We start from the raw sequence: 57,706 nt of genomic DNA, 5'->3' as shown, positions 1-57,706 counted from the left end.
CAAACACTTGCCGGCCGTGTTTATGTCTCCGGCGGCCAAGCTGAAAATCAGCACTGCTGGCCAAACACTCGCCGGTCGTGTTTATGTCTCCGGCGGCCAAGCTGAAAATCAGCACTTGTGGCCAAACACTTGCCGGCCGTGTTTATGTCCCCGGCGGCCAAGCTGAAAATCACCACTGCTGGCCAAACACTTGCCGGCCGTGTTTATGTCTCCGGCGGCCAAGCTGAAAATGAGCACTTCTGGCCAGGCGCTTGCCGGCAGTGTTTATGTCTCCGGCGGACAAGCTAAAAACAGCTAGTTTGTGGCCGGACCCTTGCCGGCCTTGTTTATGTCTCCGGTGGCCAAGTACTTAAAGTGGCCAAGCTGTCCAGACACTGGCCAACCGTCGGCCGATCGAAATTCACTTTCTGGTGCTGCTTGGGTAACTTCCACTGCGCACTCGACGATGCTGTTCTCATGTTTCTTGGTACAGCTTACTATTCGGTGGGAATAATAAGCTTGCCAACCTGCGCGAGCCTGTAACCTGCGCGAGGATATGATAGCATTCCCGAGCGATGGAAGTTCCGCTCGCGCTTCTCGCGTTCCTCGGGCTACCGCTTCTTTTCCCGTCGGGTTTGACAACCATGTTTTTGGTTCTCGCCGCTGCAAAGGCAGTGCGCTGACTACAGACTCACCGACAAATGCTCTGTGCTACCATATCCTCGCGCTCCAAATCTGTGACCGGGCACTTTATGGCTCCATCCTCGAATGCCAGGCTTTGTGAGTGTAGAGGAGGCTATGGGTGTGTGTATGTTTATACAGCCTAGAACTTCGTCTGCCTCAACGGGCGACGAGTCTCCCAGCTGTGGATGAGAAATTTAGCCAGTGTAGTACAACCGCTAGCCTGGGATCTTTAACGTGCATCACGCAGTGGTGATACACGATCGCATGGCGGTACGATACTCATCTAGATCGAAACGGGCAGGGGTGCGGATTGAACCCAAAATCCTGGGTTCTGCAGCGCCTGATTTCGCTCCAGGTGCTCCGAGCTGGCGTGCGCCAGTCCATTCGGTCACCGATCCCCCGCCATATTGAGAATGACGTATACAGGCTCCAGATGTTTTAACCACGTCGTGCTCTGGGCGCTGCTTTCTTACCGGTGACATTGCGGCTCTTGCAAGGTCACGTGACGAGTAGTCACTCGGTTGCTATGGGCACGGTGCCAGAGGAGCTCGTTGTTATGGTACCGCGTGTGACCAATCACGGTGAGAGGCGGCACAGAGAAAGGCGTGGCGCTACTCTGGCAGCTAGGCTGCCATACACATTGGCCCTAGCAGAGATCAGACAGAAATCTAGTAGACTTGTGCTCGTTACTTGAAAAATGTAATGGATTACAATTCCAAATTACTGAGCCTCAAATGTAATGGATTACCGTTACAAATTAATTTCGCTGCAAAGTAACGGATTACTTTACTCGTAACGTTACAAATTACTTTCGCGTTACTTTTTCAGTTCACTTATACAGAAAACAATAGAAAGAATTTTGATATTTTTTAAAAATGTTTATTGTATTTATGAGAAAGACTGTAGGTGCACTCCCTTAGCCTGTAAGGTGACAAGGCACCGAAAGCTGCAACCACATCCGCCATCCCGCAAGCTTACGGCCTCCCGAAATGATCCCTGGAATTGTGCAGACAAAGCTAGCGGTGTGTATGCTCAGTAGCAGCGTCTACATCCGCTACGAGATTCGGAGCTAAAGAAGCGATCTACGAAAACAGCCTTTTGACTTGGGTGTTTCGCCTGTTATTCACAAGAAAAGAAAAACTTGGTTATAACGTTACAATGTATAGCCAATGCAGAAGGCAGGTGTCCCAGCTTACCTTGATGTGTTTCCGTAGATTAGAGTTTGTTTTTTTTTGCTGATGACACTGTGTTTTTTTTTTTTTGGCAAGAAAAGTATGCACTGAAACTCTACGTCTCCGTTCCCCTTAATACCCTGAATTCTAAACTCTCATTAAGAGATAGCCATGGAGACGACGGACACTCCATGACCGAAAACTCGACCAGTCAGAGAAAACGTAGCGGTTACGGGTTATCGATTGTTTATCTGTTCTCACTTTCATACCGAAATTCGTAGAGGCCACAGGAGTGGAGGGCATAGAGAACGAGAGAAGCGGTGGCCTTTGGTCTCACAAACCAATAGAGGATTACACCACTTTTACGCGTTCTCTCTCTCTCTACCTCACTTCTTAGATGGCCTAACCCCCCCCCCTCCCCCCCCCCCCCCCCCCCCTTTATGTTGACAGTTGAGTGTAAAGTGAGGAGTGGACTCGACCAGCATGCCCAGAGAAGTAAACCAAAAGAAGTATCGTCCGTACTCTCGGGGAAGATGCTCTTAGCCTCGCGCCGAGTGTTTTTCAGCCGTGCCTCAAGAGCGTGTTAAAATAAAGCGGCGCACGTCAAAGATAAAAGAGTATTCGACCCCCCGCGCGAGGCTTCATCATCTGTTACACGAGTTGTGAACCCGCGAATCAAGTGGGTACGGACCCGCGTTTGGTGTCTGTGCAGCTGCCGGGAGAAGTCGAAGACGTTGGAAAGTTTGAAACGGTGTAAAAGACAAAAACAAATAATCACGGAGAGCTTTCTCCTGCCCGGGACAAGAAAAAAGGACACGATGGAAGGCGACGGAGAGCCCACTCGGCGTTGTCTTACTTGATCTTTGTCTTTCGTATATTTGTATATGTCTTGCCCATTTTTCTAGAGGTTCTATATGCGGTCATACAAAGAATCGTGTTATTTTTTTGGGCTATTCTCCCCTTCCTGGTGTTCTCTACTTTGTTGAACTAGCTCTCTTCATTCGGCTTAATGTTCTGCTCGTATAGCTCCAGTTACTGTATTATGCTCGTATTTCTTTTAAAGTAACGAGTAATTAAAGTAATCCGTTACCTATATTTTGTAAATAAATTACATTACAAATTACTTCTGACAAAAAGTAACGTGGCACTTACAAAATTACTTTAAAAAGTAACGCATTACAAGCAATCCGTTACTTGTAACGAATGACTTTCGAAGTCTGAACTCTAGGCACGCGCCAGCGTCGGTAGTTGTCGTGACTAGAGCCACTCGATATGGCAGCGTAGCTGCCAGAGTAGCGCCACGCTTTTTCCTGTGCCGCCTCTCACCGTGATTGGTCAAACGCGGTACCATAGCAACGAGCTGAGCTGGCTCGGTTCCCTTAGCAACCGAGTGACTACTCGTCACGTGACCTCGCAAGAGCCGTGATGTCACCGGTAAGATAGCAGCGCCCAGAGCATGTAGATACGAGTTTGTTCGGTGCGCGGTAATCGTAATGTGCCGCTGCTTGCCGACGATTTCGGACTTTTGCGTGCTCTCTGACGCAGGTATAACGTGAAGATCCGAAAGAATGTGACTTTATACCTTTTCTGTGCAAGATCGCTCTGGATATTAGCACCTGTGCGACAGCATCAGTCATATCGCCGTAGCGGTGCTCGTATTCCTGGATGTGTTCGAGGATCGATAAGACATTTTGCATGCAATTTTCGCATACTCCTAGCCTTGTTTGAACGCTGGAATGTCTGAGAATCAATGTGAATTTTATGCGTCGCATGTTGGACCTTGGGGAAGTTGTTTCAGCCCCAGTTAACCGCGTAATCACAAACTTTTAGCGCGGAAGCTCCTGCGATCTTTACGTCTTGTACTAATCAGCGATCTTACGATATAGCTTTTAGGATAACATTTTTGCATTTTCTAGGTTCCTTTGAATGTTGGAATTTCCGAAAATCGAACCGAAAGGTATACGTCGTGTGTAGAGCCTAGGGGAAGTTGTTTCAGCCCTAGGTCACCGAATAATCACAGCAACTTTAAGCGAGGAAGCGCCGGCGACCTTTAACTTTTTCTACTAATGGACGATTTTACGAATTGACAGTTCTGAAGACTTTGATAAACGTCCTTTCGTTGCAATAACTTGCATTTGATCGCAGATTTTTTTTTTTTAATGACAAGCGGGCGTTTGCTTAAATGACGTATATGAAATGAACTGCTCTATAGGAATGCTTCAGCACACACTATTAAATTTATATTCTCAGAGGTGTGTTCGTCTTTGTAATTAACAAGTTACAGACAATTATTTTTCACGAGTGTAATATTTATTTTCTGTAGGTGGGCCCGTTTTGTACTCATTAATGTTCGTGTGCCATGATTCTATCATCACGTGTGTATGGTTCTAAATATCCTCTTTGCAATGCCTACAAAATCCAAAATGACGTCAGCCTACCCCAGCTCACGCATTTGACACGAAAACTACGTCACTCGGACGTATGCGCTCGTCAACAATCAATTCGTCGATGAATATTTGAATTCGCGTTCGTGGCCAATGAGTGCACATGAGTGCACTCCCGAATGACAAGTTCTATGGTGTGCTTAAAAAGCACGGTGGAAGCTTCGAATCATCCCACCGGTGGCCTAGCATGTCACGACCGCGTGATTCCGCTGTTCTCTTTTGATTTGAGGATTAAAGGTAAGGAAGAAAAAGTTAAAGAATAATTTCATGGCCCCTTTAACACGGGTATACGTGCTACACCAGATAAAAATATTGACACTTTGCATGCCGGTAAACTTCCGGACGCCCACTTGGTCTGTCGGCAAGAACACCTCATATTTAGCGTCCGTCTCTTTTGATGGCGTTAACAATCCTCTGTAGACCACCGTGCTGTCCTTCTTGGTTTAACCCCGTCGACTGTTCATCGCTCCAAACGACGGTGATACCGTCGTCGACGTCGCTCCCCGCCAGTCGGTGAGATAATCTCATCTTGAATGAATGATTGGGTCTTGAAGTATGGTGCTAAGCATACATTCTCTTACTATGGGGTAGTCGAGCAGCAGTCATGTCCCAAGGCAATCGTCCTGTCGTGAGTGGCGTAATCGGATTTTGTTCCATAGGAGCGAAGTCCGAAAGTGCAAGGACGGTACGTTCGTCCCAAGAAGCCGCCGCCATCCCGGCGGCGCGGAAAACAACTCGCCTTGTCCGTGCACGCTGCAAATCGACTCATTTCACAGAAGAAACAGACACCGCTCCTCCAGAGGCCCGTGCCGTACCGCCATGCAAAGCGTCTTTTAGGTCTTTTACCATGTTTCAATTAACGAATGGAGATATCAACTAGATAAAGGTTGCCGCCCGGCGTCGCTAGCAGCACGGTTACCATAGAAACCTCCCAGGCCCAAAATGGAGATCACTATAGGCGCTTCTGACGTCGTGTATCTAGATAATTTTGCGTCGTGTCGCTACTCTGGCAGCTACGCTGCCATATAGAGTGGCTCTAGTCGTGACGTGCACGAGCTAGGCTTAGTGCGGCGGCGACGCCGGCCGAGGCGGAAAGTGGCGCACCGCTCGGTCAATACCGGGCAGAGGAGCTGGGTTTGAAACTCAAGGGGCGCAGAAGAAGTTCACTGACCTCTAAGGAAACGTTGAGCAGGTTCCGAGGCCGGGAACTGATCAAAATCGTAGCTGGTGACAAAAACTCGCTGCGACCACTTCAGAACGCTTCGGGCGGGGGGATCGGTGGCCGAGTGGGCTAAAGCGCACACCCAGCTCGACGCACGTGGAGCGAAAGCTCGCGCTGCAGAACCCAGGGATCCTGAACTCGAGCCCCACCCCTGCCCGCTTCGATCTGGATGAGCATCGTACCGGCGTGCGGTCATGTATCACTACTGCGTGAGCACGTTAAAGACCCCAGGTTAGCAGTCGTACTGCACTGGCAAAATTGCTCATTTACAGTATAAACCAGTGTCGCCCCTACAGGCAGACCAACGTTACGCTGTATAAATTACTAAAACGTCCAATTTGACTTTTTTGAACGCTTCGGGCGCTTCCGGTTTAAATAGCCTGGCCGCTATTTCAGACAGCCTGTCGAGTAGCAGCCATCATGCTCGCTGAACGACAAGGCGCGCTGCTGCTTGTACTCTTTCCGTATAGAACATCGTCCACGGGGCGAATCGGTACAATTGAAAACGAAAATTGTGTGGCTCTCGATCTTGTCATGTTGCTAGGCTTTCACAGCTTATGGCGATGTCGCATGGCGGTTCGCTATGCAGATGTTGAGTAACCTCTGGGGAAATAATTTTCCGACTCTGTCCGTTAGATTGTCAAAGTTTGGAAGGTTCAATCAAATGTGGCAGAGTGGTTACCAACAATAAAAAAACTGCTAAAAAAAAAAGTAAAAAAAAAATACATTTCAATTTGCCAGGTAAGCGATTGACGGCATTTTCACATTATTGTTCTTTTTGGTTGGACTATGTTAATGTCGTCAATAAAGAAGAAAAAAAAAAAGGATCGGTGGCCGAGTGGGTTAGCGCACACCAGCTCGGAGCACGTGGAGCGAAAGCTCGCGCTGCAAACCCCAGAGATCCTGGGTTCAATCGCCACCCCTCCCCGTTTCGATCTGGATGAGCATCGTACCGGCGTGCGGTCGTGTATCACTACTGCGTGGTGCACGTTAAAGACCCCAGGATAGCGGTTGTACTGCACTGTCAAAATTTAGCATCTACAGCTGGGAGACCAGTCGCCCGTTGAGGCAGACTAAGTTCTAGACTGTATAAACATACAGAAACCCCCCTTTTTTTTTTAGAGCCTGAGTGTTTGGCAGGGACGCTAAAACCGCGGAGCTCGCGCTTGCAGCATCCGCAGCAAATTATAGTCTCTCGGGTACCATGGCACGGTCCGCTTTAGGTGCCTCCTGTATCGGAAACCAGCGAGGAACTAGACGTCGGTGTGAACCGAAAGAACGTCGACCCTTTAATGGCGGCTTGAGCGCTCGTGCCTCGAGTCCCTTTATGGGGTGGTTGAGTTGCCAGACCATGTTGTTGGCTCTGCCGTTACACCCCCCTTCTCTTAGGGCAGAACAACAATTCTATTAGGGAGTTTTAGAATAACGTACGCAATTTTAGAGCACGCTAGCGCTAAATTTAGCGCTTGTATTAGCGCACGCGACGCAAGAGAGTTTTAGAATAGCGTTTCTCCGCCGCGACGCAAAAGCCCAAGCATCTCGCGCTTGCGACGCCACCAAGATACAGTAAAAAATTTTATTTCACACACGAAATGCTGTAACTTTAGAAAAAAAAAACGAGTTTTTTTGGTCGAGAGTAGCATTTTAATTTGTTTAAACATGAGAACGCGACGCGAGCGGTCGTGTCCGCTTGCGTCGCCTCGGCAAGAGAGGTCTCGTGTACCGACCTTCGCACATCGTTCCTTCGCCGTGAAATGTTCGCGCGTCGCAAGCATCAAGTTGTCGGTGATCGCTGCCAAACCGAGTACAATGTCGTCCCGTATTGAAAATTGCAGTCGCGAGGATACCGCCGACGTCACACTCACGACGCCGCCGAAGCAGCCGCCGACATAATCCTGGATGCCGCCATTGTTTTTAACTGTGCTCGTCTTGGCTTTAGCCAACTTCTCATCACGAATCCTCCTAGGAGAAGCGCAAAGACTCTTTGCGTACGCACGCTATTTCCGAGAAATAGCGCACGCTAAAATTGCGCACGCAAAGCGCAAAACCTGGTTTGCGTTCGGAGCATGCGCAGTGGCGACGACGCTATTCTTTGCGTACGCAAAGCTTGTGGTCGGTTTGCCTTGCTGCATACCCGACCCGGAGGAATAACACGGAGCCAACGGTTTCAACAACAAGAAACTACATTTAATTGGACATGGACAAGACGATTAACATTGCTACCGGCCCTGCCGGAGTCCAAGCAGCGACTCTTCGTGCGCCGCCTCTGATCTGCCTTATCAGGGCGGCGCATCCGATGTGCGCGTGGCTGGCGTGACGTCGCCGCCACGCGGGAAAAGTTCGGCTTGAGCCTCGCAGTCGGGCAACTTGGCTTGGGAGCCGCCAGGGTGCCCACACTTCCCCCCCCCTCAAGCTTCGTCCGGCATGTCGATGACGGAGACGTTGTGGGCGTCAGGGGGTGGATGGCGCTCGGTGTAGGCCACTAGCATCATCTTAAGGTTCCGATTTACCCTTTCCGTGATGTTTGCTTGCGGGTGGTACGGGGAAGTTCTTTTGTGCTTGATTCCCAGCACCGCGCATGCGTCCACAAACACCTTACTCGTGAGATAGGAGGCATTATCGCTTACAAGCTGTGCGGGAAAGCCAAACCTAGCGAATGTTTCGAGTAGACACTCCCAGATTTTTTGCGAATCTAGCTTCCGCAAAGGGAATAACTCGACCCACTTCGTGAAGTGGTCGGTTACCACGAATAAGTACTGATTACCACGGGTACTACGTGGGAAGGGGCCCATGACGTCACAGCAACAAATCTGCCAAGGGCTCTGACTCGCGATTGGTTGCATGAGACCGGGGGGCTGGCCACCACGTGGTTTTGCCTTCTGGCACACCGAGCAGCTACGAGCGTATCGGAGCACATCCTGCCTCATGCCTGGCCAGGTAGCAATTTGGGATAACTTTTCGTAAGTCTTGCTCCCACTGCTGTGTCCTGCCAAGGCAGAGTCATGCATGTATCGGATGAAAAGCTTACGTAGCTTGCGGGGTATCACGGTCCGGAATGCCGACAGGCAAGACGTCTGGCACCGTGGTGAAGTAGGCTGCAGTGGTCGGGTTAGGGATGCAGTCCTCCCTTTTGGTAAACGGAGTCAGCTCCGGTTGTTGTCCCAGCCGGTATCCACCACCAGAAAAGTCGAGTGTCATGCTTTCGCCTGTAATGAAATCTCGGCCCAAGATCACAGGTACCACAAGTCCTGGCATATAAAGAAATCGCTGACGTCGATTCTTTCCATTAAACCGAATCTGCAGCCTCACGGCTCCTCCAGCTGTTATCGCTGTACCAGAAGCTAGCTGCAAACGGGTTTCGCACTCCCGGAGGCTTATCTTTTTTGCTTTGCAGAGTTCGAAAACGAAATCCCCTATGAGCGAGATAGCGGCCCCAGAATCCAAAAGTGCGGCAATGGGAAAATCGAGCAGTGATATTGTCATGCGCGGTTCAATGATGTTAGGCTCGGGCTGGATTCGACATACCGATGGAATCTGTGCCGCGGCCTGACCGCTCCCAGGGACTGCACCGGCCGTCGGCGAGTGGCTGTCTGGTTTCAGCGTCGCCGGCCGTAGTAGTTTCCCTGGTTGTTTTGGTTCCGGCCCTTTGCCGCCGTCTCGTGCCACCTCTTGTTTGTAGTGTCCAGAAGCCTTGGACACTGCTTTCGGTGATGGCCGGGCTGCTCGCACTCGTAGCAGCAGTCCGACGACAGTTGCCTGCTTAGGCCACCCGCACCGAGGTGCCCGTCGGACCGCCTCCAGTGATCGGATAAGGAACCACTATGGGAGGGCCTCCACCAGGCTTGCGACTGGCTGTTGTGGGGAGGGCTTGTTCCGTTGCGGCGGGGGTCAATGCTGCTGGGCTGCGGGTTTGCGACCGCACCGTGCCAGTTTTCGCCAGCACTTGCAGGAGCAGACTGATGAAGATGGTTCGCTTGGGTGGTGATCTCCGTTGGGCCCCAGCTTGCGATAGGGCACGGCCAACGACCTCCCACCTGTCGTGGCGACCCCCGCCCGAAACCCTCACGGGCCTCGCTGTGACCTCCGGGGACCTCTCGGGGAGAGTTAGGCGAACAAACGCTTATCCCGCACGGGAGCTCACCATGCATGCCACGCCAACTCTCCTGGTTGACGTGGTGGGGAAGGGAGGTCTCGTTCGGACAGTCCACTTGCGTGGAGGCCTCGGGGCCCCGCCATGCGCATGCCGGTTCGAGCGCGTACTTGGCTGGTGGCGGCGGCACGTAGTTCCGCTCGGCATGAAGAGCTTCCTCGATGAGGCGGGCGCCCCGGGCTAGCTCTTCAAGGGTCTCAAAGGTGCGGTTGATCAGGTAGACGTGGTACCTGGGGTGACACTGTCTTCTGACCCGAGCTACTCTGTCCGACTCCGGCGACTTCGGGTCCGCCCTCTTGAAGAGCTCTTGCATGACCCGAACGTACCGGACCAGACTTTCATCCGGGTGCTGCGTCCTTGCCTCGAGCTCTCGGAGAATCTGCGTCGCGTAGCCTGCAGGCAGGAGACACCACCGCGAGAGCCCAGGCCACACTTGACTGTTCCGGTCTACATGGGGTACGACGACGTCAAGTCCGTGGCAGACTTCCTGGGCGAGCTGCAGACGTACCACCTTGCCTCTGGTGCCTCAGAAGCCTTCATCGTGGACCGGATTGTCCCGCTGGCGTTACAAGCCAGCGCCAGGTGCTGGTTGGGGTCACAGGCCCCCTTCGCCAGCCTGGCAGACTTCCAGACAAGGCTTCGCGAAGAGTTCCTGCCTGCACGAAACAACGATAGGAAACACGGGGAATATGAAAAAGGCTTACCGAAAGAAGAAACCAAGCCCCGTGAAATTCCTGCGAGTGGGTAGCATACCACGGTTGGGCGCCATTGTGGTCGGTTTGCCTTGCTGCATACCCGACCCGGAGGAATAACACGGAGCCAACGGTTTCAACAACAAGAAACTACATTTAATTGGACATGGACAAGACGATTAACATTGCTACCGGCCCTGCCGGAGTCCAAGCAGCGACTCTTCGTGCGCCGCCTCTGATCTGCCTTATCAGGGCGGCGCATCCGATGTGCGCGTGGCTGGAGTGACGTCGCCGCCACGCGGGAAAAGTTCGGCTTGAGCCTCGCAGTCGGGCAACTTGGCTTGGGAGCCGCCAGGGTGCCCACAAGCTTTAGCGTGCGCTATTCTAAAACTCCCTATTGTCAAGACTGTTGACGGAAAGCTTCATTGTACGTCAGCTTATGAGGTGGACGACGCAGCCGTCGTAGCGTCCTTTTACTAGAGTCCGCGGGCGGCACAGTAACTCCCATTAGAGCTGGAGGCACAGTCGCTGACACTGGGGTCGGTGACCGAGTTGCTGGCCCTGGGGCTGCAGACGCCGTGTCCATGCCGGTAGGCTGGTCCCCAAATGGGGGTGTGGTTTTTGGAGCCAAGCATGTGTAGTCCTCCACTTCGCTGTCTTCCCTTTCAGGGGTAAAGTCCTCCGGGATTGGAAGGAGGTGTCGTCGGTTTTTGCGCAGTGTTCTGCCCGCTTCCGTGATGACCTGGTAGGATCTTAGGGCCACCAAGTCTTGGACTTTAGCCTTCGTTGCCCAGGAATTCTTTTCCCTGAGGCGAACCACCTTCCCTGGAGGAAGTGGCTGAAGCGGTCTTCTCTCCCGGCTGCTCTGCTGATGCTTGTGCACTGCAATTGGAGCCGGTCCAGTGAAGTCGGGCAGGGGCGACCTAATTCTTCTTTCCATCAAAAGTCCACTTGGTGATCGGCCGTTTTCCAGAGGCGAATATCTGTAGTTGAGAAGTACTAGCCTGTAACCTTCTTGTGCATGCTGTGGTTTTTTCATGCTCCTCTTGACTATCTGAACGCCTTTCTCGGCTGCAGCATTTGAGCACGGGAAGTGTGGACTCGAAGTGACGTGCCGAAAGTCGAATTTGAGCGCAAAAGCCTTAAAATCGCTAGAACTAAACTGGGGCCCATTGTCGGAGCACACTTCCATTGGTAGTCCATGCCTTGCGAAGATCGCCGACAGCGCATTGACCAATGCATCTGTCGTGGTATGTGTAAGGTGCTCAACCTCCGGGAAATTCGAGTAGGCATCAAAAGCAACTAGGTATGTCTGCCCGCCATACTGAAATAAGTCCACACCAACGCGCACCCATGGGCGAAGTGGCACTGCTCTTATCGACAGTGGTTCTGCTGGTTGTTGACATGCATGATGCTTGCACGTTGAACAGTTGTTAACCATTTTTGCAATGTCCGCTGACATTCCAGGCCAAAACATTAGGGGACGGGCCTTTGCTTTGCATTTGTTCACTCCCAAATGACCATCATGCAACCTTTTAAGCATCTCTCCTCTGAGGCTCTACGGAATAACCACCTTTAGTCTTTTAAGAAGCACTCTTTGAACGACGGACTTTTCTTCGGCGCATGACCTGTAGGGGGATGACTGAGGCAGCGGTCGGGGATCCTGGAGGCCGTTGATGACTTCCGACAGTACCTTGTTCTCGGCTGTCGCTGCAGCGAGCTTGGTCATTGCGGTGTCGCTCTTAGCGAAAACTAAGAGGTTTGAAATATACCACATTCTAATTCGAGTGTATTTGAAGTATAGTTGATAATTGTAAGTACACAATAAATTGACCGAAAATATACACTTCTTTTTTTTTACTTAGTACTAAAATATTTCTCTCAAAATATTTTAAAAATACCTTTAGTTAAACTACATTTTAAGTTCCCTTCATGCGTTCTGAAATATGTAAATACTAAATTAGTAGGCTAAAAATACCTTTCACATAATTTTTTTAAAATATGTATTTATTTCATGCAACATTTACTCCAACCCTAATAAAAATGCAGTGATGAAAAATATGTGCAGAATACTCTTGAAATACCTAGAAATCGTAAACACTGTTGTGTTATAGTCTAAATATCTTTTGAGTGCAATACTTTGGTAGTTCGACTTAAACTACCAAAGTATTGAAAAGCTCGCCTATCAAAAGTTCACTTCACGCAGATTTGGAGTACACTGAAGCGCCTAAACACAACATTTCATCAGTTTGCCACTTCAGTTGTGCAGCATCGCACTTATAAATCAGCACAGTTAATGTTATTGTTTCCTTTTTTTCTATCAAGAACAGTCCTGATGAGTTTCTCGCGCATCAATCACAAACGGGGTTCGGGAACTACATCCATAACACTTGCTGATACTGGAAAGCTTCAGCAAGTGCTTTGAGCATATATGTTTTTCGTGTAATTGTGTTAGCACAATGTTAGTTCACTGAATGCGTATACTCACCATTGTACGTGATGTGAGCAGTGACTTTAATATAGTGTCGTTAATGACCATATTAAATAGTCAACTGGTAAAGAAAAGCAGAATAAATATTTTAAAATTAAGAAACTAGCTTCACTCGCTTCATCCTGGGTGGTGCTATGCAGAGAAGTAATACATTTTTTTCTAGGAGCCGTTTTTATAGATATTGTTTTAGCGACTGCGCCGAATTATTTTTAGCTGTATTAATGCTTGTAGTAAGAGATATCGTCCACAAACTGCAAAACACTGTTTCCCCTTTGACGGACTCCCGCGGAGAAGAGCGAATACTTGGAACCTTAATAAGTGCAGGGCTGGTCACCGGGCAAATGGTTACCTTCAATATGTAGGCTATATAAGGCTCTAGAGCAGTCAATGAGACTGTCACTCAGGTGTGCAGTGCGTCATGGTGTTTGTGTTTGTGTTCGTTTCTAACAGTTGTTTGTGGAATGTATTTAGTAGTGCCTTCTAATACCGCAAAGACACATTTACTAACAAAATCCCCCCAAAATGTGTAGCTGGTGTAGCTGTGTAGCTATACGAATATTCATTTGGTATTCATTCTGTATTATTTTGTCCCCATCCGAAATACGTGCGAAGGGTGTTCAAAGTATATCATAAATATTAATCAGAAAAAAAAAATTTAGATATACCAAAATATAATTCCTTACACCTCAAAATGCCATTTGTGCACTAAAAAGTGCACAAATGGCATCTTGAGGGGCAGGGAATTATTTCATTTCATTTCATTTTATTCACCTCAAGGGCGTCCGATGGGCGCATTACATGAGGGGAGATTCGAAAACAATATTTTTGGTATATCTAAAAATTTTTTCTGTTTAATATTTATGATATATTTTGAATACCTTTCGCACGTATTTCGAATGGGGACAAAATAATACAGAATGAATACAAAATGAATATTCGTATTCAATATATTTCAAGTTCGTTTCAAGTAAAGCCTCTTTTTGCTAAGGGCGCGCTCACCCGGTTTGACAGTGTTTCGACCGCATGCCCTTCGGCATCATGTTCCTCAGGCACGGGTTGTGGGTCTCTTGGGGCCGGTGCGCGTGACAACGCATCTGCAAGTACTAGCTGCTTGCCCGGAACGAATTGAAACTTGTAGGTATACTTCATCAGTCTGAGAAAAAAGCGCTGGAGGCGAGGGGGCATGTCCCCTACATTCTTTTTTGCAATAGCGATGAGGCTGCTCGTATGCTCTTCGCAAACGATACCGTAGCAATAGAGTGCAAAAACAAAGAGCTTGTAAACAGCATGCGGGGAAAAGTGAGCTTTTGATATGCGCGCAATAGTGAACGCAGCCGACATGCGCACCAAAGACTGCGAGAAGTATGCGAGCAGCCTCCCGCGTTCACCCGATGGAAAGCTTACGACACCCCTCGAGCGGACCACTCCATGTTGCCCATGTGACCAGATTGGTAGCCGGCAATGCCACCAGTCCAGCGCCCACCGGAGAAAGCCATGCGCTCCTGCGTTATAGGATCAGCACTGCCCGTGACTGGACAATACGAGCAGGAAATCTCATACACCACGCTTTGCGCTCTCTCTTTAGGGGATGATGCGTTGGTGGTAAGTTAGGCCGTTCAAGTGTACACATTGAAAAGATGTAAAATGGGTGAAGGTTCAGTGATGACAGAGATTGACGGCTGAATTCATAAACGCTACTCGACTCGAAACTCATCTCAAATTCCACTTCAGGCCGGTTTGGCGCTTCCTAGTTCGAACTCGACTCGAAACTCCGCTCGACTAAACAAATACTAAAAAATTTCCTCCAAAATCTCAAGGTAGCTTCGAAACTACTTAAAGATTTTCTCCGAGACTCAAGTTGGTTATTCAGTGTCATGGCGGCCGACACATCGTTCTCCGAGTTCGTGTATTTTGTTCCTAGAACCGCTGAACTCCTGCACCGCGAAAATGAGCGCCTTCCAGTGTCATTGCGTCGTTTCAGGAACCAGATGACAGCGATGGAGGTGTTCAACGACCGCAAATGTTTTGCACGCTACTCTTTTATAAAAGTGGCGATTTTTTTACTGTAAACTTTTACTACCTGCTTGCTCCTCTGTAGTAAATCGCAGCGCGATGCGTTGAGAAACCCGATTTTTTTTGGCTCGGTTAAAGTGCTTTAAAAGCGTTAGTTTAAATGATGTAGATAGGTTCTTCCCTCAGCGGACCGCGTTCAGTGTCCAGATAAGTGTGTGCGTGCGCATATGTGTGTATGTGCATGTGCGTTAGTGGCTGTGTGTGTTTCTATCGGCCAGATAATGTAGGGCAGTAATATTAGAACAGATGCGAAAATCTGAAGAATAACAATCGAAAAGAACGTATGACTTGTTCAAGAAGCGCCAATATCCTGATGATGCTAATATTGATAATCTGCGATATTTGTTCGCTTCTACCATGACCTCTGTTAACGATCAGTTAAAACGAGTAAAATACTACATGCAAGCGCACTAAGAAGTGTTTTTCTTTTTATTATTTCGGTGAATTCACCTTGAAATAAGAGGTATCCGGCATTTCCACATTTTAAGTTTCCTAGCCTGCAAATATTTACTTATTGTGCATACCAACAGCCAAGGAACTATAACGGTATAATGGCACAAAAAATAGCCAGTACACAACGCTGCAGAAACATACTTTAACAAGAGCAAAATCATCCTTTTTGAGCGCCAAATATTCACAATTCAAAATGGCAACAAACGATGTGTCATGACGATTAAAGAAGTTCGGAACGCGAAATAGCGGGGACAATTCGGCGAATGTGCGATTGCAACGGAAATGTCTAACAGGAGCCTTAATCTGGATGTGAGATGTGATAATTGAGCAGTCACAACACGCATGCAAGTACTTCCCTATTGAAAAATCTAATTTCTATGAGAAACGTCTGTGTCCAATGAACACATGTGATACATACGAGACATACAGGGTATTTTTTTTTATTCTGTCAGATTTGTTTTTAAAAAAGCCGTGAAAGCTACACTTACGCAGTTTGTGCAGGTGAGTTATACGGCCAAGTGGACATAGTATAGGGAGATAGTAGCAACTCTTAGTCGCCTTATTAAGTAAAATTTGTTCATTAACTTTTTAATTAGTGCAAATAGCCATATAGTTCCAATTAGAAACTTGCTGGGCATCATCGAAAACCGTTAGATCAAATATATTAAGTAGAATATAACGCCGGGGCAGCATTTTATGGCGTTTTGTAAAAAAGCTCCATTTGGACGTGTTTCTAGATTTCGGTTTCCTATGCGAGCGCAGCTTTGATCCGCGGTCCTGCTCCCCGGTGGTCGCGGCGCGAAGCCACCCCCTCGCCTCCCTCGTAGAATGGGGGGAAGTGGGGCGCACGTGTTTTGCACATCTTTGCCACTGGGGATCGAGCAGGACCGCGGGCGCGTAGATGCGCTCCGATAAGAAACCGAAAGCTAGAAACGCGTCCAAATGGAACGTTTTTACAGAACGCCGTGAAATGCTGCCCCGGCATTATATTATCCTAAAAATAGGTGCTTTAATGGTTTTCGATGATGCTCACCAAGTTACGAATTGGAACTATATGTATATTTGTAATCATTAAAAAGTTAACTAACAAATTTTACATAATTAGCCGACTGACAGTTGTGACCCTCTCCCTATGCTATGACCCCCTGGACGTATAACTCACCTGCAAAAACCGCATAAGCGCAGCTTTCGCGGATTTTTTTAAACAATTGTAAAATAATAAACAAAAACACCCTGTATAATCATACAAGATATATAAGAACATCAAAGAACCATATAAGAAACTTGTGAGAAGTTTCTTATATAGTTTTATATGGTTCTTTTATATCTTATATTGTGCTTATACATCTTGTATTATTCATATGAGTTTATTGGACACAAGAAATTTCTCATACAAATGGCTTTTTCACTAGGGTTGGTAAAAAATATTAGATCACCAGCACCTCGTTTAGATTAAACTCGGTGAAACCGAAAAAAAATTAGGCACATTCTATAAAGAAAAGGGCTGAGACAAGTTCTGTGTAGCGTGAAACGTTCTCGTGGATCTTTTTTAACTCCCTCTAACGTCGTCGCAGCAGTGGCGCTGAGGTTGTTCCAAACAAGTGATGTGGTCTAGTTTTGGCAAAATAAGGCTTCCGAACAGGACATTAAAACAAGATGGGTGTAAACTTACCTTAATGCCCATACATGAGCACCAGAGTGAATAAAACGAATACAATTTCTTGCAAATCGCACTCCTTACTTGGTTATACTTAATTTCAATCGTTGTCCATTTACAGCCAGGTACTGACTAAGTTCGTGCGTAGTTCTTGATGTCTATCTTGATTTTCGAGAATTTCGTCGTTGCTTTAGCACGAGCGCCCCCCCCCCCCCCCCCCCACCCCCCCTTGCAGAAAAGCGCCGTTGCCCTGTTCGCACAAACAGTGTCGGACAGTAAATAAATGCATGTACGCCAGGCTTGCACAAGATACTCGCTAAAAGTATTTAAGTTAAGTTATTGAGTACCACGAAAAACAGTAACTGAGTAGAGTACTAAATACTCAAATTTGTAAATTGAGTAAAGTACAAAATACTCCCAAAAAGTAACTCTTTACTTTCAAGATACTCTCAAGTTACAATTTTCTCTGCAATTCACTGTCAAGCACAACCAAAGTCAGAAAAAAATCGCGTTTTTTTTTACGCTGTAGAAACATAGAGACTAGGGTGCCTACATGTCTGTCTGTCTCAGGGTGGAGACATCCCTTGTTGCCCTGAATATGCCAGTGCGTGACGCTCTCGCGCACTCGGTGCGTGACTTGGGCGGTAAAATGGCGTCTATGCATTTGCCAAAGCTAAGCGCTCGAGCTGAGTGTCACCGGATTGCGCGCACTTAAAGATGCATAAAGAAACGACTGGGCGGAAAAATGGCTGAGATGTCACCACTCAAGCAAGAGTGCGCGTGTGTATGTAGGCACTCTAATAGAGACGGCTTTCCTTTTTTTTTTTTTGTGGGGGGGGGGGGGGGGGGGGGGTTGCTTATTGTAGGTGCACTTGAGCCCGAACGGGAGTCCTGGCCCCGGAGCATCGAGTTGCACTTGCTACGCTCGCTCGAGTTACGGTAATCCAAATGTTTGCCTCAGTGGAAGCGTTTATTGGAGACGCGGCGCTCGGCTCGCGAGGTCACCTATCGTCATGATTATCGTCTTCGTTCGAACCTATCGTCTTGATTATGCCTCGTGGGATGTGCTATTGAGCTCAGCTTGGAGAATACCTGTGCCATCAGATTGCGCCAACCTACCAATTGTGGAGCGGACAGTCCCTGAAAAAAATGGGTCTATAGATCTTTCCATCGCTTATCGCCAGGGTGAAAAATGCAGAGTCACTGAGCTGTGGACGCATGCGCAGCGTCTTTCATACCGCAGAGCAGAGCAATAGCGCATGCTCAGAAGGCGCTCCACAGCACAGCATACAAAGATGGCAGCGCGCAGGCGATTGTTGCAAATGTTCGTTAACGTAAGGTCCTAATAACCAGGGTGTTATTAAAAAGTGCTCTTTAAGTTTTAGTGACTGTTGTATGCTATGCAATAAACACAAAAGTTCTTAATTTGTTATACTGAATACCTGGATTAACTTGTATTTTTCCTTTCATATATTCAATCTCGTGTTTGTAAAACAGGAAATAGCTAATTAATCAGTTGTAACGCGCTCGCGGAGAGGTACAGAAGGCAGGCTCACTCAAATAATCATAATAAATAAAATAAAACTATTTTTCCCCTCTGGAGACAACCGTAGGGACATTTGCACACGCTGGTAGGGTCAAACAGGGACTTTTTGGCGCGGACGTGGGGACTTTCTGGTTCAGCCATCTGACAACACTGTTGTGGTGGGCGCCGGCGGTCATTCGTGCTACCGAAGACAATGCTGCGTACGCCGCGAGCGATGGGCCGCTGGATCGGAGCCATGTAGTCGCGTCTTACGAGTCTTGTGTGCGAAGAGAGCCTAGTGAAACGAACGAGCGGTGTGTGCAACTGCGTGCGGATGCAAAGGCATTTCTGAAGCTGGAAGGCTTTCTTTTATATGCTTTCACTCCATAACATAGAAAGATAAACTCCGGTTTACTGTCGACTCTTACCAGAAACTTGTAGAACCCACCCTCTCTCCGACACAAGTGCCCTCCCTCTGGCTTGTAGCCTTGTACACATATTATGCTTTCACCCGCATACCCTTCTGCTTCGGAATCTCTGTTGCTTTTGCGCTTGACCACTAACAAATTGTAAAAAAATGTGCTTTGACGTTTTGCCCAGTTAGAAGAAACGACACGCGTCCGCTCAGCTTGAGGCTGCGACACCTGCTTCTCCGTGTCACCTCTTCCAACAGAAGCACGAAGGTGCACTGTATTACCTGGCACGAAATGTATCTGCAATGGCAGGCGCCAAAATAATTGGAGTTCAATATTTTCCAAGCTTCCCGCCTTTAAAGAAATAAAAAAAAAAATAGAAAGTAACTTAAAAGTAACTTTCAAATGAGTACAAGTTAGTTGAAAAAAGTATTTAACTTAGAGTACTAAATACTGACGTTCGAAAGTATTTGCAACATACCAAATTACTCACAAAAGTATTTAAGGTACAGTAACTTGGAGTAGAGTATTTAAGTTACGTACAAGTCTGACGAAACCATATTACCACCGTTTTCATGCACGTGAATGTGAAATAAAAACGCAGTAACTGATCGATATTTTTATCGGCGTGACTGAGATATGATCCAAGCTATCTAGTACGGACTAAATATTCGTGATATGTGGTCTTATGATCAAGAGCAGAGAGAAATTTCACTCACTATTTCCATAAATAAATGCGTTACCGGAAGCCAATTTCAGACTGGTTTCTGTCTGCTTCAATTTCAGATCGCACGTTAGCGCCAGTTGAACCTCTAACGTATATTATAATACCTCTATTATATTAGTGACATAATCAGCGGCACCCTAGAATTTTTCCTGAACATGTAGATCAATTTTGGTCACAACTCAACAAATGGCACACGCTGTCATGGAAACTTCTAAAGAGCCTACTATTATGTTTATGGTTGATTTTAACAAAATTGGGCAACTTTTACTGGAATCTGAAGTTTTGGCTTTGCTCAGACCTTAGGTGGAATAATGTATAGTTGTATATTTCTCTACTATTTACTTTTCTTTTTTCATTTGTTATTTGTAATGGTATACTTTGTTAAAAATTCTTCGGATGGCACATGAGAGTGAAGTTGTCCTACGTGCTGAATTCTTCTTCTCTTTTTATTTCTTTGTCTTTGTTGTGTTTTAAGAAGATGAAAAAGAAAGTAAGTCGTGGGGCAGCGCTGTGTCTGCGTCCCTTCTACTTGTACTTGTGTTCGTTTGCGCTGTTTTATTTATATATTTACGCAAGGTGCTAATTTTATATGCAGTAGTAATCTCTGTTGTTTGAAGCAGCATTTTCTGTCAAATGGTAAAATGCATGTTAAAATTACCTATTTTTGTGACTAAAGAGGACGCAATTTGGCTGCTTTTTTAAACATTTTATCAGAAATTTTAAACGCGAAAAGTTTAAAAAAAGGGCCACGATAGGAAAACGAGCATATCTTGAACCTTGTCTGCCAGAAGTTCGAATACACTGTGTTGACACCTAACGTCGGTGCATTTCTACTGCGAAACGGCCTATGCCAATGTTCGCTATTCTTTTGTATTCATGCAAGTATTACAACAATCCTGGAGTAATACCCTTCATGAATTTCGGCACATATATAAAACCTATGTCCATCATTAACTGGTACAACTTCCAGGCGTAAAAACCCAGCTGTTGTCGTGGAAATTGATCGTGAATTTCCCCCTATGAAGCTTATCTTGAAAGGTATGTAGCTAAGAAGCTAAAAGGAAAATGAAAAAAAGGGCCTCAAAATGCAAGGCATACTCTTTATCTACATATCCTAAAAATTTGAAACTTATCTATCTCGCCCTAAACTCTGCTTATTTGTATAAGTAAACCATGTACGGCCGAAAATATGACATTCCACCTGTTCCAACCGAGCTTAAGTTCTAATTTATTCCAATTTACTTTATATCAAAACGAAGACAAATTACGCTTCTATAAAGTCGTATATAATAAATATTTTCAGGAAGCAAGCAATCGTTAAAGGGCGATTCAAACACCAGCTAATATCGTCACTTTTCATGGCCGCCGTGGGGCCTCCCCCTTTAATTCATATGTGCGGCGCGCAAGCGCAACTTCGGAACAAAACATCGTCAGCATTACCGGAAAACACCTGACATCTATTTAAACTGTTTAACTGAACTTGCAAATCGTCTTCATCGACACTTTAAAACGAATTGTTATGTTTTAACGTTTTAGTGTCAATCCTTAACTCAAAAGAGAAAACACGTGCTGGGGCACCGGACGCGATGACTCCAAGCTTCCACCTTGCATGCTTTTTGCAGCATACCGTGAAACTTGTCATTCAAAAGTGATGATAAGTGCTGCCACGGCACGCAATGGACACGAACGAGCATCCAAATATTCTTACACGGGTTCACTGTTGACGAGCACAAACGTCTGAGTGACGCAACACGTGCGTCAAATGCTCCGATGCTTGAACTGCGTTCAGCTGACGCGCTGGGGCACCACGGATGCATTTTATCCCCGTTTATCTCCGCCCAAAATTTATTTCGGGGTCATTTTAATGTCACCCCGACAGGCTTTAAAGAGAGAGACATATTCATGAGACACCCGACGCACTAACAGCTGAGACGCCAGTCGACCATTGGGGCTGACCAACTTCCTGCTGTATAAACATGCACACAACGCCCTAACAATTACTGCTGGAGACTGCACGGTTCGAAACATGTGTTTATATTATGTGGGCCAACAGCGTCCCATGAAAGTTGGTCTAGCCAAACGAAGCACCGACAATCTCTACTCTCAACCAGCATTCTTTGGTGCCGGAGGTAGGTATTCACACGAGAGAAAAATCCCGGGGATTTCTCCACGGCACGCGTATCCCGCGACAAAAACGTCAGGCTTTGCGATGTGCAAAAGCCTCACGTTTTTGTCTCATGATGCGGGCGCGCCGGGGAGAAATCCCCGGGATTTCTCCCTCGTGTGAACAATCCGTAAAAACCGGTCCCCACGCGACGCCACAAAAGAAAAACGACAAAATGGTGTTACACGCGCTTTCTGAAAACAGTCAAGCAAAGGTTGGCAAAAAGAAAAAGAAATGACTGTTTGTGCCGCCGTGTTTGCCTTGCTTACGCGGATCGTCAGATTAAGTTAAGGCCAGCGCGTCGCAGCGCGGTTCCCGGAGCCGCCTCGCGTGGCTTCACCTCAACGCGGCGTCATCATTGTCGTTGCAGGGCGAGGCGTCCACGCAGCAGACACCGCCATTGAGTGACGCAAGAACCTCGGGTAGCGGCGCGGGTCCAGCGTGGACCTTGGCGCTTATCTCGGGCGCGTGTTGTCGGTGCGACAGTACCGCTCACGACGCCGCTTATCGCGGGTCCTTGCGTGAAGTTCCGACGACTCGTGAGTCCGTCTAGAAGTCGCCCGTCCTCAGGCACCGCTACGGCAGCACACAGCTCTCCTCCGCCCGGGCCCTGGATCGCAGAGGGTCCAGCCCCGGCGGCACCGGTGCCTAGCCTCGTCGAAGAAGAAGAGGTCCGAGCCCGCGGGCTGCTGCCGGAAGGCGCTGTTCAGCGCGCGCCCCTTGGGCCCAAGTCAGCTTGGCATCCAGAGTCGGAGACCGCAGACCGAGCTGGCGTCGCACGATTTCCATCGGAGGCCGCCGACAACGAGGCGCCATGACGGCCGACTGCGGAGACCACAGAGGCGGAGCTGGCCAGGAGCCGCGCGTCAGCGAGGACAAGAGTGCAGTGCTGCGGTGAGCCCGAACCCTCAGTCTGGTGGCGGCGCTGACGGCAGCATTTCCCACCACAGGATCGAGTCTCGCGACGGGTGTAACAAGGATCCTGCGGCTAAGAGCCCGGTCCCGGAGCCGCAGGCCGGGGAACCGGCCGCCGGAGACTGCCACGGCGGCAGCAGGGAGATCCTGGCCAGGCGGGAGACCGACTTGCCCGGTGAGCCGTGCTGCTCGACCTGCGCCCAGGTGTTCGTGCCCTTCCTGCTGGCCGGAATGGGCTCCGTGGCCGCCAGCCTGCTCCTGGACCGCGTCAAGGACTGGCCCGTGTACTCGACCTACCGGGAGCTCTTTGTGCTCATCCCACCCTTGCTGGGCCTCAACGGGAACCTGGAGATGACGCTGGTGGCACGGCTCAGCACTCAGGTAGCCGTGCGGACCTTCGACCGCGGGCGTCACCCGCTGCTTTTCCTCGCAGATCCTCAAGAGCGAGCGTAAAATGGCCGCACGCCGAGCGGGCCAAGTTAGTCGGGAGAGGCGCGCCGTACATCCGTGGAGGCTTCTGACGGTCTTGCTTCATCCTTTCGTGCAGGTCAACCTCGGTCAACTGGACGCTTTCCGAGACCAGTTGCGCCAGGCGGTTGCCAACATTGCGCTGCTTCAGGTGAGGTCAGAACCATATATGGCTTTGGATGAGATCTTGGACTCTGGGTGACCGTGATCTGAGATTCCTCGTCCTAGTGCCAGTCTACCGTGGTGGCGCTCACGGCCTGCTGCCTTGCCCTGGCCAAGGGCTTGACCCGAGATCCCGCTCGGGTGACGCCGCTTTACGCCTCCATGTTGTGCGCTTGCGGTCTGGCTGCCGCCAACGTGGCTAGCCTGCTTTTAGGTACGTTGTTCTGTATGTTAATTCTAGCTGCATTTAATAAATTTCACATTCTGCTGTTAATAGACCCTCCCGAAAGTCGCCTTATGGGCTATGTTTTTGGCTACTGGTCTGGGGAGCGAGTTCTCAGTATGCGCACTAACGCCGTAATCACACTGGCGGTTGAACCGCGTTCGCAAAGCGGTTGCGAACCCGGTTTGCTTAAAGGTACAGTATACTTTTACGCGCATTTCGTGATGAAAACGAACGAATCAATTTCGCGGTTGTGATTGGTACGTCAGTGTGAATTCACCTTAATACTTTTCTGTGAATTATTGACGCCGTGCCTGTGTCTAGAGCCCAATTACTCGGCATTTTTCGCCAGAGCGATAAGGTAAAGAAATGTGTTTAACCTGCCTACTGTATACATAAGCGAGTAAAAGTACTATATATCTAGTATAAAGTAACTTAATATAAAAAGGGCTCGTGGCTGTCAATACTAAATGCAGCATGTCCCCGAAAAAAAAAGTGTATAGGGTTTTTTTCGTCCCAAAAATAATCTACGCATCGTCGTACGCTCATGCTTCGCCCAAAGCACGAACCGACATTTTATTCAAAAGTTTAAAATGATTTTCTGAACATTTTTGTAAGAAAATGGTGGCCGACTGGGTTCTCGAATACATGGAGCTCTATGGGGCGCCAGAAACCGAAAACGGGTAAAATTGGGCCCTATTTTCCTGTTGAAATTTTCAGAAAGTCACTTATTACTTCTGAATAAAATAGCGGTTCGTGCTGAAACTTCGGAATCTGGTTCGGATTCCTAGCGCTACCTAGTGAACAATGAGCGTTCATTGATGCGTAGCTTAATTTTACGGTTAAAAATAACAAAGCTGTAAATTTTTTTTTTCTTTTGGGGGGGGGGGGGGGGGGGGGGGGACACCCTATCACTGGCGGCCATGGTCAAGTCCATAGCTACTGAACGTGAGCCTAGGATGAGCATCCACAGCACTTCCGCAATCTGCATTTTACACCACCGATGTAGTAGTTCTTATAAGATAAGATCCGGGGAAAGTGGGGGGCCTGTTCTGAACCTGCGCTGTGAAAGCCGCCATTAAATATGGAGCCGCGTGAATGCCCCGTGTAGAAACACGATTGATAGAAATGCTCTCGAGAACCTGAATACTTCCTGCCTTGTTCTTTCTGACTGCGGTCGTACTTAGAGGTTCCTTAAGGTATCAATATGATATAGTATGACTTAACATAAAGGCTAGTAAATGTGTAATTCCACCCAACGTTTCGTCAAGAAAGTGCGCACTACATCTTATGTCGCGCGCATGTCGTTTTACGGTTTGAGTCTCGAAGCGCGTGCATTTTTAGGGTCGAGATGTCCTTGAGACCTTGTCATTCACTGAACTGCCTTGACAGATACGACAGTGCTTTGCTTTCTGAGTCAGTTATCTGTAATGAGGTAGGCGACACGTGGTAAAGATTAAGAAATTCCAATACACAATTCCGAAACGATGTGTCGTCCACGCCGCCTGCTTGAATATGATAATTTGATGCATGACACGTGAATGATCACACCAGAATGGGATACGAAGTTGAACATTTTGTGAATCAGGAGGCCATGAAGGCGGAAGGAAAGCAAAACAAAACATGTGATTAAGTTATTTGTGTGTGTGTGTGTGTGTGTGTGTGTGTGTTTTGAGCTCACAAAGGCTCAAACGAATCATCGCCCTAGTCGGCTTCGCACGTATACATCCGGAAAGCCCCACAATTCCCTTTGCCGTGAAAGTGCAATCTGGGATAGTTGCGAGGTCTCCTGGGATTTTCCGGAGAAGTCAAGTGGAATTGAAGGAAGCCTTGTAAAGTGTTGCGTCCGCCTGACCATCTCATAACGCGACAATTACAAAGTTAAAGGAAAAAAAAGAAAGAAAGATTTAGGTACACCTAAGCATTCCTTATGGGCTGTGAATCCGAGAGCATGCAAGCCACTCGTCCGCTCCCTTTTTCGTCTGCTGCGTACTTTTTTGTTGCCGGTCAGCGCGTGTGCTCCCCTGGGCATGGTGACCTTGGACGCTCCGTGTTAACGCCGCGCTGATGGACACGCAGCGCCATGGGGTGAGCGGTCGCGGAAACTGACGAGAGCAGCGGCCAATGGGAGGGGAGCCCCGTCGACGCGCGACAGCCAATAGAACCGAAGGAAACTAGGTGTCGTTTTCGCGCTTCAAACGGATGACGTCAGCTCGCTCCATGAGACAGTGAATGCTTTCGCATTGAAAAAAATGGCAGAAGGCTATCTTAACCGCATTCAAGTCAAAGATTTTAGTCGTTACATCCGTTTTCTTTTCTTAAGATTCAGTCTTGTGAATCATGGCGTCAGCAGATTGAGTGACTATTTTAATTTTTTTTTATTTTCCATACCTTACCAGGGCCCCGAGATTGCATATTCCACTCTAATTATTTCCAACAAATACCTGAAGAAAGAAAAAGATACGCACAAAATGATGCGAAATATTCAACATCATGATGTCATGCGGCAGAAAAAAAAAGCATTTCAATTTTATTTATATAGTACGTTTGCACGTTTCAGTCCCACAGGAATTTTAGGGGATGCAATGTCTGCTGGCAGACATGTTTCGTTTGGCAATTGACAATGGTAGAAAAATCTTAAGTTTAGTATGACGCTCGTATCTAGGATGTCCATAGCAGACTATACAATGTCTGTAGACCTAGGACGTTTCTAGGCCAATTTTTTATAGGGGACTCCTGGGCCGATGTTAGGATGTTAGCATCATAGGCCGATGCTAGTCAAACCCTGTGGTCGTTCTAGTCAGATATTACAATAGAGCGTCGCTGGGTGTAAGTACATTTTTTTGTAAGGGAATTAATTACCGAAATATGACAGTATCTAGTTATTTGATTTCCCTCAGCCGACAGAGGCGCGAGTGCAAGTTATCATAAAATGCAACATTCAATGTACAATGCTCCGATAGCTATAACGTTACAAGTCAACAAAATATATGAGATGTTCGGTGATGACTGTCATAAACAAAATTAGATATTTTATAGAAGCGGTTTAACTCTCCAAGTGTGCTTTGAGTAGGAGCGAACATAAACACATATCTGTGCTGTAGTAATATATTCAGTCTTTATACTGCTAATTAATGCAACATAAAAGGCATAAGAGCTGTGAAAGGAGTTCCCGTTGCAGACATGAATGACACTGCGAGTTGATAATTCTTCTCGTAAAAATAAAAACTCGTATTTTTTCCCAACAATATGCGAAGAAATGAAAGTGATAGCTGTAGCAGGGTCGCGCAATGCGGGTGAAATGCTGCCATCACGTCTTGAAGACGGAGCTGCGACGTGGTTAATTCTCGTAGCCGTCGTGGCTGGCGTTGCGGATGCCACTGACGACCGTGATCTGTTCAACATTACGCGTAGCAACTGGATACTACCAAAGTGGGATTTCGAATAACGCGAGGAATGTTTGGAAACAACTGTTTGTTTGAAGCAGGTGAGAGGAAGATTCTCCCTTCGGGGCGTCTTTAGTAGCGGGACACCGGGGCTCCCCTCTCTTCTCCCTTCGAGCTTCGCGGCCGACGAAAATATCCGCCTTCCCCCTCCTCACACCAAAGAGAGGAGTGAAGAATTCCTCCTTCCCTCTCCCAGCACCAAAAGGGGAGGAAAGAAAGGTTTTCTCCCATAGCGGCGACAAACGCCCACCAGCTCGACATCTCTACAAAGTGTCGCCGTTGAGGCTATCACTTTAAAATGTTAACCTGGCATCCTAAGAGCACTTCATTTTCAAACCTTCTCCAAAACAAAGTCTGTCTCGGTCATACGCCAGGTACACGGAGTCGACGCAGAATTCAGCTTTTCTTTTGTCTGTTGCTGGAGCGGAGGGTCATACCCTACAGATCAGTAGCGCGCACCAGCTTTGGAGCACGTGACTGCTCTCTTTTATGCTTACCTGTCGGCAACGGACGCGCATGTGTATTGCAACGCCAGCGGTTGATTGATCCAGCAAGCGTGTGGCATTCGCTGAACTGTCGGGTAGTGAGTAGGCTTGTATGCGCAAACACCGAGGACGAACACGAAGGAGTGGACAAAGACAAGCGCTCTTTCGTGCTCGTCCTCTGCGTTTGCGCGTTCAAGTCTACTCAATACCACGAACCAACTAGCCTAACAACAAGTCTTCCTCAACTGTCAGCTTTGAAAATTACCAGATTTTTTTTTTTTTCTAGAGCTCGTTCTCTTATCTGCTCCGCCTAGCGTTCCGGGGTCTGCCCTGCTATTTGCTATTCTGAATCGCCAAGGTTCAATATAAGGTTTCAAGAAAGGGTGAGATTTTCTGAAACGTTTAGAGGTGTCGTGGTCGAAACTGGGTTAACACCGACGCGTAGCAAAGAAAAACAACGAATATCGATGCCCCTATTTGTAAATTCTGTTCGTTCTTCAGTCGTAGAATAAAACAAAGTATATTACATACCCGACTTCACGACGCTGTAAGATCATCCAGGACGCTTGCTCTACAACGTGGGTTTCAGCAAAGAACTCTGGGCACCGGATTTATGCCTCTGCGACAGCCTTCATATTAGAGTCCAAGGACTGTCAGCGGAATACAGGAAGCCAACAGAAATACAGTGAACTGTGATGTGTCGCACTTGTCGTAAGAGCGAAAATTTTTAACAAAGACCACTTTAGTATGCACACGTGAGCAACATGAATGCGAGCGAACATGGATTACGGATTAGTGTTTCAAATAACAAATTCGGGAAGCCGAGATTTAAACTATTACTTTTCTTTTGTCTGGTCAGCACATACTTATTGTCTGTTCCCATCGATACATTGAACGCATAAAATTGAATACATAAATTAAGCAAAGCACGTTGCTGGAGCTTTACAATCATTCTTTTTAGTCGCACATCAATGCCTCTTCTAACTCTTGAGAAGGTTGAGGAGACAGTTTGGTCACGTGGTCGGCATAATCTATTTCTCCTCCAAAAACAACTGCGAGCGATGACAATCACGCGCAGAAAATTAAAATTTTGTTGGAACAATAAAGTAATAACTTTTGATATCCGTGTCCAGTCGTTGGATTGGATTGGACTGGAGTCTGCGGCTCTCTCCTTTGCATAGGATGATCAACAGTAATGTTGACCTAGTCAGTCGCGCCTCCCGCGACTTCCGCTTCCGCTTGGTGTTCCGGTAGTCGGTTGCACTCCCTCCACCGATGTGCCTCTCTCCACCACACTTCCAGACGCCTTTTCGTCACGTCTACCGCCGATCGAACGTTCTTTTGTTCTTCCTCTCCCTGCTCTGCACCGATTCGGAAACTCAGTGCTACTGGTAGCACCGTCGTACAAGGGACAGGTACAATGTGCCGGCACTGCAGCACCAGGTGCTCCGTCCTCCCTTGTCCCTCCGTAAACCTAGATCTCCACACCCGGGTCCATAATGTCCCCATGCGGGCCTCTGCGAGGAGTCCACTGCCTGTCGAGTTGTCGTACCAGGGCTCTTTCCGTATGGCCTCCTTCTCTGCGTAGTACATCGCGAAGGATGGCTTCACCGCCGCTCCCGCTCTCCATCTCTCCGTCTCCACTAATCAGATGCCCTTTCTGATTGCCGCTGGGCCAACCCCGTTCTCGCCCGCTGACTCCAGCCAGATCGGTTCGAACCCATAGCGGTCCCGTAGCCTTCGGAGGCGGTGCACCCATTTGGTGCCTTTTTCCTGGTATATCATATAGCGCAGGGTGCAGTGGGCCCAATTCCCATCCGGGAGTTTGTGCACTCTCCTCTCGTACAGTGATTTTGCGCTGGCTTCTCTGGCTCCGAAGGATGACCAGCCTAGGTACCCCAGGACACCACCGTTGAGTGCTGTTCCAGGACTGCCAAGGCCATTCTTTCCGCATCCCTCTGTGTTCTCTCCAGGAATTCTCTTGTTTGCGATGAGAGGACGAGTACGCCATTTGCATCCCAACATAGTTAAATAAAACCCGCTTAAAAACATCAGCGCCAACGCCTGTACGCCATTAATTAATCATAAACTCTGAGCATGCATGCATGGGACATGATGTCCGCGTCAGCGTTCGGTAAAGACTCGGATTTTCTCACGCGCTACCTGTCCAAGCAATGGCGACAGCAATGGCTTTATGGATTTTTTAAAAGGGTCTCACTATTTGAAACCACTTCTTAAAGTGAACACGTTATGGACCGAAAATCTGGCTATATAAAGCCTGTAGTCTCGCTATTTGAAGTCTATAAACTTCCTTCTAGACGCTTCAGTCTATACCATTTGGATAAGCAACACGATCGAAACTGTAAACCTGACAAGGCTTTTTTTTTCTGTCGATGAAACACGATTTAGTGTAATCCCCTGACCCGCCCACAGAATGGCGCCCTATGGGAGATGCTGTCGCCGATGAAGTGCTTCGCATTGCCGTTGGGGGTGCTCAGCAAAGGTTTTTCTTAGAGTTAATGTATAGGCTCACTACCCGCTCATTCACACTGGAAGCGGATCCGCGTCCGCAGAGCGGTTGCGAATGCGGTTGTAGAAAGATCCAGTAGAATTACACGCGCACTTGATGTCATCGAGTGCGCGTGCAATTGCACTGGATCTTTATACAACCGCGTTCGCAACCGCTTTGCGAACGCGGATCCGCTCCCAGTGTGAATAAGCGGTACGGGCGCCAGAGCTCCACGTGCCGTCGCGCCGCTATTCGCCGCGATTAAATCACGTGAGAAGCAGACTCAAATGCCGTGCAGGAAAGTAGACGTTGCACTCGCCCCGGCTTACATTCCCGTGCTTTTGAGCGCGCCGCGCGCCTCGAACGCGCGGCACCGCTATTTGCCGAATTTAGTCACGTGAGGAGCAGACTCCAAACGCCGTGCAGGAACGCCGGCGCTACGGGGATGAACGCGCAACTCTGGCTCCCATGGGGAGCCTACACAGGAACTTTAGCTTTTCTTAAAGTCCTGGGAAAAAGTGGCGCCATTCCTTGAAAGTGGAACTGCTCGACACACGTGCGGCACGCCACCTCTGGAAAGAACATGGCGTCTGAAATCTAGCCAACGTTTAATCTAGCTCAGTGCTGCACTGTGCAGCCATGATCTTCCCCAAGGCTGCACGTTGCACATGCCTCACTTATCGACGCATCTCGCGCTACTTTTAAGACATGAAGGGGCTTTAGCTTCTCTGCGACCCAAATACGGTGGCGGTTGGTGGCGGTCGGTGGCGAGATGTTTTGGTGGCGCCCTCCTATGGTTCCCTCTCGTGATGGTTTCACCTTGCGAACAACAAGTTCGGTGGTGTTTGTAATTAGCATGGTGGAAGCTCGATATAATTGCGCTATCAAAGCAACACTCCCAACACCGTCAACATTAAAGTTCTTACATTACTCTTGCTTTCCGCCGATGAGAAATGCTTTACTGAGGCCATATCCTTTCGATCGCTCACATCGCCAATAGACGTTTTTAGGCAGCTGTGCATGGACGCCGCTATAACCAACCTTCACTCTTGTTTCCTCTTAATATGTTCGAATTCACTTCATAATTACCACAGCAGGACAGGTTATTCCCACTTAAGGTGGTACTGTGTCCTTTTCCCTAGCATAAGCTTTTGTGGAGACTCGTCAACGACCGCTTCAGGGGCTCGGCATGTCGGCGGGACAAGGGAAGGTCGGCAGCTCAATCTGGCGCGTGTTTAAAGCGTCTAGAGGCAATACCACATAGACGAAAAGGCCTGCGTATGACGTAAATTGGTTAGTAGATCCCCGACTCGCCCGAAGCAGCAAACAGGCTGAAGCTTGACGAGACTATGGGCCGCGTCACAACTACGTCGCATTCACTGGCGGCCACAGCTATGTGCGCGACTGCTGAGCGCGAGCTCATAGCGAGCTTCCAGTTTATTTGCAACGTGCGAAACCTCCCTCGGCCAAGAGCGCGAGCTAGCACGCGCTCCTGGCTTTGAGACGTGCATTTCTAGCGCGCGTGCTCGTTCTGCGGAAGAACGCTCCAAAGCAGCGACCTCGAGCTCTTGTGCTGGTGGCGTCGGCTGCATTATCTGTTTAAAGCGTGTTTCACCATGGCCGGACTGAAAGCGCGCTCTCTTTCTCTTCTTACGGCCTTTGTAATTGGGGCAATCGCCACCTCCCGCGCAATTCACGGGGGGCGCTGTCACCTCACCCCTTTGCCAACCTTTGCCGTTTGCTCAGAGAGCGTCTGACCGTGTATCTCAGCGCTGTCGCAACTTGCGGTAGAGATTTTTATAGCCTTTGACACCTGATCCTTACGTTTAGACCCTCAGCCACTATCTAATGCGCTTCTCATACGCCCAAAGCGGTGAATATTTGACGCACGTCTCCGAGAGATTCGGGAGTAAAAAGTAAAAGTAGTAGTAAAGTAGTAGCGAATGCAGTTGCGGAAAACCTATACTCGTCTTATACCTCCAGGACTTCTGTTGCAACTCAAGAACAGGAGGAGACGGCCCCTTCTACGTGGAGGAACTTTAAATGATAAAGAATTCGTACACTCTCGTGAAATATAAGCAGGCCCAATCTATCTATTGCCGTGGTCTGCATCAACATTTCATAGGCCGCACATGAAGTCGGTCAGCTACTCTAGACTTTGACTGACAGACTGGAACGCAGCAGCAGACCATGACCGCGCTTTCGGAACAACGGCGTGCGGGGGGTCAGACAAGTACAAAGGTCCCGTCAATATCACAGGGGAACGCAGTTTGCTGACGACACTGCCTGTTGGTAGAGTGACTTAAATCGGAGAGAAGTTCAATAAACCGTTACCAAAACAACAACCTACGAAACTCGAACACCAGCGCAAAGCAGTTCGAAGGGACTCTCCGAGTGGGGTGAAGTGGGGTGAGGTGGTTGCGCCCCTGGCGGAAAGCAAGTGAACTACATACGGAGAAAAAATGCCATTGACCCCCGGCCGATTGCAAAGGCCTTAAGAAGAGAAAGAGAGAGCGCGCTTCCAGTCCGGCCGTGGTTTCACATGCAGCGATTTTGGCCCCAGAGCGGCGCGATTTCTGCCGTCGTGGCGCTCTGGCCAGCCGCAGCGGTTCAGCGGCACGAGCGCCGCGACGGCAGAAATCGCGCCACTCTAGGGCCAAAATTGCTGCATGTGAAACACCTTAAACGGAGTATAAACAGCGCCCTCAAAAATGCGTCCATTGCCAGCGTCCGGCGAAAGGCTTTACAGCTCTGCGCACGGCAGTAAGGCATTTTCACTCATGCATTTGACGCTCCAAGTGGACGTCTAGCTTCATCGTATGCTACAGCAACAGACGCTCGGCGTGAGCATCTGTTTCCTTATCTGCTGCACAAACCACTGAAGCAGGTGATGGAGCAGGTGAAGCAGGTGACGGAGCAGGCGATGTAGCAGACGACGGTGCTCATCCGGGCTACCTAGGGGGCGCTGATTGGGTCTACTAGTGATGACATTTAGAGGAGGAAACGCAGAGGCCTTGCGTTCTAAGTGGTATTGCTAGAGGGGTAGGTATATCGAGCGCTCCACCGTTCTGGGTAGTTACACGTGCCGCCTCTTTATCACGAAAACGTGGCGCTATGGCCAGGGCAGCGGTGTATTCCTACACAAAGGGGCCGCGGCGTGAAGCGTCTCCTCCGTATTTGTTGTGCACTAAAGTGTTGCGAGTGAGCGCGCGGGGCACGAGAGCGTCTCGCACTCCGCGTGCTTATACGGGACGCACTTCTAGATCCAGCGCGACCATCGCGAACCGCGGGATAGCAGCACGCGCAAGCAGGGTACCGGTACCATCGCGCGGCGTCATTAACAAGTGCATAGCTGTTTCGGTGGCGCCCTCGTTCAGTTACCTTTCGTGACATTATTACCTTGTGAACAACAAGTTCGATGGTGTTTGTAATGGAAGCCTGAAATCATAGCGCTCTCAAACAACACTGCCAGCACCGTCAAAATTGAAGTTCTTATATTCCTCTTATTTCCGTCATGAGAAATAATTTGCTGAAGTCATAATCAGCATTCGGCCAATTGTGGTGTGCTGACCACAGCGACGCTTTCGATCGCTCTCGTCGCGAATACTCACAAAGCCTGGAAGTTTGACGACGGCGCGAGGAATGGTAGCACAGAGCATCAATGAGCCATTTCTCGAGGAACCTGGACGTCAGCACACATCTTTTGCAGCGGCGAGAACCCGAAACACACTTGTTCGCTCAGGAGAGGTTTGTTTCGGCGTCTCGCCACAGCAGGGCACCAGTCACGTGGCTCTCCTCCGATCCGTTGTCTGCCTGTCGCGCTCACGGTCGGCACGGCGCGCGACTCGTGATATCCGACTGCTGATTTTCGAAAACACCTGCCGTAGCGTAGCGCCAGCAGGCTGCGGTAGTACACTGCAACAGGACGCATCGCTGGCATTGCTCTCATGTTTGTTCGGATCGAAAGAGCGCGTTTCTCAGGCACGGAAGCGCAAGGGCGTTTTTGAGCCCCGACTGCTCTCGTGCCATGGTCAAAATAAGGCGAATTCTCGGATCACTCGTAAATAGCCACTTTGCTGGCAACCGGTGCCTATAGTCACGAATCTGTCAAGCGCCCGCTGACTGACGAGATCCTGCGTGGCCCGCGAAAAGAGCAGACCAGATAACGCCGCCGCGCCTTGCACGCCTTCGATTCATATGCGGATACCCTATAAAAAACAAAACACCTTTGGGCAGCGCCGCTAAGTCATAGCGTGACGAAACGCTGCGGCCGCTGACTGTACTACAAGGAGCGCAGTGGCACACTCTTTTGTGGGCAGGTCAGGATTATAGTAGGTCATGGATGAAAGCACGGCAGCGAGCGTTTGGCCACTTGTAGAAAGCCGACCACAGCGACGCGTTTGGTCGCGCACGTGGCCAGCGCAGAGCAAAGATTCGACACAAGTGCTGCTTCAGCATTTGGATGGGCGGCAGTCAGCGAAGAGAAGAGATCCAGCTAAACGCTGACACGGCACTCGTATGCCGCTCTTTGGTTACAAGTTTGCGTCACGGGAAGTGGAGAAGGCCTGATAAGGTTATCTGTTATTCAAATATGAAGATAAAGGAGGCTGCGCGGCGGTGAAGAGAAAAGAGGAATTCATAACTTTCAGGTACTGTCATTGCACCTTATCAATGGTCGCTTTTACTTGTTCTTTCCGAAGGAAACAAATTCCGAGGTGCGTAATATAGGCGGCAGAAGGCAGAGGCAGGTTCTTCACAATGACCACCGGTACGACGTCAGTGCAAGCCATGTATGCTCGTTTCGCCCAGGGTGTCTTAGTGTGCGTTCTAATAATAACAATAATAATACTATTAAAGTGTGTTAAAAAAACTACCACCAGGTCTTCATTTTCGTCCACAAAGATAAAATGCGAAGTAAAAGACGAGAGCAAAAACCAAAGAAAGTCAGTCATATACTCAATACAGACAGCTCAAGGAGCGAGTGCAGTACAAGCGCTGCTCGTACTGCTTCTGCAGAAGTAAACGTTCTAAAGAAAAATAATTCAAAATAAATTGCACTTTTCACTCGCGTTCATAAATGAAAGTCTAATTTTGTTGTTTATATGGGATATTTTATACAAACAAGGTGAACGCGTGCACCGCGCTACCTACGTTCCCAGCGTTATTTTTGATACCTTGGTAATTTAGCGAAAGGTCTGTTCACAAAGTAGTAACAAGCCATTCAACTCGCTTAGGTTCTACTCCGTTCACCCTAAAGCTGAGACCAGAAGCTCCGCCTTCAGCGCGAGCTTTCTGCCCTCGCTAACACAAGTGTGAAGGAGCACGCACGCGCAGCCACAGCGTTGCGAAAGCCGGCGACCTCGCGCTGAAGGCGGAGCTTCTAGTCTCAGCTTAAGTGTGAACGGAGCATAGTGACTTTTCTTCTTTTTTTTTTTTTTTTGTTCCGGGGCGCGTGTAAAAGCCCTGCACGAGCTTTGGGCATTAGCTGTGCGCAACGTTGCGGTACCACGGGGCGTTTTGTTTCCGTGCTCTTTGTTTTGCATTTTCCCCGTGAGCGCGTGTAGTCGGCTTGGAGTGATACAAATAGGACCATAGAACCCACAACCGCTATAAATAAACTTTTACTAATGAAAATAGTAATTGCGTGGAGATTTCTTGGAGTTTGTGCTTTTTAGGCGCGTTGTGTGATATTTTGACAAAAGAAACGTCAAATCTTTGGGAGTAGGGGACGTAATACAGAAATTAGTGTTTAAAAACGCTGTCCTACGGCGCTTTCATGTGTCCTCAGGGGTGCAGAAAGAGGGGTGTGTCACGATCGTTGATGTGACTTTTTTTTTTCTTAGGATGCTTGCAGCTTACAGGTTGGGTTATCAGTATCGACAATCTCAGAATCCACTTGAGTGCCCCAATAAGGTTTTCGTAATATTTCTTCGAGTGGTGCTTTCCAGGTGTGTGTTTGCGCTTGTGCGTGTTTTCTAGCTGGTCACGGTGCTTTCTAGCCTGTTCCAGCCAAACTCTGACTTAGTACACGTGTCTGATTTCTGTCCCGCGATGGCGTCCGTTAGGTGTAGTAGAAGAATCTAGCACCTCACTCTTGGTATCTAGGAGGGCTGGATCTAGGCCAAGGGGCGTCAGCGTAAATACCCGGGTGTTTACAGTTCAACTTCCTGGCCCGGCGACATCGTTGTTTTTCCAGTTCGAGGGCTTTGTCGCTCCAATATATTAGCTGCAAAGCTTTTATTGCAGCTGCGATATAGTATTCCGATTGGACTTACGAACCTTGCAGAAAACTCTTAGGAACGGGCAAATGGGTCCGCGTCCCCTTTGAGCGAACTAGATAACATAATGTAAGCAGAAAACAATTTTTTTAGAACGCAGCTCTTAGGCGCCCGTTTCCGGCTTGAGCGGCGTCGGACCCCCCCCCCCCCCCCGAGGTCACGTGACCCCCCCCCTCCCCCCCGAGAACACGTGACCCCCCCCCTCCCCCCCCGAGAACACGTGACCCTCAGTACCCTTCCCTCCTCCTCCTCAAGAGCTGCGCTCTAATTCGGCGTTACAGGGAGTTGTAAACGGCTTTCATTTTTTTAGATTGGGGCTTTAATTCACGTTGTGAATTTGGTTGGTCAGCGAAGCTGTGGCCACCGTTTTGAGGACGGCTGCTACCGTAACTGCATTGCATTCCATGGAATGCGTATTTCTTGAAGCACAGCGTCTAGATTGCATTTCTCCGTATTCTATGGAACACAGTTTTGAAACGAAAATCTAGGTGGCATTTCAAACGACGGGGAGAAGGGGGGGGGGTGGGGGGGGGGGGGGGGCTGCCTTCGCAGGAGTTTCACAACTGAGCTAATCTAGTAAATTTGGCAACTGTTAAGAAAGTTATCGTGCGCACACGCTTTCTATTTCTTTATGTTTTCCTTTTGGGGTTATTAGACCGACATCAGCGACTTGAAAGACTTATCAGCTCGATTTCCAAGCTCAACCGAAAAATATGCAATGGAACTTTGGAACCATTTTGCGGTTATAGTTTGCACGTTGTTCTTGGAAACAGCTTCTTGCTAAAGTGTGTTTTTTTAAAGGAAGGAAACTATTTTGTAGAAATCAAAGCTTTATGCGAATTTTGAAAATTATTGACCTACAAAACAAGACCAGCGAAGGCTGTCTGAATGTTTTCCTCATTTTTACAAAAAGCTAACTTCGCTATCTTCTACATGTTGAATCACTATATTCTAATCTTACAGTTTGGCTTCGGTGCTGGCAAAGGCGCGGGGGCGAGGTTTATGAAAGCGCTTTCTTTCAATGACTGAGGGCTTACAAAGCATTCTGGAGCGATCGGTAACCAAATACTAATATTACTTTAAAAAAAAATAATCGGTGTTCGAGTGTGTTAGCGTGCATCAAGGGAAAGCTCGCGCTAAAGAAACCAAGGAATTCTGGGTGCAAAACGTTTTAATTTATATGTGCATCGTACCGGGGTGGGATCGTGGATGCCTCTTAGTGATGTATGTTAATAACTCCAGGCCAGCATTGGTGCTGCATTAGCTGAATTTAAAATCTACAGTTGAGAGACCAGACACCAACTGGGGCTAACTCACTTCCTGCCATAAAAAAAGAAAAAAAACATTCTACACAGTTATTTTTTTGCGCCCTAGCCTTTCCCGCCAGTGAGGCCGTTTTGTGAGACCGAGTGTACATTTCGGCGTTGAACCTTCGATTTTGCAAAAGTTTGACGTTATATGGTCAGGCAAGCAAGGGGAGCCAGGCGGTAAGCCAAGCGTTGATATGGCGAGTCAGAGGTCGGTATAAGAACGCCAGTCAGAACGGCCAGGACGTTCGCTTGCTTGCGCAGGGGCCTTCATGACGACCATCGTCCTGCTGGCGCGCAAGATGCACCTTAATCCGGACAACGTGGCTGCGCCCATCGCGGCTTCGCTGGGCGATCTGACTACGTTGGCGCTGCTGTCGACCATCAGCTCGAACCTGCTGCCGTGGAGAGGTGCGTGGCGGCCGCCAGCGTCGGCGGGTAACACCGTTTTAGATAACGGCACAATCTTACCGGAGATTTCGCAATTGTTGCGTCGCTCGAGCGGCAACAATAAAAACCCACACACGTGGGCAAACACACACACACGCACGCACGCACGAACGCACGCACACACACACAAACGCACGCACGCACACATATACACACACACAGTCGAAGCTGCGGTGCTCTACGTCGCAACTGTGAAATCGCATCAGCGGCCATTGTGGTGATAGCCTTGCTGCTGAGCGCGTACATTTTGCAACCACGCATTTCTCGCCACCTAATTCATTTGTTGTTATTTAATTCGGCAAGAACGAATAACTGTAAACTCTCGCATGGTGCGATGACACCACGAATTTTATTCGTCACCTACCGAGGACAACTTTATTAGATTACCTTAGTTACGGAACTGCTCATAGACACTGCTTGCACGGGCAGTACCCACCGTACCCCCCCCCCCCCCCCCCCCCCCTTTACTCACCACGACTCGCCCGCCTCTCGTCGTTTGACGAGCCGGACGGCCGCTATGGTAACTGAAGTGTATTCTATGGAATACATACGTTCCGAGGCACAGCGTCTAGAAGCTGTTCCTTAGAAGATGTTCCCTAGAAGCGTCTAGAAGCACAGCCCCATAGACGCTGTTGAAAATTATTCCGCTCGTTTTATCCTCAATAATTATCAACGCACTGCAAGTTTCACCTCAATGAAATCTAACTTATCTTTGCCTAGACTTGTCTCCCGCCAAACGGTTGTCCGTTTGTGTCTCTTCCATAAAATATTTCACACTAACTCATTCCTGAGTCAACGTCTCCTCACACCACCTTTCTATGTTTCCTCCCGTCTTGATCATCCTCATAAAGGAGGTCTACCACTATGTACCACGAACACATTTCAACAATCTTTTATTCCCAAAACTTCTTCACTTTTTTCTCCATCGCGATAATTCAGGCAGATGATTTGTTTAAAACTGCTGTTACTAATTTCTTTTTTTCAAAACTAATATGTGCTTTGCCTTCAAGTTTTTTATTGTATTGAAATAAATAAATAAATTATCCCCCCCCCCCCCCCCCCCCCCCACCCCCGAAACAAATTCCTGGCTACGCGCCTGCTTCGAGTACTTTCTCCATCATCAAGACAGCGTCTGCTATTTTCCGCCCTCGCTGCTTTGATTTCTTTTTCCCGTTGCCCCAGACGAAGCCAATCCGCGTAGTATCCAAATGATTATCCCGGCCGTTCCTGAATAGAGTCGCGGATCGTTTACCCGCGGACGTAGGAGAGGTGACCTGGGTAAGATTTGGAACATAGCCGCTGACTACTGGCCCATTGTTGCAGACTCTCCCTGGGTGACGCCGGGGCTGCTGGCGATGCTGCTGCTCCTGCTGCCCCTCTGGGTGCTCGTGGCCCACAGGCACGAGCGCACGAGGAACGTGCTACGCGTCGGCTGGCCGCCCATCCTGTCGGCGGTCGTGGTATCCAGGTCGGTACCGCAGCGTCGCTCTCCCTCGAGCGACACTTTTGTGTCACCGAAATGAACAAATTGTTTAACGCGAATCTGTTTTACTTTTGATTCGGGGGTGACTTTGAGACGAGACGTAATGTTGCGGATGGAGCGTACGCCAAGATCATATGGCGAGATGGTCACGTTTCACCTAGGAACCCCTGACGTAGCCGTCTCAGGTAACACGGTGACTTCACGTTCACGTGACCTGACGTTGTATGATCGCATATATTACGTTATGTCACCTGACTACACGTGATGCCACGTGACATGGTAACGTGACCCGACGGCACTTAATTGCCTCCGGTGAAAGGATGCTCCGTTCACGTCTGGCGGGAGCCTGGATATTTTAATGTAAAATCTGTTTCCATTAAAATGAATACAAAAGCTGAGTTTGGAATTGTGTAGCCGTCGCGTCACCGTCGTCGTAGCGGCACAGTGCCGATGGAAGCGACTCGAACTGGCGTCTTTCAGGTAAATTTAGCGAGACGCCTCAATGGATCCCGGGATTGGTGCCACCACGGGTGACGTGCGTCGAGTTACTCTATGCTACGTGAGGTCACGCTGCCCGGATTTGCGTACATATCGCTAGTCCATTTTGCATAAGGGACGTCTGGACGGTCGATCAAACAAGTGCATTTACTTTTTGTTCATGAGCAAGGCCCATGGCATAAGCTAAAAAAAAAAAACACAGTTATTTTCATTACGTTAAATAAAAGAGCCAGCCGAATAAAAAGATAGCGTCAGCGTTTACACACGAAAGCGCCGCTGGGGCCATGAAGATAGGTTCTGAGAAAGTGGAGCTGAGAAAGTAGAGCGACTGACAATTTCGGGATCGATGATTCTTTTGGTCATCGGAAGTCACTGTACCTCGCACTCTCACAAAAAAGAGGCTATATACCTACACCCGTTGTCCCATATAAGACAACCCAAAACTTCAGTTCAACGTATAGCGCGCTGACGTCGAATTGACGGTACCAACTTTCACGAGCGGCTTGATCGCCAAATTGTACCACTTATTAAAATAGCTAATGTGCGCGCTACTGACTACAAAAAAAAAAAAAAAAGTAATCTGGGTTTGCTTGACCCTACTGCGAAAAATCTGTGTAATTTTTTCTGTAGTCCTTGATACATACTTTACCTGTTTAATTAGGTATATCTTACCGTTATCAAGCCCCTCGTAAAACTTGGGGCCGTCTGTTTGAAGTCAGTGCCTTCTACGTCGAACCAAAGCTTTGGGGTACGTTATATGGGACAAAAAGGTGTAGGACGACACCCTTTTTTAGAGTGCACAATGATTGGTTCTAAGGATGATCTGCGCAAAGGTAGACTCGTAATCTAGGTCAGATGCATGTTGCATGTTCTTATCGCGCAAATTCGGTTCAGCGAGAAATCAAGTGTAAACGAGACCACTAGGTCTAAATGGTCCCAGCAGTCCTCACTGAATTCTACTAAATGGATCTTCTACGGGAGCCTAGCGGCAGTAGCCTTTAGCCATTAAGCATTGGTTCTGGGTCTTCAAGGAGTCGGTCTGTGAGTACGACCATCTGTTATTTTTGAGCAAGTTGGAGAGTCTCCTCGCAGTCTTGGTACTTTCCTGGGTCTCCGTGTTTCGAGAAGCGCGAGCAGAAAAGTTCGGAGATTTGAGTTGTCCGGGCCCGTGCTCCTGTGCTGCAGTGTGTGCCCTCTCGCCCTCTCGTCCCATTGGAACCCATGATGGCCGGGTATCCGTGAGACTGGTGATTGGCCGGCCCGTTTTAGTTCTCTTGTGATGGTACGGATGCCTTAGGCGGTCCGACTTCTGGTGGCGTTCCTTCCTCACTCTCCGACCGTATCTCTGCAGTCAAAGTGGATGATGACTTGGTGACTTGGCTAGGCTTAACTATTTATCGATGATTACCAATTTCTTCGACATTATTCAGGATTTTCGCTTTACCGCCACGTGCTCCAATCGAGAATCCAGTTCAGTCGACGACGCTCACATTCTGACTCATGCCAAAACGCCATTCCCTTACGTTGGTGTCGTGTAAGTTGACTGTTTCGGACGCCCAAGGAGAGGTACTTTGTTGCTTTACTAATTCAGTAACCGCCACATTAGCTGCATCTGCGACCAGTACCAACCTTGGCTTGAAGAGTTTGCAAAACGGCCGCTTCACAAAAAGAGCAAACTTTGTTAGACGTTAGCCGACCATCGCAACAGTCTCAATCTGTCATTCGATGTTCGCCACATAGTTTGCAGTGCTTCTGTAGAAATTAGGTGTTTTTTTTCCACAGTAACGGCCGAGTTGAGTTATCGAATTCGAAGGGTTGTTAGAAAGCAGTCTAACTCTGTCGCTGTTGCGGTCGAATACGCGAGAATCCGCTTTGCGATTAACGTTTTGCACAAATTTGCAATCGCAAAAGGCGTTCGTATGACGGCACAATTTTCTGGGGTTAGGTTTTTCAGAACATTTTATTTCCTACTCCAGATGATGATGTAGCTAAGATGAGAAAATGAGATTCAACTGCCAGACAAATTTTTAAATGTGGTTTGATGTAGAAACTCGTAACCAAAAGTTTGATTTAGCTTCATAACTTATGGAACATTATGTAATATTGGAGGTTATGAAGGCAAAAAAAAAATATATATATACATATATATATATACATTGCATTGATCCCAGTGAGTTCTTGAGGAGACATGGCGATTTGGACACTTTCGTTGTCCGCCAACACCTCTGTGGGACTTAAATGTTTGTACTTGTAAAAAAAAAAGAAGAGAAAAGATCAAAATGCTTGGGATATCTGTGGATTTATACTTAATTATCCGGAGTGTCCTTGGTGGCGTCCGAACATCCGTTGATCGGAGGTACATCATGCGCAGCTTTGGCGGCTACATTCTGGACTACTCGGTGCTCCGCTTTGAGGGGATCGCACTGCATCTTTCAGCCGTCAACGGTGAGTGAATCTGATTTGCTTTCACTCAATTTTACAGGAAAAGTTTATTATTCGTTGATTGAATATCTTCATTGTCTGAATATTAGCTCGATGAAGTAGTCATTGGAAGGGAGAGTGGGGAAAGAAAAAAATACCATACTGAGCGGTCGACGTCGGCGGTGCGTGCAAACGTCCACAGCGATAGTAGCGTGTCCTTGATAAGATCCAGTCCTCTGGGCTTGGAATGTCACGGGTAAATTTCCATATGTATAATTTAATAGTAATGTTTTTTCTTTAATAATACTTTTTGTCTCAAAAACCGTATCTTTCGGGTGAGGGTCCGCAAGCGGTGTACATCGTCCGCAGACACAAATTTAGGTTAAAAATATAAGTTTTTGCTTCAAAAGTCGGCACGCCGCGATAGTCTGCACTTAGTGCCTCAACCGAGCGCAAAAATTATTGTACACAGCACACCTGGAAAATGTCCTGCTGTATTGACTCACAAACAAGCTTGTAATCTTCATAAACCGACATTAATATACTCGGTTATTTATACAACCCTTCACGTCTTATGCAAATGAGCGGTCCAGAAAAAAAAATCCGCACGGGGTCAAATTTCAACTTATAAACATTCATTGTCCGCAGACTAAAGTCTGAAAAATACTGTAACCAAGTAATCTCTTTGTATACTTATCAAGGAAAAGTAAATGTAATTGCAGACAATTTCTTCTATTGAGTATCGTGTACGAGACTGCGTTGATCTGAGCAGGACAGGTCTCGTGCAAACCGCACTCATCATGTGTGGTGTACCGTCAACGCATTTTGCGCTCCCCGGTCTCTTAATTTGGATGAGAACTCATCCAGATGATATATTTCCCTACTCTCAAAAAATAAATGGGGGAGGGAGAATTCTTTTATGATATACGTGTTCTATCCCTATCTCGGCACCCAAAATTGCTTAAGTGGACCGTGCAACGAGAGTGAGGAGGAATGTGTCTCACTTTAGACCAGCTTAAGGCCGGTTCAATCATTCGTGACGGTTGCGTTCACAACCAAAACGACAAAAACGATCAGAACTCCGGAAGAAGCGTGACTCACGATTGCTTCAGAACGTTACCTCTTACATCGCTTGCCACGTTGTGCACGGCAATCCCAAACACATTTCGGTTCCTGCAAACGCAACTGACACAAATGTGCGAACCAGCCTCCGGTGGCAGATTTAGAAATTGGGGGAAATTCCATCCACCTCTCTCCACTCCAGCAGAGCGACTGCTAAAGAGCAGGCGATCCCCTCCACGGCCTTCGCCCTGCTGAGGTGGAAAGAAGAGAGAGGAGTTTCACTCGCACGCGACACCACTGACCGAGAAGCCTCGTTGTCGCTGCGTAATTTCGAGGAGAAAAGCGAATGCTTTCTTTCAGTCTGTCCTTCGAAAAACTTGATAGCGAGGATGAGGGGATCGCATCTCTGACGTTGTCAACATTGCGATCTTCAGGATTTTGTCCTCAAGCTTTGCGATACTCACGGTGACAATATCTGATGAGGCTCACAATGTGGACGCGAGCACCGCGTAAGCATTCGATTTGGGATCGTGACAATCAATGCCAGTGCAACATGCATTCGGGTAGCGGCTCGCGCCCAATCACTGCGATGACTGGAGTAGCCAAACTTCAACAATGTGTCGAACCCAACCCGTGCCCTGTGCTTTGCCAAAGATATATGGTCGGTGACCGGTTAAGAATAAGGCGGAAGTTCCTCCCACCCCTTTCCACTTTAGCAGAGCAAACTCTGGAGAGGAGGTCACCTCCTCTCCAGCGTTCGCTCTGCTAAAGTGGAGAGAGGTAGGAAAACCTTCCATTTTACTCTGAGCTTTTCACCGCGATAGAGACACTGTATATGGTAGTCTTAACTGCCAGAGTAGCGATGGGACATAAAAAAGACCTAGATGCACGACGTCAGAAGCGTTATAGTGATCTCCATGTTGGGCCTGGACGTTACCATGGTAACCTAGCTGCTAGCGGCGCCTGGATTCCTCTTTGTTGGTATACCACATTTTATCTCTTCATCCGTTCACTGAAACGCGATTCAAGCAGAAAAAGTGATTAAAAGCCATATAAAAGCGTGGTTGGCATACCAGCGGGGGTTTAATATACAAAGTTTTGAGCTCCTCACTCACCATATGTTCAAGGCACGGAGAGACGCGCACTCGAGAAGCGAAAACAGAGGACGATAGCAACGCCGAAATTCCTCGGAACTTCTCGGTCTTCTTCGGTTCTCTCAGTTGCTGTATGAACCGAGCCAGCACAGCCGGTTACTATAGATACAGCGCTAGGCCAACCGCGGCGAGAGGTGGCGCGGGGAAAAGCGTAGCGCTATTCTGGCAGCTGAAGCTGTCATATGCAGTGACTCCAGCAAACACCAGCACGTAGCGATGACAAACATATATTGGTGGCATGTAATCGGCTCCAGATTAAGTGACCGCTTGTTCTGGTGTCGAGTTGAGAGAGTGAACGCTGCTCGTTTCTCTCGAATTTTGCGACTGTCGTTGTGTGGAGCGAAAAAACTAATGCGTGTTTCATGAGTTGTGAATGTCAGAAACCTTTCCAAGTGGTGTTTACTAAAAGTTAAAAAAGAATGTTGCATCGCCCCTTTAAGAGAGGTCAGCGTTGTATTTAGACCGCGCTCGCAGCTAAGTCTTCTGAAAGCGCGGTGTAAATGGGCGAGTCTTCTTTGTCCATGCGCGTGTTTTCTGAGACGTCGCCGACCGTACATGCAGCGGTGGGAGGCAACCTGGCGGCCATCTACTGCTGCAGGCTGTCCACGTGGCTGAGTCGGAGCGGGAACCGCGGTCTCCTGCCTGTGCACGAGCCCCGCTGCATGGACCCGGTGTCGCTGTTCTGCACCCGCTCGGAGCTGAGCGCTGTGGCGCGCATCCTGCTCCTGGTCGTCATCCCGGGACAGATCATCTTCGTGCTGACCACCGACCTGCTCCGCTTCAAGGGCTTCACCATCACGCCACTCTTCGGACTGTTCTACGTGATGGTGGCTATCGTACAGGTACGCCGAAGCTGCATGCTGTCACAAAGAGCCTTCCCCTTACAAAAAAAAATATTTATATGTATATTCTAACGAAAATGTACATACTTTTCAATTCAGTGTCTATAGTTTTTTTTAATATATTTTTGTAGAATGTTTGTAGAAATCGGCGTACATATATTGGATAGATACTGTAGAGATAGCAGATAAAAGTTCTAACAACATTTCTATCCACCTTCTATAAACAATTAAGCAGTTTTTGTTTCATCTTTTTGAAGGAAGCTGTCAACACGTAGAAACGTGCAGTCCGCTGGTATCCAGCTCCTCGATGCGATAGGTGTCAATAGGAAGTCGCTTCATGACTATATACGCTATATACGGTCATCTGTACTTCTCTCGCAACCTGCGCGACTCTCCCGTTGACGTCGGTTCTGGCTGAACTACAACTATTCGCCTGGCTCAAACGTGGGCGCTTTACGTCGCTTTTGATTTTAGCGGCGTTTTTGCCTTTCTTAGTCAGGGCGAATGGCTTGAATAGTGGCCGCCCTTCAACTTTTAGTTTTATTGCACATATCACGCAAAAGCTTCGTCGAGATGATCTCCCCTCATGCATCTTGGCTCGTAGCTAAACAACAGTATGAGCAGTGTGCTTTCAATTGCCTTGTGATACGCATGTTGTTCGGACTCCACTGGACAAGATCAATAACTTCATCCCAGTTTTCCCCAGTATTGTCTCTCGTTAAGGTGACAGTGCTAATGTGATCGTTTTTGTAAAACATTCGATTTGGCCATTAGCTTGCGGTGTGGCCGTTGAAGTCAAGACGTGAGTGATGTCAAACTCATCCCAGCACTTCTTAAATATCCAGCTTATGTAAGCCACCCATCTGTCCGTGATGGCTTGGGTCGGTAGTTGGCGCCTATGGGTACGGTTCGGATGCGGATACAAAGCATGTGGATGAGGATGCGGAACGGCTGCGGATACAATAATTTAAGAATATTGCGGATGCGGTTTGGGTGCGGATGCGGATCGGATGCGGGTGATCAAACTGCCATCCGATCAGGGCCCTACTGATAATCTATCGCATCTACAAGCTTGTTGCAGGATAAAAACACATTTCACACGTTTTCTCGAAAAACGCTAGAATGCATACACAAAGAAACGAACGTGAATTTGAACATGAGAGTATTCAATGATAATGTAGTGAGTGCGCAGGCGAGCTGGTGGATGTTAACCCTTTTGTTCTTAGCCCGCGACTGACGCAGGAAAAGAGGAAAGTTTCAAAGTAGAAGAAAAGTGAACAGTCCAGGACACGTCTCTAACACAGCTCTGTGTTAGAGACGTGTTAGAGACGTGTCCTCGACTGTTCATTTTTCTTCTACTTCGAAACTTTCCTCTTTTCCTGCCTCAGTCTCGGGCGAAGAACAAAATTAGAGTATTGTTGCTTAATATTTGCGAAAAACGAGCCAGACGAGGAAGTTCTCTACACGAAAAACACAATGTGGTGGCTTTTTTTTAAATTTTTTATTCAAACATCTGTTTCGGTGTTTAACGGGTAATGCCCCTCTACATAATGAATGGGCCACCACAAGCGCGGTGCCGTGACATCTGTTTCCTGTTTGCAACCTCGTCCGCATAGTGTATTCTACGAAGCAAACAAAGTAAAAACTCCGCCTCTATCACGCGCTCGTCGCTTTGCATTGCGCTTTAGCCGCACATGCGCCATGTGCGTTATAAAAGGTAGAAAGCTCGCGCAGGAGGCGGAACTTTTACTGCGCTCTTCCATCGACTAAAGAATAGTGGTGATCCCGTTTGCAGTTCTCAAAGGGCAGCGTACAGAATGGGCAGTCCTCGGACCGCACGGAGAGTTGTTTCTATTGGAAATAAATGTGCGCCAGCTGCGTCGATCCACTCGTGATGACGTTTGGAGGGGTAAGGCACGGGCCTTGTGTACAAGGCTGTATTGGCAGGAGGCGGCACGAGTCATCCCGTGCACCTGCCTCCCGTTGAGCGATCATTTTATGATCAATATTTTGCTAACTTATTGGTTTTCGTGCAGTAGAGTATTAATTTACTAGTTTTGTAACAAAGGGAATGGTAAGCCATTTACATTGAGGAAACCAAACATTTAGTGCTTCTTTAACCGCAAAATAAACTACAAATCGCCGAACGCATGGTCTTCAGCCAGGCGAAGTGCTAGCAGACGGGATCAAATTTCAAAGCTCCAGAGCTGGCCGTTATTTAGTTTAAAAGCTTTTCGTGATTTTCGAAAACTTTCGATGAGAAAAGGAGACCTGTGGCCGGCAGTCGTCGCCGCTTCTGCATTCGTGGGCTTCGTCCGTCGCCACTTCCTCATTGAAAAGTTGGAATCCTGTCTTCACACGTCGTGCTTTATTTCGGAGGAGTGAGCAATCGACGATGCGTATTTCGCGTTTAAAAATATTAAATTGTTCGTGTTTCAAAGTAAATGTTCTCGCATTTTTCGAAGAGCAATTTCACAAAGTTCTCGCCTTTTTTAAGAGCATTTGGTCATCGTCAATTAAACCACACTCTCGCATATTGATTTAAAGACATGTTACAGTGGTTTCGGCGTATGATTGTTACATCCAAAGACACCTTGACGATCTTGAGCTTTTTATTTATTTTTTATTTGTGAAAACGAGAACTTCGTCGCCTCTCGTGGAAATGGCGTGGTGGAAAGAAAGTAAGTGGTCAGCTGGATTCAGATACAATTGTTGGCCCGTCGTATAAACGCAACAAAATATGTTGAAGATGTATTCCCGGACAATAGCTCATTAGACAAAATAAATCAATGTTGTCGGCTTTCATCGCGCATTTTTTAATCCTAAATTTGCGGGTTCTTTTAAAGACTGCCAGGCGCTGTAAATATCTGATTCGCTCAAGAAAGATGGCGAGCGAATCTGCGGCCACAGCTTTCTGCTTAAGCCGCTAGGTGCCGTCGATTTCGCAAAAGTCGTTAATACACAGCAGGTGTTAATTTCGCTTGCCTTCCCACTGCCACGCCGCTGCTCAATTGAATATTTTCCGCGACGTTACATCATGTGACATAGTCATGTGATAGAACGCGGTTCCCCACATGTTTCATGCCCTTGAAGTAGGAAGGTAACTCTCTCTCCCTGGCACGGTGGTAGACCGTCGGGCTGATAATATTGGGGTTCTTTCTTCTAAATTACCTGTTCGCTTGCATATTTTTCTTCCTGAAATTCGTGTCACAAATTTTGTGACGGTTCTTTGTGGCGTTCCGTCACATTTTCCTCCTAGAACCCAGTCCGTACTGCGCGTGCGGGGCTGTAACAGATAAAACGGGGACACTACAAGATAAAACAAGGATTTCATCGCTTGCTCATACACGTAAAAAAACAGAAAAATAAAAAAAAAGTTTAATTTTGGAGGGTTAGGGAGCAAACCGAATCTGAAACCACATGGGAACGCGTCCGAGTATTCTGGGGCGTGGCACATCAAAGGTTAAGGGGGATTCAACCACTCGTCACTCAATGGGCAGATTTCGCTACACAAACCTGAGTTTCAGGACTGCACGATAGTATTGATTCTTTTGGAGGTTACTTATGATAACGTAATAAAGGTTGTACGGCCTTTAAATTTTTCTTTTAGAGCGCTGGAGAGTTTTAATAATATTCAGAAATATGACCGTTTTGACTGCTTTTAGCGCGTTTCGAGGCATTTTTGAAAATACAATTATTTAGAAGAGAAGCGTGACAAAACGCTTGGCCGTACGTACTGGGGGCGCCTCTAATCTTACTTTTCAGACCATGACGAAAAAGCAAAATATTGTTGTATTTGCGTATTTGTGTAAATAAAATCACCCTGTTAATTTTATTTCCAACTTGTTAAACGAGATGGCGACACTAGTACTAAATGCCTCAAACCGGAGATTTTCATGGTGTTGCTGTTGTTGTTTTTCTCTCGAGCTCGAATTCGATCGCCATGTCTCGTTGCTCGTGGATCAGTAGGACGTGTAGCGAAAGCTCGCGCTATAAAGCTCACTGATCGTGGATTTAATCCGCCTCTTCTGCCCGTTTCAATCTGGATGAGCATCGTACCGGCGTGCTGTCATGTATCGCTATTGCGTGATGCACGTTAAAGTCGTTAGACAAGCAACGGGAGACTGCACTGTCTTTCATCTCCAACGAAAACACCAGACGCCCTCAGGGCTGACTAACTTCCCGCTGTCTAAACATACACACAACACAATTACAATTGATGGCTCCGTTGGTCGGCACTTTCTGAATGTTGCAAAAAACGTGTAACTATTCATCAGCAGACTCCTAGGGAAAGGCCTGATAAAGGGGTATTCACACAAGGGAGAAATCCCGGGGATTTCTCCCCGGCGCGCGCGCATCACGAGACGAAAACGCGAGGGTTTTGCACATTGCAAAGCCTGACATTTTCGTCGCGGGACGCGCGTGCCGTGGAGAAATCCCCGGGATTTCTCCACGGCACGCGCACCCTGCGACGAAAACGTCAGGCTTCGCGATGTGCAAAAAACCTCGCGTTTTCGTCTCGTGATGCGCGCGTGCCGGGGAGAAATCTCCGGGATTTCTCCCTCGTGTGAATACCCCTTTAAGGGGTATCCACACGAAGGAGAACTCCGCGGACGGATGTCATGACGTCAACAACCCGGGAAACTCCGTCCCCGGCTCCGCCGCGTGCACCGGCGGACCTTTCGTGCTTACAGCACGAAGCCTCCGCGCCTCCGCCACGGAGGAGAACGGCGGCGCGAGGCCAGCAAGGCGTCAAAAAGGGATGACGTATGTCTCACGTGATGCGCGCTCCGCGGAGGAAAGGAGCGGATTTCTCCTTCGTGTGGATACCCCTTTAAGGGGTATCCACACGAAGGAGAACTCCGCGGATGGATGTCGTGACGTCAACAGCCCGGGAAACTCCGTCCCCGGCTTCGCCGCGTGCACCGGCGGAGCTTTCGTGCTGACAGCACGAAGCCTCCGCGCCTCCGCCACGGAGGAGAACGGCGGCGCGAGGCCAGCGAGGCGTCGAAATTGGATGACGTATGTCTCACGTGATGCGCGCTCCGCGGAGGAAAGGAGAAATCCTTCACTTTTCTCCGCGGAGCGCGCATCACGTGAGACATACGTCATTCCTTTTTGACGCCTCGCGGCGCCGTTCTCCCAGTTCTCCTCCGTGGCGGAGGCGCGGAGGCTTCGTGCTGTCAGCACGAAAGCTCCGCCGGTGCACGCGGCGGAGCCGGTTAAGGGGTATCCACACGAAGGAGAACTCCGCGGACGGATGTCGTGACGTCAGCAACCCGGCAAACTCCGTCCCCGGCTCCGCCGCGTGCACCTGCGGAGCTTTCGTGCTGACAGCACGAAGCCTCCGCGCCTCCGCCACGGAGCAGAACGGCGCCGCGAGGTGTCAAAAAGGAATGACGTATGTCTCACGTGGTGCGCGCTCCGCGGAGGAAAGGGGCGGATTTCTCCTTCGTGTGGATACCCCATTAAGGGGTCATGAAAGCAGTTTCCTACTTCTTCCTCCTTAGCTTTAATCCTCAACTCAAATGCGAATCGTGATATCACGTGGTCGTGACATTCCTTCGGCACCGGTGCGATGACCCCTAGCTTCCACCGCGCTTTTTATGCACACCATAGAACTTGTCATCCCCCAGTGACAATAAGTTCCGTCAGGGCACTCATTGGCCTCGAACGCGAATCCAAATATTCGTCGACGGATTGATTGTTGACGAGCGCATACGTCCGAGTGACGCAGTTATCGTGTCCAATGCGTGAGCTGAGCTCTGCTGACGTCAGTTTGGCGCCGGTGATGCGTTTTTGGAACCGCGGATGTATCATAGTGAAAAGGCGGAGAGCTTTCGAAGGAAAGAAGGTACAAAATAGTCCGCTATATTTTCAAATGTTAGTATCGAAAAGCTGGCTTTTGACTTTCTAGTCTCTTTCTTTTGGCCAACTAAACGATATGCGATTAGTAAAGTCCCAATTTAAAATCATTCATCCCAACCCAAAATTCGCTTCATGGCCCCTTAAAGGCTTTGAAGGCGATACTTTTGTTGAGTCAATTTTTAGGAGCGAAGCTCCTTAGGGGCTAGCCATGCCCGTATGTCCGTCCGCCGTCGGTGCACGTGCTCCTGCTAGTGAGCTCACGTGCTCACGTGCTCCCGTGCTCGTGTAGGGCAAAACAAAAAACAAAAAAACAACCGCATATCCACGTGGTGAATGATGTTGATTCGGGCGAAGCTCTAGTGGTGCTTGTCTGCGTAGATGGTGAGCCGCAGCATGCCGAGCCTTTCGTTCGTTTTCATCCATGTCAGAAAGAGAATGTGCGGTATGGAACGTGGTTATATACTCATTAGAGCATTTGACCGCAGCGTGACATGGATGAAAACGAACGAAAGGCTCGGCATACTGCGGCTCAGCGTTTACGTAGACAAGCACCACCAGAGCTTCGCCCCAATCAACATCATTCACCACGTGGAGATGCGCTTTTTTTTTTTTTGTGTCTTTCCTATGTTAGCGCGCGTGGTCAAACGCTTGCATACGTTACAAGCGTTGCTCATAAGCACCCTAAGATCGTGCAGGGTTGAAGAGAGATATCCTGATATGTAGGGCGCCTCCATGTCCTTCTGCTTAGGGTGATGTCACCCTTTGTAGTACCCGATGCCGACCGACAGCACGCGCTCACGGGTAAAATACGAATAAATCGACGAAACCAAAATGTCGCCATAGCACAGTCAGCGCCACAAACGCGTGCCAGGACAAGCTCTTTCACACGCTTCTGAATAAAAAAAAGAAAAATAAAAGTGTGGGACAAAATGGCCAGATGTCTTCCCCCTAAGCAAAGCGCACATGAAGGCACCTAGCTACTAATATGTATTCGGAAATTAAAAAAAAAAAAAATACTTGAATGAGTTGCAAATAAGGCTGAAATAGTTATTCCGAACAACGCTTATTTTGTTAAACATTATTTCAGATATTTTCATTCTCTGTAGACCTTGTTTGGTGCCTAGTGAATATGAAAAAAAAAGAAGCATGATTTTTATTATTTTGAACAATTAAAATATATTTTCTCAACCAACCAACAAACAGATGCTTGCTCTGTGATGGAAATTGAGTTTTGACGTTAGCGTTCTGGCGCCCGAAACAATTTTTTGTTTTGTTTTGCGGATTACTAAGAAAACCGAACGGGCCATCAATAGGTAGAAGATACGTTTCTACCTAAGGTGAAGCGTATGTTTCTTTCTTTCTTTTTTTCTCTTCACCTTCCTCATTTTTAAGCAAAATTGAATAAACCTCTAAATAACTTTAGTGTCTTCATAAATAACCTCGGGCGACGGCAGTTCACTATGCTATTAGAGAGTTTTAGTAGATCGTTCCCATGACTCCGATAATGATACCCGATACTCCGCCACCGCCTCCCTTGTGCATGCATAGTATCGTTATCGGGGCTATCGGAGGTATCGGAACGATCTACTGAAACTCTCTAATGTTCGTTATCAACACCTCTTTCAACAGTGATCTTACTGTGTTATGGTGGAATGAGGCGGTGCTACCTTACCTGTCTAGAAATAAATTAGGCTGTAAGTATGTTTATACAGCCTAGAAGATAGTCTGCCTCAACGGGCGATTGTCTCCCAGCTATAGGTGAGCAATTTAGCCAGTGCAGTACAACCGGTAGCCTGGAATCTTTAACGTGGACCACGCAGTGGTCATACACAACCGCACGCCGGTACGATGCTCATCCAGATCGAAACGGGCAGGGTTGGGGATTGAACCCAGGATCTTTGGGTCATACAGCACGAGCTTTCGCTTCACGTGCTCCGAGCTAGTGTGCTCTAGCCCACTCGGCCACCGATCCTTTTTCTTTTCTTTATTGTACCTGGCCACCGATCCCTTTTTATCTGTCTGGACTAATGCCCTTTGATGTGTTTGCGTTTGTCTTGCAAGCGACGTCTAATGCGCCAGTGCACGAGGCCCATGTCTCGAGCGGCCCTTGGAAGCAGTTGTCGGTTCAGTATTGAAATGAGCGGCCCTTGGAAGCGAATGGCAGCGGAGCACCTGCTTCTCGCATGTGTCTTGCGCGTTTCCACAACAATTAATGGTTGGCGGTACTTGTAAAGCGTGAATTTTATCAAATTAATTTAGTCTGCACTTGCCGGCAGCACCTTCAACTTACGGAGTTTACGAGGCTAACTCGAGTGCAACATGGCTTTGTGTATTTGAGTGGTTCTTTTTCGCTGACAGGCAGACAGACGGGAAGTGTCCTTTCTTGCCATACCCTTTGCCAGTCTTGTCAGCTGCTGTGTACTTGGTGCGCGATTGTGGACGAGTAGTAGAGCTGCGCCACTTGCTTGGACAGCAAAGTCATTGACAGATGATGAAAATAATCCCTGGAGAAAAGGAACAAGGGGGACAAAGGACAAACACAAATCTCCTAACACAGCTAATTGCATTATAATCATTGATACAGTTCACGGGTGGGAAGCGGTTGCTTCTTGTTGCTTTTGACTCGACGCGCAGAAGTGTAGACCTCTTCTAATGAGCTATGCTTAGAATCGGCACTCTGTTCCGCAATACTGCTGTGGGCGCCGCCATCTTGGTGCTTCTACAGAGCAGACGCAACTGCCGATAGTCATGATTTAAAAGTGCGACTTCCTCGGCATTTGATTCGGTGTTAGGAAGCTCATGTAATATTGCTTTGCTCTGTCATGAAGCGTTTAAACATTTGTGGAGGACGTAAAAGCGTTTCCTGTGATTTCAGATAAATTTTCGGATAACTGGCAGCCATGATTTGAAGCCACAATATGGACAAGTGCCGTTACCCTGAGCGTAGCGTATTTAGTGGCACTAGGGAAGATCATGGCGGAACAGCGCAGCACTGAGCTAGATTTCAGACGCCATGTTCTTCTATATATAATGCCACTAAATAAGCTACGCTTCAGAGTAACGACACTTGTTCATATCGCTGCTTAAAATCATGGTTGCCAGTTATCTGAAGATTTATTTGAAATCACAGGAAACGCTTTTCCGTCCTCCACAAATGTTTAAACAGTTCGCGACAGAGCAAAGCAATATTGCACGAGCTACCTTAACACCGAATCTAATGCTGAGGAAGTCGCGCTTTTGAATCATGACGATCGGCAGTTGTGTCTGCTCTGCACAAGCACCAACATGTCGGCGCCCATAACAATGGTGGGGAACAGAGTCCCGATACTCTAAGCGCAGCTCATTTAGTGGCTCTAGTTCTTCCCAGAAGTGGCGCGCGGCGAGTGTCTTGAGCATTTCCACAAAAATGATTGGCGCCACTTTTCCCAGGATAGATGGGCTTTACTCCACACGTCCTGGGAGCGGGTTTGCTAACCAGCATTCAGACGGAAGTGCAAAACTGCCACTTTATTTCTTTTTTGCTTTCTAGCTTTAAATTAAGCCCTAAAAATAAACCTTTCTTTTTTTCTTTTTGCAGAGCAACGTTTCCGTGTTAAATCTGGTGGTCCAAACGGCCGCAAAGCCGCACCATGTGCTTTTGATAATTTCGAACGTGGATGGAACTTCGAGTCCATTCGAAAATCAGAGCTTATTCTACGTTTCGTAAGCCACTGTAATCTACGTATGTGGTGGCTCGTATCTCACACCGCCTGTTGGCCGCTTTCTGCAGCGGCGGACGCAGAGCGAAGAAGATCTAGCTCGAGATCGGCGGCGAACAGCCCGTGGCCCGAGTCCACGTCGAGCGCCCGACCTGCATGCGCAGCTGCGAACATGCAACTCGTTTGTTCCGAAAAAATTCTGCGCTATCTATGAGGAAAAGGGTACAAATAAATAGCGGTTGAATCCCCCTTAATGAGGTGTGTTATCCCGCAGGTGGCCGTGCTGCTCTACCTGTCCCGCAGCCTGGTGTACTGGCTCTGGTGGTGGGACGTCGACCCAGACAACGCGGCTATTCCCTGCGTCACGGCGGCCGGAGACTTCACCGGCACGGGGCTACTTACACTCGCCTTCTTCGCCCTCGAGGCTCTCAGGGACCCTGTGGCCGTCAGCCCACTCGGCTGAAGAACCGCAGCAGAGCCGGAGGGGTCCCCGGAACCCCCAGCGATGTGAATAGAGATGCCCTCGTGCTTTGCCCTGTCTTCGCTTTTTGGACCCTATGTCTGCACGCCATCGTTGTTGGCAGTGAAGATATCACGGGTAGAAAACGCGAGAGGGTTGCACAGCCCCATGTTTGGACTCTGGTCATTGAAGGCAAATGTAGCTACTGCTGGACGCGGTAGTCGACTGTTAAGCGGCTGAAAAACTAAGTCAGTTATATGAGTGTTCAGTCGCAAAATTGTTCTCGCACCTGAACAGTGGTAAACGGCCAAACGTAAAATATCGTTTAATTCTTTTTTTTTTTTTTTTTTGCTTGTTCATCTTTTTGCTGTTCCAATGCAAGACAAGCTGCCCGAGGGGCGGAGGAGAATAAATTTAAAGTATAATTTAGAAAACAAGTATTGCCACACTCTAAAATATTATGGCTTATTTAAAATAAGTTATAAATAAGAAGTGTTCGTGATTGGCAATTCAAAGGTTATTGAACATTTAGGGCAAAAGTTTTTATTATGGTGCTATATTTTTTTTTATTATTATTCATGTGAGGTGTCTGCTTTATTACAAACTGCATGCAACGATTTTTGCCCCGAGAAAAACGGTGTAAAAGAACGATGACCTCAACTCTTGAAATTTGAGCAGGCCTAGCGTTGATCGATATTATTTTGTTCGCGTTATATCCCAATTAAATTTTTGCCTACGGTAATATATACGTTCGAAAACAAGGGTGGCACATTGTTCTAGTTTGCTGCAATGTTTCTCTCAGATGTCACAAGAAGCGATCTAGCAGACATACGCGTGTTAGAAATATTCGGTATCAGCTTTTTGATGCACTGTGATCTAATTAAACGAGTGCTGGAAGTGTTGTTCTCTCATTTACACGAGTTTGCATTTACTCATCAAGCAGCAGCATCAGAAAATCTGCAGTTTCAGGATTTAAGATTGAACTTTCGAACGAATCCTGTGTGCTCGTCATATGAACCTCGCTAATAAAAAAGATCTTGTTCTTTAATTGCACGTATTCCAAGCTGGTCTTAAAGGAGTACTCCGGCGATTTATTGACGGTCCCCGATCTGCCTGAAAATAACTTGCTAAACATACCAAAAACAAAAAGTAACGCCAGTGGTAGGCAGGGATTCTTTCTTTAGACTGCGGATTTTTTCCCCAAGAGATTACAAGCAGTTTTATGGTGTCAAACGAATGCTTTCGAAGCTCGCTCCAGTATCCGCGCATCACGCAACAAATGCTTGGCGTAGTCTATTTTTTGACTGCTTGTTCGAGTGGTAAGCCTACCGGCCGCTGCCGTCACGGCACTGAAAAGTACCGGTATATTTGAATGTTGGTTTTTGCATCATTTTCTTTGGCCGATTTTACAATAACTCGTGAGTTTCCCGATACTAAATAGCATACCGGAAAGGGTGAAGGCCGGGAATTCACGAAATATAGTTAGTCGGAGCACCCCTTTAAAAGGGACCGCATCTTCGTCATGAGACAATGCTTGCTAAAACGTTTGGAAGCCATGAACAACAATTACGAGCAAAGTAGTCACCTAACATTAGTGTCATACATTCATAACTTATTTGTAGATGTAAAAAAAAAAAAAGAACCTCCAAGGCTGAAAAAAAAAAAGAACGTGAGAAAAAGAACCAGTGTTCGTGAGACATTTTAGCGCGTGATTGACAACATTTCTAAAAAACACACATTGTTCAGAGTGAAAATGACTCCTCGTCGATGTTTTTACCTTAGCTTCCGTACTCCCTATACATTTTCTGTGAAGACCCGAAACATGAAACCAGTGATATTTGGCGAAATGTGGATTGCTGCTATTGTTCCTGTCATGGGAATAATGCTTCAGGAGATGCTCTAGCACTTATCACACTTTTAAAAACATTTACAGTAGCGTTCACGTACTACGCGAAAGCTTTCGCTCCAACTGCTATCAGTGAGTGAGAATATTCTTTCTCATGGGCTTGCACTGATTTTTCGCAGAGAAGGACTTCAAGGTAGAAACACGGCAGATAAACGTCTTGTCCTGGATAAGATGGCACTGTTGCGAAGATGGTACTGCCTTGAAAAAGCCTCATGACTACAAACT

The 57,706-nt window shown here is 47.9% G+C and overlaps 1 protein-coding gene across 1 annotated transcript; it reads left to right on the top strand.

Moving 5' to 3' along the window:
* The first annotated feature begins 22,213 nt into the window (after positions 1 to 22,213).
* LOC8053067 (solute carrier family 41 member 1) lies at positions 22,214 to 56,592 on the top strand. The gene is made up of 9 exons (XM_042287687.1): positions 22,214 to 22,740; positions 22,797 to 23,142; positions 23,309 to 23,380; positions 23,458 to 23,605; positions 37,904 to 38,050; positions 39,413 to 39,557; positions 42,442 to 42,515; positions 45,269 to 45,549; positions 55,390 to 56,592. Exons 1-9 carry the CDS (start codon positions 22,661 to 22,663, stop codon positions 55,576 to 55,578), a joined length of 1,482 nt encoding a protein of 493 aa, XP_042143621.1. The 5' UTR covers positions 22,214 to 22,660; the 3' UTR covers positions 55,579 to 56,592.
* Positions 56,593 to 57,706: the final 1,114 nt, after the last annotated feature.

Source organism: Ixodes scapularis, unplaced genomic scaffold, assembly GCF_016920785.2.
Source record: "Ixodes scapularis isolate PalLabHiFi unplaced genomic scaffold, ASM1692078v2 ptg000150l_1___fragment_2___debris__unscaffolded, whole genome shotgun sequence".
Lineage (NCBI taxonomy): Eukaryota > Metazoa > Arthropoda > Arachnida > Ixodida > Ixodidae > Ixodes > Ixodes scapularis.
This window is presented reverse-complemented; position numbering and strand designations above follow the sequence as displayed.

Coding starts and splice junctions, on each gene's coding strand:
- LOC8053067 (XM_042287687.1), top strand. CDS start 22,661: ATGACGGCCGACTGCGGAGACCACAGAGGCGGAGCTGGCCAGGAGCCG. Junction 22,741..22,796: donor GACAAGAGTGCAGTGCTGCG/GTGAGCCCGAAC, acceptor TTCCCACCACAG/GATCGAGTCTCGCGACGGGT. Junction 23,606..37,903: donor CGTGGCTAGCCTGCTTTTAG/GTACGTTGTTCT, acceptor TTGCTTGCGCAG/GGGCCTTCATGACGACCATC.